Source organism: Bombus huntii, chromosome 6 (assembly GCF_024542735.1).
Source record: "Bombus huntii isolate Logan2020A chromosome 6, iyBomHunt1.1, whole genome shotgun sequence".
In the NCBI taxonomy this organism is placed as follows: Eukaryota; Metazoa; Arthropoda; class Insecta; order Hymenoptera; family Apidae; genus Bombus; species Bombus huntii.
The window spans coordinates 4,645,425-4,717,513 of NC_066243.1; the positions used below are offsets into that span (position 1 = coordinate 4,645,425).

At 35.3% G+C, this 72,089-nt stretch overlaps 3 protein-coding genes and 2 long non-coding RNA genes across 6 annotated transcripts in view; 3 read left to right on the top strand and 2 right to left on the bottom strand.

The window, feature by feature from the left end:
• LOC126866846 (uncharacterized) overlaps positions 1-929 on the bottom strand; it is a 2,273-nt gene extending 1,344 nt beyond the window's left edge. Inside the window, exons 1-2 of the mRNA XM_050620825.1 lie at positions 703-929; positions 432-616 (exon numbers count right to left, since the gene is read on the bottom strand). Of these exons, the coding sequence (XP_050476782.1) occupies positions 432-616; positions 703-758 (241 nt within the window). The 5' untranslated portion in view covers positions 759-929. The remainder of the gene's footprint in view (positions 1-431; positions 617-702) is intronic.
• A 13,261-nt stretch (positions 930-14,190) lies between these two features.
• Positions 14,191-28,336, top strand: LOC126866840 (high-affinity choline transporter 1). 2 transcript variants are annotated; one of them, XM_050620809.1, is made up of 7 exons: positions 14,191-14,628; positions 15,344-15,675; positions 18,120-18,490; positions 20,165-20,469; positions 22,401-22,680; positions 24,503-24,720; positions 25,529-28,336. In XM_050620809.1, exons 3-7 carry the CDS (start codon positions 18,217-18,219, stop codon positions 26,243-26,245), a joined length of 1,794 nt encoding a protein of 597 aa, XP_050476766.1. In that variant the 5' UTR covers positions 14,191-14,628; positions 15,344-15,675; positions 18,120-18,216; the 3' UTR covers positions 26,246-28,336. The 2 variants fall into 2 exon arrangements, with proteins under 2 accessions (XP_050476766.1, XP_050476765.1); XM_050620808.1 differs by lacking the exon at positions 15,344-15,675.
• LOC126866844 (loricrin-like) lies at positions 28,318-38,674 on the bottom strand. The gene is made up of 3 exons (XM_050620821.1): positions 37,451-38,674; positions 34,003-34,534; positions 28,318-33,552 (listed from the first exon to the last, which is right to left on the bottom strand). The coding sequence occupies exons 1-3, from the start codon at positions 37,530-37,532 to the stop codon at positions 33,129-33,131; spliced, it is 1,038 nt and encodes a 345-aa protein (XP_050476778.1). The 5' UTR covers positions 37,533-38,674; the 3' UTR covers positions 28,318-33,128.
• Positions 38,675-41,963: 3,289 nt separating this feature from the next.
• On the top strand, positions 41,964-43,858 carry LOC126866848 (uncharacterized). Its single transcript, XR_007690056.1, has 3 exons — positions 41,964-42,278; positions 42,905-43,019; positions 43,147-43,858. It is a non-coding gene; the product is annotated as an uncharacterized LOC126866848 (long non-coding RNA).
• A 6,257-nt stretch (positions 43,859-50,115) lies between these two features.
• Positions 50,116-57,398, top strand: LOC126867006 (uncharacterized). Its single transcript, XR_007690131.1, has 3 exons — positions 50,116-54,157; positions 54,267-56,486; positions 56,556-57,398. It is a non-coding gene; the product is annotated as an uncharacterized LOC126867006 (long non-coding RNA).
• The last annotated feature ends 14,691 nt before the right edge of the window (positions 57,399-72,089 follow it).

Genomic DNA, 72,089 nt, shown 5'->3' on the forward strand with positions numbered 1-72,089 from the left:
CGGCGACTCCTGTGGCATTCAATGTGTTAACAACAATATTATTTATCATAGTTTATTTTTTACAATAAAGTTATATATTTCATTTCCATTTTTATATTTATTGAGAAGACAGTCTTTCAAATTTGTGTAACATTTATAATGAAAATGCATTGTATAAATAAATATCTAATTCCTTACTCATTTATCATAAATTCATACACATTTTCTTTTAAAAATATTTTTCACTTTACTTTTCTTCGTTTTAGTTCTAGCCTTTATTAGAGCTGAATCTAAAATAGTAATCTATTATTATTAATCTATATTATGGTATTTTTAAATTGTTAATCATATTGAGTTTACATAAATTTAGGTATACTTAATGATATAAATGATATGAGTAACAAAATTTATTTGAAATATCATAAATATGAAATTTAGTAAATAATACATACAGGGTGAATAGTCTGCAGTCAATGCTTCTTTTTGTAACTTTTTTAGTTTCTTATTTGTTTCCAATTTAATGTTGTCAATAATATATAAACAGTCTGATAAAGTTCTAATATTATTTGATGTCCCAGACACTTCAAAAGCACCACATTTATCACGTTTGAGTAATATTTTATTATGTAAACAGTATCTAATTGGGAAAAAAGGAAAAGAATTAAGAGTACAAAAATGTAAATAAGTAATTAAGATAATAATAAACTAAAAAAAAATACGAACTGCAGAAACGTTTTACCAAAAGTTTGTTCTACACTTTGTGCCGTAGAATTATCCATCACTTATATTTTATATTTAAGACGACAATATGCCAGAATAGCGATACCTCTTAATACAAAAAAACAGCATAAATATCAAACACTAATATCACAATATCAAAACCACTTGATTAAGTATCAAGAGCTTACTACCCTTTTGATAAATATAATACTAGAGGGGATAATACGTATATATACTATACGATATGTAGTTACCTGTATCATCTGCACCCTGGTGGCAGAAATAGAAATTAAATTTTGAAATTAGATCATTTCGCGCGATGTCGTATTGAAAGGTTGGGAAAAGCAATTGCAGAGAGTTCGTCATAAGTGTGGAAAATTTAATACACATTGCCATCTCATTGCTTCAAAATGGTGAGAATCTTAATTTGAATTATTCTATATTTGCAGTTATTAACATATTGCAGACGAAGAAATCCATGAGCATTCTCGTTTTATTTTAATGTCTGAGGCTGATTACGAAAATTCTCGTATTTTCATCGTTGTCATTTAGAAAGAAACAATTTAACTATACCCTAGGTATAGCTAGTAATAAAACGATTAATTAACACAATTTATACTCATATATTGTATTTCGATGTAGAGTTCTATTTAGATGAATATCGAAATTTCAATCATCTGAATAGCATCCGGGTACTGAGAGAACTAGATAACGTTCCTGCATCAAACGCACCCTGCTGGTAAATTTTGAAATTAAAATTTGAAATTGCACCATTTCGCGCGGTGTCATATTGAGAAGAGGAAGCAACTGTCGAGAGTTCGTCATAAATGTGGAAAATTTAATATACAAAACCAAGTCACTCCTTCAAAATAGTGAGAATCTTAATTTCATACATTTTACATTCATAATCTAATACAATTTATAGTGATTTGTCGTTTTCTAATGTGAATAGATGTTTATTGTTTTTCAATCAAAGTTACGTCGAGAAGTACAAATCATTATTGGAGTGAAATTCTTTTCCTTTTCACTGCCCTCGATTTTTTTCTTTCCTTCTTTTCCCTTGATGATCTTTTTTACCTTCTTTTTCTTTTCTTTCATATATCATTAACAAAAGAAATATAGTTTGATAATAATCGTTCGATTTTACGGTAATAATAATTATGCGATATTTTATTTTAATTTTGCTGTAAAGTTTTATATTTCATTATCTTAAATTGTTCGAACAATCATTACTTCTTTCAAAACAAATTATAATAATTCACATTTTGTTAAAGGTATTTGACTGCTTCCTCTTTTTCTTGCTCCTCGAAAAGGACCTAGTGGTGCTTGAAAAGTCAAGAATGTAAATAAAATTTTATTTTGCACTTCGTTTAATTCTCCTCCTTATATTTTACAATAATTATTATTAATTACAGAATAGAATCTAATTGAAAATTCAATAAGTGTAAACCTCTTATTCTTCAATTGAATATTAACACGAAATTCATTATTTAATAGAAATCAAACTTTTATCATTACAAACTTTCAAAATAATTAACACTAATACTAACAACAAGTAATAATACTTTATGCTTTGTTATAGGTTTCTTCCAACCTCCATTTCCTTCACTGAATTCGACAATTCCGACTTGATGAGAATTTCTCTTAAGATGACTTAATGAGAATTTCTCTTGGGCAACATTATCGATGACAACGTTGTTCGTATATAATCGTAAGTCGCATGCATTTTTGTTCCTCTCGTCTATCAATCATGTTGTAGGATGGAAGGTCCGAATTGTCACGGATGACTGGTTATATTACGTAGAATTTTTGACGAGCATAGTGCCCACGGATATTTATTATACCTGTGAATAGTAACATTTTCTTGTCTGTATTTTATTTGTTAGTTCAGGATAGGTTTCCTTGTACATCGCGTTTTTAAATGTTGGTGGTAATGCATTAATATATGAGTACAATGTTTACATATTACAACATGAAGAATTTGTATGAATAATAAAATGTTAAAATTATTTATAAAATTAAATTACATATATTCAATATGTCTACTTATACAGATTAAATAATCCTCACAAGCATGTCCAACAATATTGAAGTAAATAACGAAATGAGCCTTTTAAATATTTTATAGTGGGAAAGCCTGATACCATTTGACTGCCTTATTATGCAAATTTTTATTCGATTATGTTTGAAATTATTGTAATGCTAGTGATGATTATATTTAATTTTATGTTTTATTTTACAATGAAACAGCTTTATTATTTGAGTTCCATATACAGCATAATTTCAGTAAAATTTCAAATATGAAACATGGAGGTATTAAACTCTAATTTTGTCCGTCCGTTAAGATATACCAAATTTTATGTCCAAGAAGACACTTCGCAACAGGCAGATTCTAGAATCAAAACGAGTTTTGAATGACTCTTTGTGTTTCAAAGATGGATTTTGACGAAGGAATCGCTCAAGAATATTTTTATTAATATTTCATTTACAGTTTTTGATATAAATATTATTTGCAAATGGATAAAGTAAAGTAAAATGTAAAGTAGAGTTATTAAAATTTGAATGAAGTGATTTATTAATTATATAATTATATAATGTATTATATAATATCATATAATGTTTTATTAATTATCCCGTTAGATGCAAAGCGTAATAGATGTAAATACGATTGCTAATCATAGTTTTAGCCTTCGATTTTCAGATTTAACCCCTTCCATGTTTAATTCCAGGTACCCACGTGCCTAGGTTCTAGTCGGGTGGGAGAAAAGCAATGGGCATGATGACTAGTTTGTGAGTTTAACAATTTTTCAGTGACTGATGTTGCGTTAGTATGGTGCACGACGTGCTTTGCACTGCGTGTGTGTGTGTGCACCCGCGCGTTTGTGTGGTTAGGCTGTGGAATTGCGTCGCTTTTGCTATTCATTATAATTTAAAAATATTTATAAATTCGCAAATATGAATCCAATTACAATTGACAATAACAATGCTAATAAATATGTATAGCAGATTATAAATAGTAATATTAATCTTAGTATTAAATTACAATGATAGTTAGATAGAATTGATTCAGATATCATGATCTATTCTAGTAAAATTATTTTTTTGAATGATATATACATGATTATATACGATTATAAATATTTAATTAAAATTTAAATTCAAATATACTTTATTAAGGTTGAAACATGCATGATATTTTTATGAAATGGTCTCTAAACATCGTCAGTTGATTTCAGGAAAATAGTATGTAAATTAGAGTGTGAAAGTTGTGTGCTAAACTCGGGTGTCGAAGGTGTTCCGGGACGTCTCTCTAGTGTAGGTTCTTACGTTCGGGTTATGTGTGAGAAGCGTGGAGCGAGCGTGTTGGTATATCTGTTTTGTTATTTTTTAAATATAGGACTTGATAGGATAGGTAGCATAGCCTCTAGCGTGAGTGTTAATTATAAATAGATAGTGCCGGACAGGTTGGCATAGTTTCTGATCGGGTAGGCGCGTTCTCGCGTGGTCCAATCTATTTCAATAAATTTGATTTAAAAGATTGACGGCGAAGCTTGTGTCACGAGTGGAGCATACCATTCGCCTCTGGTTGCTGATTTGCCTACCAATTTTTCAAATTTCGCGATTGTGGTCGTGAGTAGATCTCGAAACAAACGATTACGTGTATTACTCGAGCATGCACATATAAATGAACAGCGATCACTATAATGTGCACTTGAATTAGCTTCCGCGATTTATATTTTATTTTATCTTTAAAAGTTGTTCCTTGTTTCCCGATTAGAAAGTCTCGAGCTAGATTTAAGTTTCAGTGGGCATTGTATTCGAAAAAAGGAGACGTTACGAGCCGAAGAGACCCAGAAAAATTACCATAGGAGAGACACAACTACTAATGGCTTTCCACTCTTTGGATCAGCCAAAGCATGGAGAGTCATTCTCGTTATTACTTTGCCACTACGCTCTCTTTTAGCATTTGTAGTTGTAGTATTTTTTCGGTCTATGTATACGCCGGTCCACCATCATATAAATCGCGGTTTTTTTCATTAGCGTTGCAAGAGATTAATTACGGTTTGAATTAGAGTTGCGAAAAAGTTTCGCGGCTTTTTGTTAGCGTCGCGAGGGACTGATTACGGTTTGAATTAGACTTGCGGAAAGATGATAATCGTGTTTATTTTAATGTTACGAATTATGCCATCGCCATAATGCCATTGTCCGTAGCAATTTTGATTATGAATAGTCAGAATTTCTGAGAGAGTAATTCATATTGGAGTTTCTCTTGTGTCCATTAAAATTTCTTTATTTAAAGTTGGATTTAGAGATGTTAAATGTTTCATTGATTTTGTAATATCGCAGTTTGTAGTAACACGATATGTGAAATAGCTTTTTCATTATATGTATATGGATATTTATTTTATTCTTGTTTTAAGAATTAGCGTTGCGTTCTTCCATTGCAATTGTTTTAATTAGTTTTAGTAAATAATTAATTAGTTAAAGTAGTGTTGCGCTTATATCATGTCCAATCTTCTTTCACTGGGCTATGGAAACATGTTCCTGCTCCTGTATCATCAATACATGTATAGTTATATAGGTATAGTTCAAATAGCCTTCTATATGACTGCACTGCACCGTTATTAGTTTTGCGAACATATAAATGTGAGTGGATAGATTAATATAGCTATCAATATTGCACAAATAATTCGGAATAATAACACCGGAATTGTCCATCTTTTTTTCTTGTTCTTATTTATCAATAGAAAATTAATTAATATTGCAAACGCGATAAAGCACTCATTGAGATTTCCAGTAACACGTCAAAATACAGTTAATTTAATTTAATTAGTTAAGTTAATTAATTTACAGTTAATAGAATTTTTAAAAAGTTAGTAGTTTTTAAAAGTTAAAAGGTTCAATCTCCTAAATAATGGAAAGAGTAAATTTTGAAATACCAATTGTATAATGATATCGAGATAGTGATTACAAAGGATGTTAAAAAATACTAAAAATCGTTTCTATAGAAAATTGCATTTTTCCTTCCTAATCGGAGGATCTCGTACAACTTCCTTTTCGTGAAGAATTCTTGGTTCCTCCATTATCTGAAATATTTTTCCTCGTCACGGTAGCTGCGTTTGATGTGTTAAAATTCGCGTCGCATGCATAGAGGACGTGAAGGTAATTAAGTGGAGAAGCGGAATCCTCGAGGTTGTGTAAAAGACGCGGAGGTCGCAGCTCGTGACCCACTTTGTTCATCGACAACTGCTTCCTACTTGGAGAACATCTTATTCTTCCCTTGTTGAACGTAGCAAACGTAGGCACCCTCTGCCTCGCAGAAATATTATACCTTAGAAAAATCGTGTCGATCGTTAATCGCACATTTTTTGAAAAGCTACTGGTCGCCGGACGTTTGAAATCGTGCGTCGAGATGTGTATTCGTTTCGAGGTTGTGATTGATCGACATCGCAATCAATCGGATTTAATATGTAGAAATATATCGACCCACGAAGTACATATTTCAATACTTGTCCTAGAAAACTTTTCTATTATAATATAACTTTTATATCATATAACTTCCATATTATATGCGTTACATAAGACATTTAGAAATATCATTAGCGATGTTATGAAACACGGCTGTAACGATTATATTGGCCAAATTTCTGAGGATCTGAAAATGTATATAGAAGTTATAAAAGATTTATTGCAAACACATATATGTATGTACGTACATTTTACGTATGAATTAACGTGTACATATAATACTTAATAAAATATTAGTATACATCATGGATAGCCATCTTAAACACGTAATAAATGTTAAAAATGGGCCTTTGAATATTTAGACTTATCAATATAATAGGTAATTCAGTATTTAAATATTTTTGTAATCTCTGCAAAACGTTAAAACTTTAATATTATACATACGTTTGGATTGGTAATTATAATGGCTCTTAATCATTAACCATCTTAATGTGCTATTGTCATTGTGATTAAAATTGCATGTAGTAATTATACGCGAGTTTTAAAAACTCACGAATTTGTAGTGTAAAAAGAAAAAAATTTGTTGGGCAATTATAATTTTAATTAAGGATTAGTTGGAATCTCTTGGATTTGAGCGCGTTGTGTAAGAACATACGTACTACTAAATTTTACACGTGGAGAATCCTTACGCAGATAAATATTTCATAAGAACGTTAGTACTCACGCTTGCTAAATTATACGTGTTTGTAATTATTGTAGATATATCTTAGATTGTGCTCCTTTTCTCGCGTCCCTTTGCCATTTTTGTACAGCAATTCCCATAACTATCTCTTTTCATTCTTTTAGTATTTTTAATGATTTATGGTCTTATAATTATATGCATAGTTCTGTAATTAACAACAACGTTTGGGAATGCATTAATTTAAATATTTTATAAGATAATGATAAACATTTTGTTTATATAACGATCTAAAATTGTTATGGATCATATTAATTATGATATTAATTTAAATTAAATTTCAACGACGTCCAGCTTGAAAATTGATGAATTATTTTTTGGTAGGTAATTCACGTCATCGATAGAGTTTATACTTGCTTTTGCTTTTAAATGAATGTAATATAAATTTACTTGTCTCTCTTATCTTTCAGAGCTTCTTCAGAAATAAAATTGATTTTTTCACTTCGTTGCATTTGCCAGATTGTTACTTTCGCTAACACTGGTATCATTCTTGCAACCAGGTGATCCTCAACATCATTTCTCATAAAATTAGCAAATTCCAAAATGTTCGGAAATGACAAATACGAGAGGCAAAGACAAAAATGGTTGCGTTGTCTTATCCTATGGACTGTTTGCAATGCGTCGAATGTAAAGGATCGGAAGCTCGTTTTGCCTCATCCACCAGATGAAGTCTTCGATGTGGTAAGATTAAAAGCTTTTACATTACTGTGCTATTTAAGTGGGACAAATAAATTTATTATTATTAAAATTGTTTATCGTAAGATGATATTTTATAATGTGCTTCAACTTTGCTTTAAGCTATTAAAATATTGAATCATGTAACAAGTTTGCGAGATCTATTTAATAAGTGGTATATATGTATATCTACCATTTTGTTCTATTATCTTTTGTAAATGAATTAAGTAACTACTAACACTATTATTTATTTCACCACATCAATATTTTTGTATTTTTTTAAAATAAATTTTCTTCTATAATGATAGATATAACATTGATATATTCTGATCATATTAATATGTGATACTAAATCAGATTAAATTTTGGAAACATAATCTTTTTAGTTTGATTCTCTTGTAAAAAAATTTCCATAAAGGTATCTTTTTGGAAAATTCCTCAAATTAAGCGAATTCCTTAAATTTAACTTTTTGGAAAAAGCTTTGAAACTATAGAAATGGTTAATATGCATGTATGTATATTATAATATTGTATGTATTTATTTATTTTAGTCTAGAAATTGAACTTGGTTTTACATAAATTATGAACATAAATCACAAGTAAGATATACAGAGTAAATTAAAATATTAATAGCACAGTAAGTCCAATAATCTCAAATATCGTAAACTTGAAAGAAACTGTATTAATTGAAGGAGCTGTAATTTAATTTATATTGTAACAAACGATTCTCTTATTAAACACTCATAACGTTCGCTTTTCTTCATTGCTGTGATTAAGTGATGCGGTTTATTTATCGATTTAAAATTATAAATATCTTACGGCTATTAGAGAGTATATCATGATACTCAATCATATCATCGAATCATCAATCAAATCATATCATACTACAACATAATAAAAACATTATTTATTATGTAAGATTATATATGATAATACTGATATAAACGTAACGAACGTATACATATAGTAAATATATATACTGGAATATAGTGATGGAAATTTTGCAAAAAAATATTTATATTTTTTGAAAATGTCTATTTCAAACTAACTACAAACAGCTCATTTTTGGGTAACAAATATACATTTGTAGTGAAGCACTGTTCTATGAATTTCTGTGGTCTCTTACTGTCACACCAAAAAAACTCTGCCCTGTAGTAGAGTTGTAGAGCTCTTTGGAAGGACTTCCCATGTGAGGTAAGGCTACTTCATTCATCTCTGTCAACCTATGGTAACAAAGTATGTCATTAGTCCCTGTTTCATTATCAGATAATAACGAGTAACATAGAACACAATGTACAAATATAAATACGTACAAATGCGAAAATTCTATTAGAGCAAGAATATATCGCAATATGTATCTCCGTGTTTGTAAATAATGATAAATGATAATTGTTATTAATGTATAAGGTGCTTCTGTCTTATATTTTATTAGGGAAAGTATTTTATTAATCAATTTTGTTTGATTTATGCATGCTTCTAATTAGATTTTATCGTGGTGTATCCAGTTCTATATAAATTGTTCTAAATAAATTGAAAATTTTAGGGTGATTTGATAATTATGTAATATAATAATGTTCCATTTCTTACAGGAGGGCAATCTTAAAATTTAGTACATTGTTAATTCAGTCTATAGCATAAGACTGTCCTTTTATTTGGCACTAAACACATATTCTTCCACCTTTCTCATAACTTTAAAGATAACTCGTCAAAATATTAAAATATTATTTGTTTTAAGTTATATTACATATTTGACTTCTAAGAAACTTCTTTAATCATATCTTTGGACCTGACAAGTTCTTCCCACTTTTAATTATTTTATGTGAAAATATGCTGTTTGAATCTTTTTAAGATAATTTACAGAAATATATTTATTATATTCTTTGCTTCTGACCTGTAAGCGATATAGTAATTTATGCAACGAATTTTACAAAGACAACGCACGATGTACGACAACGTGTTATATGCATGAAGGATTGCGACCTGTACTTCGAACCCAACACCCATTTGCAATCTACGAGAACATCACGTGTAACACAACGGGTTCAGTTTATATCTGGAAGAGCCACGAACTCGAACCACCCTTGATACCCGTGGAACCCGGTTCCAGCGTATCCGGTTACGAGATTCCAGACTGCACGTGCCTATTGTCGTCTGGTGCTTCACCTGACACGTGGCAATTTTCAATTCCCCAGTTCGTACGATGTGGACTGCTTGACTTTTTCATGAGATACTTGACAGAGGAGGTAACCCTAATCGAATCCCCTTTGCTTAGCAGCGTCTGTTGTTTTATCCTTTTTAATTAGAGCGCATGATCAAACGCTTGCGAACGAGTGTTAGGCAATATGAACATATTTAATAAATTAAAGAAATTGTTGTATCTGTCGGTTAAAATATGAATAAACCATGGTACAAAATGTAACGACACGATAACGTATATAAGACGTGACAAAACTTATTTCGAAAAATTATAAAAATATCATCATGCGACAAACATTTTTTCTGCTTCAGACTACTTCTCTCTCAAGATAAAGTGTGTTGCTGTTATCAGCAAAAACCACGAATCTCTTCCTAAATTCATTTATAAACAAAAATACCTTTAAAAATCTATATAAAGTTTACAATATTAACTATATATATATTACTAAACTATATAATACACTTAACATAATAAAATTGTATTTAATATAATAATATAAAATGGTATATAATATTACTTGATGATGTGTCCGTGTTATTTTAATATATTTTATACTTTCTCCAGGCATCGTATATAATACCTCGGCATTATAAGGAAGAAGAAGTGATAGTTATGCAAAATATGGGAAGAGAGTTATGAAAAAGCCTTCGTTCAAAAGATATGTGGCAAAGACAAGGTATATGAAAATGAAAGGAGTAAAGTACAAAGAAGTAAAATACGAAGTAAAATACAGGATTTCTTTTATTGAAGAAGGGGCGATGATTGTGCATGTAAGGATACACTTCGCTGATCTTGATGAAATTTAGGTATGTTGTTGAACTCAACATTTTGAAGAATTTTTTCTTATACATACAGTCGCAGGTTGGTTCCAGTTCCTGAGATATTCGGGAAACACTGTCGGTACTACTGTAGCGAATTTTGTCAAAATTGTGCGTCCATGACAGCATATGCGTTAGTATTAGTTCAAAATATCTACAACATATTAAAAAATCATCGAAATCGGTGAGGTAGCAGTATTTCTAAATAGTTACCACGTTTTCCATATTTTAAAATAATACTGCCCATTAATAATAATAATAATAATAATACTATTTCATCTAAACCAAATTCTTATTCTTTGTTTATAGTTTATATAAGTTTGGGTTAGGTGTTATCTTTTATTCGGCCACTGTAAAGCTGGCTCTGACGCATACGCTGCTACGGTCTCACAATTATAGACAACATTCACTGTAGTAGTACTGACAGTCTTTTGCGAATATCTCAGAAACTAAGAGTGAACGACTGTTACATTTATTTAATTAATTTAAGAAATTGTGAAATATTAAGCATTTCATACTTTGCACCATTCCCATTTATGCCAATTTATTTCAATTTCATTCCCATTTATGGAGTTCTATGGATTTCCCAGGCATTAAATAAAATATCTGTATTTTACACATTGTCAGTAACATATACATATATTGACAAAGCACGTTATAATTACTAACGAAACAGAATGTTTGATTATTCCTTATTTATTATTACAAGGCAACGACCTCTTATTAAAAGCTTAAGCAATAAATTTTCCAAAAATATCTTTAATTCTCCTTATATATATTTATTGTAATTAAGTGCGTCTTGTGTTATAGGATGCTCTGTGATAAAATCGAGTTCTTGAACATCGAGGGTGGTTCGGTACTGGAGTCGGGATATAAAAGCGAAGGTGCAGTTTCTAGATCCGAAAGAGTGGGTCAAGTGATATCGACCATGCAGAAGCAGAAGAGATATAGAAAGATTCGGTTTCGCGATTCATTCTGGGAGTATCTTTGTTTAGCCTGAACAGCCAATTGCTATATTTGCTTTTTGTCGTACTATAGCGTGTCGTCTACCGGTCGAGACAGACCAACTATATTTGTCTATGCTTTCTGTTGACCTATAGCAAGCGTGGCAGCGACGCAATTCGTTGCTCAACCATTAATAGCTTTTCCCGTATTCAGCCTTTTTCATCTTTGACGTCAGCATTGGCCATGTCTTGCTGGATGAACTTGCACGAAGAATGCATTTTATTTAAGACGACGAATGATTCGTCTCGAGTACACGAGTCATGCGAAAGTCGTATACGAATCAGAACACAAATCTAAAATGTGAGAAATGATTTATGTTCGTCAATTATCTAGATACCGTTTCAATTTATAAACGGATTCTGGCTTTACCATACAATTAGCGATTGATTCGTTCAATCACGTTTCTTAATTACTTGTCCAAATCCGTGATAAATTAATCTCGCGAATGGAAAATTTCTGTGAAAATTTCGTGAGTAAAATTCTTTGAACGAATGTTTGATCCCCATATAGTACATCAAAGTTTTGTGAAAGATTTATAGTAATGATAGTAATTAGATTTTAATAATAATTTTTTTTAACGGTTTTAAGATAATCAAGTTTTTAAACAAAAAATGTTTTTACATTTTAATAAAATTATTTATTCAATGAAGAACACGTAAATAGTCTTCCTAAAAGAATGTTATAGAAAGTATTGCGAATTATAAAATGTATAAATGTAACTTCTAGGGAAATAACATAAAATTATTCTATTTAAGAACAATTACGCTATATTAGGTAATAACCCGATGGAGTTTGTTATATTACTCCGTTTGTAGTCTTTCAAGAAGGTGTTTATAAAAGTCTCACAATACAAAAGAATTTTAAATATAGTACAGATGCACGCATTATCTTCTTTCTCAAATGAAATCATGAAAAATATTGAATTTGTTGAACGTTTCATATACGAGCATTATGTCTTTCAGTATTCATTTATTTCCAATCGTGATACACAGCTAGGTATCTGTATAAATCATAAAGTTTTTAATATTAAAAGCAAATATCGCATTAAGAAAAGTGAGGCAAAACATAAACTCTATAAATTTTATCGAAACCATCCTCTTTACTAAAATTCCATCATTTTTTTAATATAATTGTGCTGAATAATACTATACATAGTATACGTCAATTCATTCATTATTATGCACAACAACGATTACAATCTATAACGCAAGGTTTATGCGTTTTATAGTGTTTCGTTTGTGAGGTCATACGCCTTTCCACCTTCATTGATGCGATGCTCGACCATTACCTTCCTCCAGTTTACGCCTACGTGTACGCGCAGTCTCACCTGGAAGACTTGCACACATCGCGGTAGATCTCTATCCCGTACAGCTGCTCAATGGTACCTACGTTACCCACATTTTTTACGTCATGAATAATTGTGTCAATCAATATTCACGAATATTTTAACGTATTTGCTACAAAATAATTACTTCAATATAACAAAATATGTAATTCCCCCAAGTCGCCCACGATCATAGTCAATGCAACTATAAAATTTAATTAAAAATAAAAATAGGGCTATAGCAAAATGTTGCGTGATTACTTGCACATAAAATACTTGAATTTGTTCACGTAACAATTTTAGTAATTCACGTATACACAATTCAATTATTCTTGGTTTTTATTTTATTTTGAGTTGTGAACTTTCATTAACTCTATTCGTGGATATCATAAATTATGGTTTAAGATGTATTGTAAAAATCTAGAACTGTGATTGTTCTTTCGATCGATCGGTGTCTATAAAAGAATAAATAGGGTGAATGAAAGAACACGAAACTCACATTGCAAACAAACACTTGGCAAACTTTATTTTCAACGCATGGCAACAAATATATCGGTGTTTCTTAATATCGTATCGTGAACTCTGTATAATTTTCCACGTTTCGTTAATTTCTGTTCAAAAAATCGCGCAGTCGTTCAGAAACGATCTTACCTTAAAACATTTACAATACATTTCTCCACGAAACGAAATATCCTATCTGAAAATTCAACAATTAGAATGTCCCAAGCCATACAATTTTTAGTCAAATTGGGTTTATTTATTTTTACTGACCCGAACGAAGTGGCAGGTCAAATCGATGGTGCTCGGCGCGCTTCTACCTACCTGGACTTTTTTTAACTCGCATAATTAGTCGAACTAGCCTACCTTGCCCGTAATCATATGGCGAGATACTTATACACTGTAGAGAGAGAGAGAGAGACAGAGACAGAGACAGAGAGAGAGAGAGAGAGAGAGAGAGACCCGTTCAGCGAGATTTCCGTTGATACGGCTGAGCCATGGGGAGCTGATATGTCTGTCGCGGTATTTTAGGCGCAGACTCGCGGTTCTTCACCGAGTCCACGCCCCCGGCTTCGATCCCGTCAGGGGTTCGAGAGAGGAGTGAGGACACGGAGAGGGAAGTGGAGGTGGACGAACGAGAGAGGGGTGCGAATTAACAGGCCGAGAGGGAGCGAGATGGAGGTAGTGCGAGAGGGTAGGACGCACCCCCGTGAGTCTGTATGACGTCACGAGGGTCGAATCAATATCACGGAACCATTCCTCCGCTGTCGGTCCTTGACTACGAGAAAGATACCGACTGTTCAGTACGAGGTGGCTTCCACGACCGTTAAGGACACCGAGAGCGCGTCGTTCTGACGAGAACGACGACGGCAACGACGGCGACGACGACAAAGAGGAAGACGAGGACGAGGACAACTGTCACGGGCATTGCACTCGTTGCTCGTCATCCTCTGCTACTTCCGTCACGTTTCTTCGTTAGGTTCTCGTATCCACCTTATCATCTTCCTTTGCGCGATTCCTTGCTTTTTCATGGTTGTTCTATCGTTTTCGAACAAGTTTCACGTAACTGTGAATGGTCGATGCGCGACAGTGATCGACAAGAAGCCGTCGAATTGTTCACGGACCGCTCTTCACCTGCGACGCTTGGAACGTGCGCGAGTGGTAGAAAGACGTTCGAAGATCACAAACATCGTTTGGTGCACCTGTAAGTACGTTTTTCTCAAGTCTGCAGTTCAATAGCTTGTTTGAAGAATGAGGTTTTCATAGACCCCCGCTGATGGCTTTGAACCGAGGTAGAGTTGTTTTGTGTATACGCGACCAATTTCATTTCCGCGTTGTCTGCTGTTGTTGTTCAGTTGGTGACATAAATGCGTGATACCGTTACCTACCGGCCAAGGTAGTGCGATCTATCGATTCCGTACCTTGTAGGTATTTATGAAACGCAAAAGGAAGAAACGTTCGTCTATCCGGCTTCTCCAGAAGGAAAAAAGAATTACCGACTAGTGCCTGGTTTTATCTGTGTTACATGAGGTGTACTCTCTACATATACACGCGGTTATGGTATTTCCTGGTTACGTTCGTACAAGTATAACATTTATTATCGTGGTGCCGTTTAACAGTAAAATAAATCGAAATAAGTTAATAATAAGTCGATATGAAAAATTGATACTTGCTATTCAAATTATTACAGATATTATTGGAACGTTGAAATTATAAAATATCTTGGTGTCTCGTGCGAAACCGATCTCGTCTAAGAATATTCTCAAGTAAAAGTAATGCGATTATTCGGTAGCTCTTCAAGCAGATCAGATTGGACGACAGAAGAAGTTCGTTCTCCACTGTCACACTTGTCTCGTTTTTTTTTATTTTGGAAGAAACGCGTATACGTACCTAGGAGGATCCAGATCGATGTATTTCAGGTGAAGAACTGTACTGATCGACACGATCGGTATCAGTGCCATAGGCGAAGCAAAATTTCGAGAAGGAAGGAAAAGCAGCAGCAGAGTAGCAGCACGCTTGGTGAGTTGGGTGAAAATCGATGGCCATCAGTGCCCATGGGCGGCCTCGCGTTTAGAACAAGGAATAGCCCCTCCCAGAAGACCTCGCTCCGGTGGGGTGACTGCTGCCCCCCAAATCCCAACCCTCCGTCGTCGTCGGCCGTCTGGAAGGACCGTCATCAGGACATGCCGCCGGTACCCGTGTGAGGCTGTCCCCCACTACTTCGTGATTGTACCCCGCGGGGTCTTCAGAGGTACCAGTAGTTTATTCTTATCGATCCACGCACGAAAATTCCTCGACATGCATGTTTCGCTGCATAAGCTTCCTTTACTTTCTTCTGATTCCCCATGCTTTCATCTTTTCTTCGTGTATATGTGAAAAGGAACTTATCGGAGATTTGAATTTGAAAGAAGATATACCTTAACGGTGTTTCTGTAGATAATTGGGAAATATGATTTTGTGAAAAATGAATTTGTCGAAATTATGAATGTACAAAGTATAAATTGAATATCGATCAGACGTGTTGGAACTTCGTTATGAAATTTTCTCGTAAATCGCGTGAGATATCAAACGTCGGCTAGCCATCGCAATTGGAAATCTTGCTGTTATTTAATCCTCGGAATTTTCTTCTTTGAATAGATGCAAACACGATATCAATTTTGCATTTCTCCTGTTAAAGTCTTGCGAATATTTCACTTCTAAGTAATTTACATTTCAATAATTTACATTTTATGAAGTTACTATAATTTATATGATTATTGCTATGTGGTGTTAAATTGTGTTCATGATACACGGTAAATTTATAGTAATTTTGTGTTACGATGTAAATTTAAAAAATTAGTCGTGGTAACACCGACCCGAACTTTGTTTTTGTACTGACGAGAAATGCAACAGATAGCAGATATAATACGACATTTCATTCTTTCAATTTCATTTTGCTACCGTGCAAACTAATGTTCGGTACCAATGTAATATGCAGGTAGTATCAACATTTCGAACGAAGAGATTTACCTCGTGTTAACAGAGTGATGCAAATAATCCAGCTTTGTTTATTAATTCCGCTGCATTTATTGACAAGGCCTTGAACCTTTGTGTTTTATTTACGTCTTCTTGCTTTTTTACGTTAGTAAAGCTATGCGTTTTTTTTTCTTGTTTAATAGAAGAGTTAGCCCTATATAGTGTGAAGCAAGACTAATGGGATTAGAGGGTGAACTCAACCGGGCGATTTAAATGCCTTCTGGGTAGGAACATGGAATTTACACTTAACTGCACGCATTAGGTGCGAGCGGATCGACCGCCGCATTAATTGACTAGAAAAGCAAAGTGCAATTTCACCAAGATGATTGAATTCAAAGCGAAATATAGATTCTCTGGGGTACCTAATAACGCGTAACGTTTGAGAATGTTATGATATTAATTATTACATATCTAATTAATCAGTAGTGTTCCCTATTAAAACGATTTTAACTCATGCTTTAAAGCAATTTATTAGTTCGATTTGATTAATTTTAGTCAATTTAAGTTAACGAGATTCAGGGATCTTTCCAAAAATTGTTTAAATTGAGACTAATCTGACGATCTAGTTATAACTAAGCTCATGAATGGATATGAGTTCAGTTGTATGAAAAATAGCCTTCTGCAATAAGTTCGCAATATGGCGTTGATTTATTATACAAACTATGCAACTCTTTTACTTTATATTTATTCAGTTGAGACTGGAAATTGGTAGAGGTATCCTTCATTTATCGACTTTAGTATTTAGTATATTTGATCTTTTAATATTATATTTAATATTTATTAATTTAATCGAGTCATTTACCGCGCAGTTAATGTAATTTTGATAGCAACCTAAGAACTTCTATACTAATTCTCATATCAGTTATTTTCAATAATTGCTACTTTCTCATAATATATCGCTTTTCATTTTCTCTCTTACTTTTCTCGATTTTAATTTTAATTCGTGCTCAATTCGTGACGAGTTAGATGGTTCTCGACACAAGGGAAATTTTCTTCTTAAATTTCTTTCAACTTTTCATCTGTATTGAAAGAGTTTCGAACATTTGCATTTAAATACGTCGATAAGTAGACCGTGGAATTTTATGCATTTCCGAGTTCAAAGGTGAAAAACTGCAGAGTATGTGTATACAGTGTGGAAAGATACGTGAAATATTCAAAATACAGTATTCACGTAATATCTAACCGTCATGAGATTAATGTCGTGATGTGTTACAATGCAACTTTTAAGAGGATTGTTATAATTGTCCTGATACCATTGTGAAGTTCATTGGACATAAAATCCTATTATGAATGAAACTACACATCCCATTTAAAAAAGCAGGATTAATCCATATTTTTTCAAATTTGAGCGTATTATAATCTTATACTACTATATAACATTGCGTTCATAGTTAAAAAAAAATCCATCTCGAAAGGATTAGCCGGCGAAAGAAATTTCCACTCAGTTCCAGTTTTACGAGCCGCGTACACAGGAATATAACTTTACACAAACAACTATCAGCAGCTTACTAACAAGTATCGTAGAATTTCTTCAAACTCTTTGAAAACTCGCAACAGCAAAAAGATTTAGTTTGTTCGTAAGTAAGCCAGTTTGCCTAAGGTTCGTTAGTATTGTAATATCGATATCGACAATTCCAGGAATTATTTTACGAATAGAACCTATTTCCCATTTGTAAACAGGTATCCGAATCTCCCAAAATCAGATCGACCGCCATACCTCTCGGACTTGCGTCTCCGTCAGTTCGAGTTCACGCAAGTGGACCCGTACTCTCCGAAGATGATTAACATAGCGGGTCTCGTCTCAATCATCCTGTTCTACGCGCTTATCCTAGCCGTAGGAATATGGGCGGCCAGGAAAAAGGAAGCTGGCAACGACTCCGAGGAGGAAGTGATGCTGGCAGGTCGTTCCATCGGTCTGTTCGTCGGGATATTCACGATGACAGCGACCTGGGTCGGCGGCGGATACATCAACGGCACTGCCGAAGCTATTTACACGAGAGGTCTGGTTTGGTGTCAGGCTCCGTTCGGATACGCCCTTAGCCTCGTTTTTGGTAAGTTACAATTTTCGTCAAAATTTCAATTCTCTTTGTTTCCTTCGATTTCTTAACACGTTCATCCTGGTCTCAATGTCTGTGAATCATAATGGTTTATTGCTACTTTTTCTAAGATAGTGCACTCTATTGCTGTAAAAAACTTCTTGCGTTTTGTCAAAGTTACGAAAATGTATCACGATAGAGAATAAAGTTATAATTCAATCAATCGAAGAGTGCTCGTAGAAGACATTGTAAATGCCGAGGAACAAGTCTTCCAGGAGGAAAAGAAATCTTATGCTTTTATGTAGTCCAAATTCATGAAAAGGGAAAGTGCATCTGTAGAAAAGTCTGTATCTCTTAGTTGTAAAGAGAAATCAATGCTCCATTCATTTAGATAGATGGCATAAACAAAGCGTAAGAAATAATTTATATATACTACAGTATTCTCATTGGTATGTAGAACATTTTTCAATAAGAAATCAAAATTTTTCAAGTTTGGTACTCACAATGTTTTCTATAAATATTCTTCAATTATGAAACTAGGCGGATGATACTTTGAAAAGTCGAGGTATTCTGATTTCCAAGTATATATCAAATTGTTGTTATTACTTAATTGTATATTACAATGTATACGTACCAGTTCTCAAAAGCTTAGGCATTTCGAGTTGTAACTACTCAGAAATTGATGGATAATTGAACTTATAATAAAAGTAGACTCCGATGTATCTGTTTATATATATACATATAAGGACTCAACTAATACACAATATACAATATATAGTATATGTATACCGCTTGATTCGATTGAAGATATTTCTCGACAGTTATTTTTTCATAGTTGGAGAAAGCTTATGGTCGTTTGAAAACTTGCTAGTTCTTACGGCGTAGTATAGCAAGGTAATAGATCGTAATCAAGACTCCTACGCGTAATAAGTTTTTAACGTAGTCGAATGGCCTCGAGAAAGAATAAACATGTGTATAACCATCCATTGAAACTATAGGCGTCTATTCACTGAATGATTGTATAAAAAATGTATCACTATATGTACATGATGCCGACTTATGATGTAGAATGTAGACTATAGTCTCTCTGTGCAAATTCATATTTTTATGAATACGATCTTTCGTTTCACACTCGACGTTGCCTACAAGCAACATTGTGTACTTTCAAATATTATCGACTAATTAAATAACAAATGTATATATTTTCACTAAAATGGATCCTAATATCGGAGTACTATATGTATTTTCGGTACAAGAAAATCCGAAATCCGTGTTTAGATTGCTAATAACTGGCAAAAAAGAATTTTCATCGATAAGACGAAAGGAATATTTGACAGTAAAAGAGTCGAAGAAATGAACATTTGTGTCAGCCCTTAAATTGTAAAATCAATCCTACACTTTGGATATTCTGTGTATTTTGGATAAATCATGAGACACAGTCTAATTTCAAATACTAACTTTAATAAAATGGGCTTATATTATATATAGTTGAACACTTCTTATAATATATTAATTATCCTGTGACTTACGAATGGTAGTGTGCATCCTTGTATCTCCTTTTTATATTTTTTATAATTGCCATAATTATTTTATTTAATAAATATATATATTTTATAATTATTTTTCATACTCTTATAATTTGCTACACGTTATCAGTATTAATTGGTATCACGTTGATTGGTGTTACAGGTGGTATATTCTTCGCGAACAAAATGCGAGAACAGGGGTACGTCACGATGTTAGATCCTCTTCAAGATGCGTTTGGTGAACGTATGGGAGGTCTTCTGTTTCTTCCTGCCCTCTGTGGCGAGGTCTTCTGGGCCGCAGGTATTCTGGCAGCTCTGGGTGCGACGTTAGCGGTCATCATCGACATGGATCAGGGAACCTCGGTCATTTTGAGTGCCTGTATCGCAGTTTTCTACACACTCTTTGGTGGTCTTTACTCTGTTGCTTATACCGATGTTATTCAACTTTTTTGCATCTTCATAGGCTTGGTGAGTTGCGAATGTTTTTACGTATACCATGAAATATGTACACACTTCTCGTTCTTTCATACCACTATAATACGTGTTTTTCAATAATATTGATATATTAAGAAAACAATCTTCTTTGTAGCTTATAAAATAGCGAAAAATATTTTTATTAATATGAATATAATATAGTATTAGGGTGTTCTTTTTCGATTTCATTTCATAACAACATACGCTAAGTTTTTTCCATGAAATTTGATATATAACATATCCTTCGATAAGAATATTTATTATATTCTTTAGGTACATTTCGATTTGAATTTATTGCGATATCTTTCTACCTTGCTCACCAGGGAATGAAATCATTCTTTCTATAGGTTGCTATATTTATTTACAGCAACTTTTGTTTCATAAAGCCCTTAGGGGAAATTTATCATGCAGGGTTACAACGTGAAGGTTATCATCGATTTTATTCTCTGCTTTTACAAACGTGTTCAGTATTTTGTAATCACTTATAGTACGTGGTAATAGTTACATATTTTTGTCTTAGAAGCAAACGTGTTCGTTCATTCCTTAAACACAATTTTCTAAATATATCATTACATTGCCGTATTATTTTCGACTCTGCGAAATAAAATTAGCCGCAAGACAAATATAGCGTTGTATCGCACTTGCAAAGTATCATTGATAAATCACTTCTATTTAAGGCAATGCGTTATTAGATCAGAAAGTTCTACGTTATTGAGTCGCTCGATTATCTGAGTCCTGTGGTAAAGTTGGCTTTGCTGATCGATACGAGGGCTCAAGTACCGCAAGTATTTATATTACCAAATTCATTCAATGTTACGTAGGTAGTGACCTACTTCTTCTCCTAAGAATATTATCAAACTATCATTTATTATAAGTTTTATCAGATTAAAGAATTTGCAAGTAACCTAGAACTTTTTGTCTTAGAGTTGCAATTTATTTTTATCGTCCTTCAAAGATATGCTTCCTTATATTTTAATATTTTAAATGGTTTCCTAAATATCTCTTTTTCATTCGATATTTATGAAAATTCATATCTTTATAAACACGATTAAAGAAATAAAACCTAAATAGAGATTCATTTCACCTACTAAAAATTGTAATAAGTACATTCACTAGATTTGTAAAATGTGCTATTGAAATCTATAATTTACAGATATTTTAACTTTTTTTTTACTTTCTTTTGTATAATCTTCTTTCGTACCCGTCCATTAAGTATAATTAATCACGATAGTACCAGATTTCCTGGAAATAATTGTCTTTAATATTTCCACAAGTCAATGGATGGATAACGTAATCTGTATTCATTCATTTGTAATTACTTTACTCAATGATAAGAATCGTTCTAAAGCCGCCTTCGTAGTTTATCGCAAAATTTTCTGTCTTTCTCCCATTTAATTTGCATCCAATTAATTTGAATAGCAAAGTAATGGTATCTACTTCGTTCTCTGCTTCCAAAGAAGGAAATATTTCAAATTAGCAAAATAGTGGAATTTATATTTCATACAGAAAATATATTGCATTAAATACAAATATTAATTTACATCTTACATTTTGTGTTCGTTATTTAATTAACGACATTTCAAATTAGAAAATAGTGGAATTTATATGTTATACAAAGAACATGTTGCATTGAATACAAATGTTAATTTACATTTTACATTTTATGTTAGTTATTTAATTAACCACATTTCAAATTAAAAAATAGTGGAATTTATATTTCATACAGAAAACATATTGCATTAAATACAAATATTAATTTACATCTTACATTTTATGCTAGTTATTTGATTAACAATGAACTACTAGAAGAAGCTCTCACGTTAAGAACATATCTTCTTACTTTTTCATTTAAATTTAACGAAAAGTAATATGCTGTGTCATGTGGTATCCAGTTTTTAAAGAGGATAATATAATTTTGATTGCAGTGGATGTGCATTCCTTTCGCTTGGACCAATCCAAAGGTACAATCCCTTAAATCCATGGACGTGGATTGGATTGGCGAAGTGAAACCAGGAGAATATTGGTCCTACGTAGACTATGGGCTTTTGTTGATATTTGGTGGCATCCCTTGGCAAGTGTACTTTCAACGGGTCTTATCTTCGAAAACGGCTGGAAGGGCGCAAGTGTTGAGTTACGTAGCTGCGGTAGGCTGTATTCTCATGGCAATCCCACCTGTTCTAATTGGTGCAATCGCCAAAGCAACGCGTGAGTAAAATTATATTAATCTAAAGATACACATCTAGAATACTTTTATCTTAAACATGCACGAACCCATTAAGGTCATTGTTACGACAAGACAACATTTCGTTTGCACTTTTTTTCAAATCTATGTTATCGATCTGTATCTATTTGATTACATTATCATTGATTATATTATTATTCCTTTTCTTTAACATTACGGCTAAGACAGAACATTTAAAAAATTCGTTACCGTTTTTCTCAACTAGATTCCACAATTTTGTGAAATTTAAAGAAATCAAAGTATTTAAAACATCGAGATAAATCATACGCAAAATTCTCGCTAGTATATTTATAAAGTGATGCACGTATATTATAATAGTTCACTCTATAATCCTTATTTATACTTTGTCCTTGTACTATCTGTTCATACACGTATTTATGTATAGAATTCTCTTTCGAGTCGAAGGTGCTCGTACTATTACAGGCGCTACTGCACCATTCTTGTATCTTCTGTGCGACGTCGTGCTTTATAACAGCGAATTATAATTTTCGGAATTATCTATACCACCAGATACTCTATAAATCTAAATTCTATCGTAGAATATTCCTCACATAGAAAGTGCATCAGTTTTGCAAACTTGTTTCGTCATTCGCAAACACGACCCAGCTGTACATTTTCTATGGTTTGCTAGAATAAAGAAAATTCCAATCTCATCGTATTAATAGTAAACGAGACGTTGTACGAATGGTTCGGGCGTCTTCCTACGAGCAACCTCTTCTGCTTTCGTTCGAGGGGAGAGAAACATGTTTCGTGGGTCCCCGAATCTAAAGGGGATTGAATTAGACCCGGTTTGCTCGTCATCCTCCCCATTCGCGTTCCTAGGCTACTTGACATTTGGTAGTACTGCAGAGAGAGGACTACTGGTATTTACAAGGTTCCAGGGCTAAGCAGGTCGGTGTTGTAACGGAAGGGTGTGTGGGCGAAGGGTGCCTTGATATCCCACAGCGTGTACAATAGCGTGGGATTTTGTCATATGGTGTTCTCGGAACGAGGGTGAGGGTGATAATGCGACTCGTACACTAACGCACAGCACAATAGAATCGCTGGAACTAATGCGATACGCTGTATCGGTATCTTGTGTATTTTTATTCCGAGGCATGAAAGCAAATAATTTCTTATCTACACGTGTCTACAGGTTGAGGTATACGTCGACACAAAAAGCACAGACATGATGTCACATCGTATACGTACATGTATAGTAATAATATAGGTGTTACGTGTATATGTAAGATTAAATTTGTAGACGAATTTGAGAGAATGAGTGAAGAAATATTATACGTGAGAATCTTCGAACGTAAAATATCGTTCAAATATGGTACAATATTTTTACTATCTAATTTATCATATTTTACCATCAAAATTCTCTGCTAGTCAAGTAGCGTATTTGTTTTGTACTTTTGCTATATAATGGACATTGTATTCGTTAACACCTTCCATTTAATATGACAGGGGAAATATATTAGGGCAGATAAGCCGTTAGGATAAAACAAGATATTCTATAAACTGGGAAATGATACAGTACCTGTAGGAAATTTTATTCGTTCTGAAACATTTGTAGCATTGGATGATTTAATTGTTAATAGATCGATATAGAAATATAAGGCCAATAATTCAATTATTAAATTCCCCTCTATTAGACGTTTCGCGTGAATTGAACTTCGTATTAAATTAAGTTGATTTGTTCACTGTTTGGGGTATCGTCCTTTTATAAAATATTTACATGGTATATAATTTTCTATCAATTCGTTTATATAACAACGAAAAATATTTCGAAATCTGTTGTAGCTTGGAACGAGACAGGATACACCGGTCCATATCCTTTCACCGAGGCAGAAACAAGCATGATTCTACCAATGGTTTTGCAGTATTTGACGCCAGATTTCGTTTCCTTTTTTGGGTTAGGCGCAGTATCAGCAGCAGTGATGTCTTCAGCGGATAGTAGCATCCTTTCGGCTAGTTCCATGTTCGCCAGAAACGTTTATAAATTAATCTTCCGTCAGAGGGTAAGTTCTTCGTTCTTACGTAGATGGTCGACTTTCTGTTTTTAATTTCGTGTTGTGTCATGCATTTAATCATTCGGCAATCTCGCCTGTCATCGCTTTTAAATTTTATTTGACATCATGTGTCGCACGAATCATCATCAGTATTATTTTCATCATGGCCATCGTCATCACTACCATCATGCGTTCTCCATCTTCGGTTCTGACTATTTATAGGAAAGTGGTTACAAAATTCGAACGTGCTTCACGTTCGAGTAATTGTTCGAGGAGCGATATATCGTTACTTCTTGAAACGGGGACGAACGTAACAAAATTGGAATCTGCATTAGTTATTCGTCGCTTGACAAATAAGTCAGCAAAGACAGTACCACAACGATGCTTTAGGTATCGGACGGCTCCGTCGGAGTAACGCAGCGATCATGCAGTTTCGATATTGCATTCTAGTATTCAACGCGAGATGCAGATTCTTCGAATCGTAGAATTTCACGTACGCATGAATATGGATCACGTGTTATCGATTTCCTTCAGGATCATAATTTTTAGTTGTGCATTCACGAGTAAAAGTAACCGTGTCAAAAACTTCCACGTTTCATAGAACATCTTGCCCGACCATAGAAAACGTCTTCATTGGTTCGTATTTGCGTAACGATGTTTCACCAGCATCGCGCTCTCATCATCCCATATTTTCGTATTTGCCTCAAATCTCCTTTCTATCTCGCTCACCCGCCAATCCACTTCCTCGAACGATGCAGCCGATCGTAGAATCGAATCGACGTCCGCCCTCTCTACTAGCCATTTCCCCGTTAAACAGGCGTCGGAAATGGAGATCATCTGGGTGATGAGAGTGGGAATAGGCGTGGTCGGCATATTGAGCACAGTGATGGCATTGACGATACCCTCGATCTACGGCCTCTGGTCGATGTGCTCGGACTTGGTCTACGTGATCCTCTTCCCTCAGCTGTTGATGGTGGTCCACTTCAAAGAATACTGCAACACTTACGGCAGTCTAGCTGCTTACATAATAGCCTTCATTGTGAGGATTAGCGGTGGCGAACCGTTAATGGGTTTACCCGCGCTCATTCACTATCCGGGGTATGACGAGGAGACAAACACTCAAGGGTTCCCCTTCAGGACAATGGCAATGCTGATGTCGTTGGTGACGTTGATAAGCGTGTCGTACGGCACGCAAGTAGCCTTCCTGACGGGCAGGCTGGCGCCTGGATACGACTTCTTCAGATGCGTGGTCAACATACCGGAAGACGTCGAAAGAGTCGGACCAGATCCGGCAGAGGGCGAACAGATGGCTGTCCTAGCTGCCGGTATTGGCAGACTTTACGGAAGCAAAGACGAATCAAACGGCCGAGTTAATCCTGCACTCGAGCCGGACTACGACATGGACCCGGGATGTAAGATAGCCGGGGAATCGGATGGCGTCGTGGCCGGAAGCGGTGGAGGCGGAGGTAGAGCGCACCTAGTGCCTCATGGACCGAACGTGCCACGACAGCCGCAATCCAGCACCGCGTTCTAATTCCTGGTTCCGTGATCGGATGCTGTGACCAACAATAAGTGCGGCGGTACAGGTCTGTCTTCTGTTCTTCTTCTTTTCCTTCAGTCTTTTAGTTCTTTTCGTTCCTTCCTTCTATACGTCATTTCCAACTCTTTTCGATAGTTTCTATATCTGGGAACGGTGTTTTGCATGGACAGATAAAGGGAGAGCGCAAATGCGTGTCAGAACATTCGTTGTGAAATTGCCTGAAACGTCAATTTAGATTTTTTATAATGTAAATGAATATATAGCGAACAGTTTTTATCGATCGCGTTCGTTGCTAAGATTAATTTTGTACGAGATCGAACGTATGATCGTTAAGTATTATTTCGCGCGATTATTCTCCTCGTTGAAGAGAACTTTGTCGAAGGATAGAAATCCTGATTCTGTTGCTTCGGTTTCCCAATTTGCTTTCACGCTTCTTCTCCCTCCCCCCCTCTCCCCACGTCTAGGAAGCTCCAAAACATGCCAATCTGCTCCAAGTTCTTCACGAATCTTGTTTCATGGTTGTGTTTATACGTAGTTACAGTTCTATAGTGATGTGTACCTGTTTGAGAATGCCCATGCGTTCTCTTTAATAGTGAAAGCAATAGAAGAAAGGAAATGTATAAAAGTGGTCGAATGAGCGCGAAAATGGAACTGGAAGGAAAGTGCAATACTCTTAAATATCGGAGCTTCTTGGATAGTTGGGCGAGGTAATTTCTGCCTGTACCGCCAATTAGGCCTAGTAATCTGTTTCCTTTTTGAGAAATATACACACAAACACACATACACACACACACACACATATACTTATACGTATATAAATTACATTTATATGCAATTATATATGTGCGCGTACGTATGTAATTGTGTATAGATATATAAGAAATTTAGAGTTTATCAAACCAGCTTGGGAAAACCAGCGTCTTGATGCACGACCGATTCGTTCTCGTTACCATCAAGCGTATTTCAGAAATCGTGAGAATGCGAGGGGAAAGCAACGAGATCATCGAGAGTTTCAATGTCGGTTGAAACAGTTTATCAGACACTGACTCTGGACGAGCGGCTATCGTCGGATAGGATAGAGTCTATAGATGAACGTTACATGCAAAGTTTTTAGAACGAGTTAAATTAGACGGATCACGTTATCGTTTAGTCCTCTTCCACGTGCATCGTTCCACTTTCTTCGTCTTATTCATTGTCATGATATTAGTATTTAATAATATACCGCCATCGGTTAGAGTCCATCTTAGAATCTCGATGTTAGAAAAAAATATAAAAGTAAGAAAGAAACAAAAAGACGTTAAGAGGCTTTTGTACTTGCGACTCATCGTTCTTCCCTTGCTTAATCTGACTGGAAACATAGTCAATACACACGATGTATGCACGTTCGTTTATACTATAAAAAAACGAAGCGGAGTTAGGCGTTATAAATTAGCATGTCACTTAGCCGCTCGTAGAACTTCTCGAGATTTTTCGTGACTCACGCGTTAAAACTACCGGGGTCAGCCAACTCGAATTTTTCTTTTGCATCGATGACGGTGATTTGAAGGCATGTAAATCTCAACTCAATCAACGATACAGAGCCCGATGTTACATTCGAAACCACAGCTTTTGTCCTTTATTTATTCGATGTACGACTGGCCTCGGAGTTAGATCGAAGGGTTAAATAACATTTTGCCTCGATAAATTGTCGATTTTTATAAAATTCTTACGTTCGTCTGATAAGCACAATGAATCGTAAAACTATAAACGCGATACAAAAATTATAGGAAATCGTAAATATCGTAAATGTAGATCACGATGTAAGACGACATCGTAATTATTAAAAGACATCAATTGAACATAAAAAATAAAATATTCGAGTTGATAAATATCATACCGATTAAAAGTTCTTGTATAAAGTATTGCATTGATTAACTCACATCTTTGTACTAACTCATTTCTAAACGTCCATAAACGACATAAACGAATAAACTAACGATCGAACACGATGCGTGAGTGAACGGATAATCGTGTACACAAATCGGTCGTAGCACAGATTCGTTGTGTTTATTATATAGTATATATACATATATATATATATATATATATATATATAAAATGTATAATATAATTAACATTATCGGGATTAAAATGAATTGCGAGTGAATTAGCAGTATCGAACAGAAGAGAAAAAGAATCAGATTTCTCGACGCATATGCACATACAGACTCAGACACAGACACACACACACATACACGAAAACTAAAGTCGTAGTTTTTAATGTCGCTGATGCGAATTATCGCCGCTGTTGTTAATTCTCATGATTGATTTATCGGGTAGGTTATTGTTTAACGTAGCCGTTACGTTGTTCACGAAGGCCACACGGTAATGCCTATGTAGTAGAATTATTGCTCGTTATAGTTGCTCATCCCATTCTTTATCGCCAAAAGAAAAATAAAAAAAAAAAAGAAAAAATGTAACAGAGAAATCGAGAGCAAGTGGTGTGTGTATAATTGTTAAGCGAGTAGTTCCTACTCAGTCTCCGAATTTCACAATGTTTTCCCACGTCCCTGAATATCCTTCTTTGACGGTCGAAAGTTTCGTTGGACGATGGACGGTGAACGTAATTGAAGAGAAACGTAAGCGGAACCTCTTAACGAGTTTCTCATTTACCGTTTTCGGTAATGAATATTCATGGACAAACGTATGATCGTTACTTCTACAAAAACGCACGTGAAAATTAATTTTTTTTGCGAAACGAAGCGTGTGCGAGTTTTTCTTACCTGTCACGCGAACGTCCAAGCTCTTTCGACGTTTGTCTCGAACCTTCTCATTGGTCGTCACGGTCGATCGCAATCATCTTACGCGACTCAAGCGAATAACGCACACAATGAAATCGTAGCAGTTTTATTTTAAAGTAGACACGAATCGTCGTTGGAAATAAGCAAACTCTCATCCGTCGTTATCGTTTACCATCCTCCTTCCCAACTAGGGGTATTCAATCATTAGAATGTGGTCGTTTTGCCATACCAACCACAGGGTTAAAAGTTACACGCGGATTATTCATTTAACCTGTCAGATCTTAGGAAGCATCTTCTTAATCACGAGGTAACGGTATAAGAAAATAACGACGTTAGTTCCGTACGGAAGTAGCTTTTAAGCGTACGCTGGCGTAGAAGATATAGCGCTCGTTAAGCGAGGCGTCTTTGCACGACCAACGGTGGTGAAATTACATCTAGACAAATGACAGAGGAAAGAGAATGTTTCCTGTGCATCACGATGTATACACAGACGCATCTTCTGTGTGTCAACAGACAGAAGACTTTCACTCGGCTATTAAGTCCGCGATGAGTTGGCTGGTTAAGTCAAGCTATTCGCAGACAACGGAGAGCGGAATTATCGTTATTATATCGCCAGTGTGGCCACTTTGTAGCTGGTAACCGCGTTCTTTTCGCTATCTCTTTTTTACAACCAGAAACAGAATTAGACGATCGTAAAACGTTCCTCTGCGGATGATTGGAATTGCACGTAGCTCAAACTGAAGGAACAATTAGGCGAGAAACAGCAAAAGGAAAAAAGAATTCCGGGTTCAGTGAGTTTGCTTGGTTTCATGCTGGCTCATCGTTAAAAGATTTTACTCTGTCAATGAGATACTTACGCCGCAACGCGAAACCGAAGATGCTTCAAGTGAGGAAGAATACGAATTACACGTTCAGAATTGCCTATATTATTTCATCGCCAGTATTTTAATGATACGATAGACAAAGTTATATTTTATGATTTATAATAGTTACTGTATATCATCTCGATTCTCGATAGAAGCTGAATTTCTGATCTAGTATAAACTATATAAAGAGGATCTCGTTTGAGACGACAGGTTAATGTAATAATTCATAGCATATCTTGGTTCGTTAATTCACCCTGTTCCATTGAAACGGCATACCGTGTAAGGGGAAAGAAAGAGAATCTCGCGATATGCGAATGAATATTGTTGCGTAGATAAATCTATATGATAAGATCCGATGTATTTCTAGTGGCGTACGTGTTAATTGTGAGACAACCACTGTCACGTACATGTCAAATACCATGCATTGTAATCAACGATGTAACGGAAAATCTATACATATCATGATGCGTGCTCTACATTATACATACACATATTAGGTACACTAGCGTGTAAGGTAAGGAAGTACGTAAGAAGGGAAAAAACATGATAAAAAAATATATATAAGACATGTATATATACGTACTATATATATATATATATATATTTATATATATATATAATTATATATATATTTATATATATATTCATATATATATTTATATATATTTATATATATATATTTATATATATATATAGCGTGGTTATCCTCTCGCAAAAAGAGATCGATGGTTTCGTAACTCCACAGAATTAGGGAGACCCTCTTCATTTTTTGCGAGCGACGAGTGTCTCTTTAATTTCTCTTTAATTTCGGGTGTACTATCCAGCGATCTGGCCAGAGGAGAAGAGAAACGAGCGCTCGCGTGTATCGCGAACGAATTAAAAAGCGAAGAAGAAATGTGCGAACGAAGGCTGCCTGAACGCCGAACGCGAAACGAAAGGTTCAATCGAGCTAGTGATGCGAACTCGTTACTATAATAATACGCAGCGTTACGGAAACGCAGTGTTCCATAACTACTCACCTGCTTTGAAACGGAATCGCGTACCTAATGTTATTGTAACTTTCGTCCTATCTCGCAAGCCTGGGACGCCTACCTATCATAGAGTATTATTATGTGTAAAAACAAAGAAAAATGCCCGACTTACCCCGTAAGAACATATCTATGTATATGTATTACGAAAGCGTTACCGATACTGTATTATACGACATATTATACGTGTATAATTGAGAAATTGAACGCGATGTTGATCGTAAATGTTAAAAATAAAAAGTGTACGAAAAAGTCAGAGTTGTTATTTTAATAATTATCCCCAGCAGCGAAATAAGAGTCGCAAAGAATTGCATTTACGGCCACGTAAACACGAAATTGAAAACGCTACGTTGCTTCGAAAACTTTCACTTTGATTAACAGTCGTTAACCCGGTTAACCCCTTGGCTAATGTTGGCGCCTAAAGGCGCTTATTACATTTGCACTTGTGATACTGCAGGCGCCTAAAGGCGCTTAAAAGAATTGCTCTTATGGTACTGTAGACATCTATAGGCTCTCGGAAAATTTTATCGACCGCAATTCCAGCTAATCTCACTTGAACCAGATGTAAGTGAATGCTAATTCGACAATTACATATTTCGTCAGTACATACATTCCATATATTATTTAAATATGTTTATTTTCCAGTTATGTCTTTTATATCCTTGAAACGAAGTATTGGGATAAGAGAAAGGTCAGGAAAAGTACATGCAAACGTGAAACAACGATAATTCATATTTCTGATTCTGTGGAAACGTGTGATTTCGAATAAATGAGAATACGAATGAATAAACAATATTGCTTTAACGTAATGGAATTCAGTGTTTTTAATTATTTCAATATGTTTTCTCAGAAATGTAAGCCTAACAAAAAATTTCACTGTTCTTGGTGTAAGTCGCGACAGAACTCCTACCGTGTGGTACGCTTGGTACGTCTCAAAGTCTGCCGTAGTCAAAGGGTTAATACATCGCGGATATATGAAAATTTATATTTTTATAAACCCAATTGGAGAAATGAAACCTACTCGGAGATTTGTTTTACTCGTTAGATATCATGACGAATATTTTGCATATTTCGTATATTTTTGTATATATGCATTCTTTGTACTTTTATGCCTTTGAATCTCCCATAAATGCGTAAGCATCCCCATAGCGAATTAAATTCATCGTCTTCGCGTTTCTGAACGGATTTTAAAGAGGAGACCTTCGTTTTTTGAAGAAACGAGGCTAACAATTATTCTCGAGAAACGTGGTCATTACCTAACGTTGAACATCCATTGCAGAAAGGGAGTGGCAAATAGGTCAGGATACATTCCGTTATAATTTGAGCGAATCAACGTAGGAGCCGTAGGTCCCGATATCGATACGCGTTTTTAGCTAGGTTACGACAGAAATAGAAAGAACTCTTACTTATTCATGCCTTCCCGGTATTCGAGTTAGGGAATCGATAAATCGACCGACCGACTACGTCGCCCAACTAACCCTACGACGAGCTCAATCGCCTTACGTATATGTATAGTCGTTGGTCTTTATTCTAGCTACAAAGGGTAGGTCGTGTCGCAATGAACTTCTATCCGTGATTACGTTTCTTTTTCCAGCGTAGCGGCTTTATTAGTACAAAAAGCATTTTTACAAAATAAATAAGTTACAGGCTCTGAACGAGGAACGAATTCATCTTCGTGTCTCTTTCTTCCTTTCTTTCCAATTTGCCTGCCTTTTTCAGAGACTCTCGTGCGTACGAAATTCGCTCCTTTCGATTCGATGCGATGGTAAGTATTATCAGCGGACGGCTTCCTAAGAGCAAATAGGAAGAGAGGTAAGCAAAAGCGTCTCGAATCTTTTAAGTTTCTCGTATTCCCTTTCTTCCGTTTGCTTTCAGAAATACGCCTGCTACGATACACACTGAAGTTCTCGCAAGGCAGCGGCCGTTACCGCGTTACTGTTAAACTTTTAATGCGGATCCTGAATACTTGGGCGATGATTTTAGGTTCGCGAGAATGACCTCCGATTCCGCTTCCTTCCTTTTCGTTTTATCGGCAGATGTTCCATTGGTCTGGCTAAGATCAACGTTTGGAATGAGTTTGTTGTGTCTGGATCGTGACATGGAGGATGTCGATGTGTTAAAATTCTTTTGGCCCGTTCGATGGTGGTTGATGATTGGTGAAACATGGTCGAAGGTCGTCGCGCGAGATGAAAACTTCTTCCGATTAATATTGGTAGCCTCCGTTGCTGGCGTAACTTTGACCACCTCCGCCGCCGGAGTAGCCACCGCCACCACCGCCACCGGAGTAGCCACCACCTCCGGAATAACCTCCGTTACCACCTCCTCCAGAGTAGCCACCGCCGCCTCCTCCAGAGTAACCACCTCCGCCACCTCCAGAGTAGCCACCACCGCCGGAATAGCCACCGTTTCCACCACCGCCGGAATAGCCACCGTTTCCACCTCCGCCGGAATAACCTCCGTTTCCACCTCCGCCGGAGTAGCCTCCGTTTCCACCTCCGCCAGAGTATCCACCGTTTCCACCGCCGCCGGAGTAGCCACCACCACCGGAATATCCACCGTTTCCACCTCCAGAGTAGCCACCTCCGCCTCCAGAGTAACCACCACCGCCTCCAGAATATCCACCGGAACTGGAACCGGTAACGATTCCAACATTTCGATTACTGGTTGTCAAAGTTTCTCGATACATATTTATGTACATGGGATTATATACAACGAAAAAGAGAAAGAAAGTTTTAGAATAAATTAAAAACAGGCTGGTCTCGCTAAATTTTTCAAGCCTGCTGCGTTCTTTCGACCATTTCCGATGGAATTGCATTCTTTCCAAATTTAAAGAAGATACGAAAGAATCGTAATTGACAGGAATGAATTTTTCGTCTGATATTGCGCTACAATTTCTCATAAAATGTTAAGAATCCATTTCGCTTGAAATAAGAATGAGATTTGAATACTAGAGAAGCTGGAGAACCGTAGTAAGATTAATGTGTGCAATACGTGCTGTGCTCGTTCGAAACGATTTAATCCTAATTCACTTAGAGCTACTCGAGTATGAAAAAAATATCGTAAAAAAAATATTTTACCCTCCGAAACTGCCACCACCGGTGCTAGGTGTACCGTAAGTGGAAGATGGTCTTGAATATCCGCCGCCACCGCCGCCTCCAGTAGGCGCGCCATAGCTGGTGGACACTCCACCACCTCCAGAAATAGGTGCTGAGTAACTAGCGGATATCGATGATCCACGCGATGGTGCGCCATAGCTCGACGACAATCCACCGCCGAAGCCGCTGCCGCCTCCAGGAGCGCCATAAGTGCTAGACGGTCTTCCGCCACCTGATGGTGCACCATAGGTCGAAGATGGTCTGCCACCACCGTTGGAAGGTGCTCCGTAGGTGCTAGATGGTCTTCCTCCGGATGGAGCGCCATAGGTGCTGGATGGTGCTCCATAGCTACTGGATGGTGCTCCGTAGCTCGAGGAAGGACGACCGCCACCACCGCCGCCGCCGCCTCCACCACCACCAGACGGTGCACCGTAGATGGAGGATGGGCCACCGCCTCCTAAGTTCGGTGTCCCATAGCTTGTTGATGGTGGTAAGTAGCTACCCGAAATTGGAGCTGTAAATAAACGTTTCTTCACACCAGGAGTTCTCAACTTGTACGCACGACCTTCAAGCAGATCCCCAAGTAGTTTCGCGCCGTTGTTTTAGTTTTTAGTAAAATAAGATTTAGATATATTAATATTTGCAACATGTTGCACTAATGACGTAAACATATTTGGTAAACATAGTCGCAAATATATTGTTAGATTTGTTTGTACGAGTATTTCTTATTTCGTTTCTATCGGAAGCATTTTGCTGATCTGAGTTCTGTTTAATATGTGAATTTCGTTATATCACGTTACAAATAATATATTTTCCTATTATTGTTATGCAATTATTCTTTTGTATTTTCTTCTCATAACTATATATATAAATATTGCAACTGTATGGAAGAAGTCCTGTCTTCTTTGTAGGTTCCGAAATTTCTATTACATACGTTACATTACAACGTTAACGAGATCATGATTCTCCTTGTGTCTTTTTGTTCTTATCTTTGTCATTAGTCGGTGAAAGTGTGGGAGATCTCTAAATGACTTCGCCTTGTTAACTATGTCGTGTGATCGTAGTTTACAACTTCATACAGTGTTCTCTAAACTCATCTACAACCTTCTCGGCGAATCTGCTGAGATACCACTACCTTTGAAATTGCCGAGGTCAAGAGCCACGATCTGTTCGCATTGTCTTTAATCAAGTTCGTGACTGAACTTCCCCTACTGTCCTTTATTGTTTCATTGCCTGACAGAGCATTGCCGGAAGAATATTCGTAATTGAATATTCAAGGTTCGCTTAATGACTTATTTCGCTATTTAAGAACTACAATCTTGTTTTCAGGCCATGTCATGAAATAAGTGAAACGATGCCTTTCGTCGAGTACTTTTTCTGCGAATAACAACAAAATATTTCACGCTGGTTTTCACTGGAAAGTTTGTTTCGTACTTTAACTAATTTAAACTTAAATAATTTTTACTCTTAGGCAATTTTGTTACAAAATTGATTCTCAGTTAATCTTCTTACAAAACGAAAATTATAATTCTTGTACATTAAAACGAATGTAAATCAAAATATGTGTGAATTTCAATTTCTCAAAAGTAATTGCATAATAAATAGTTTCTTACGTAAAGTGAAATTTTGATACTTAATTCAGCCAGCACGGAAGTACTTACGTGATTACTATTCATTAAACATAATTTAAGATTTCTTCGATAAAATAAACTACAGAATTGATTGCAACAAAATCGCAAGTAGATTGTAACGGTTCCTATTCAGAAACTTGCTTGTCTCGTGTAATACTTTTAATAATAATGATTACATCGCTTGCAATATCAAAATAGAAATTGCATCGAGGCCTTTGATTTCGTAAAAACAAAACGAAGGACTATTAAAGTTTCCTACTCTATATTTTATCATGGCTACATAATGACACAATATTTCCTGAATCTTGCCGTAGATGAGAAATACAAGTTCTTTACTGCGAAAACTATATGAAGACTGTAGGAAGAAAAAAATGGAAGAGCAGCTTTAAAATTCAGATTAATGTACCGGTAAAATATTCAAGACCTAATAAAATTAATCAATTGATCCCGAAATTGTTCTTCTATTGAATTTTGCAGCTTAACGCGTATCTCTCCACGCTTTGTGTAATTTTTAAAATATTGCTTGTCAGGATATTCAATTGTTGAAAGATATTAAAATATTATTTGGTTTCTACAAAACAGATTCCCTCCACTGACAGCTATTTTACGTTAAAATATTTCTTCTTAGTTATAGAGCGACGTAAAGATCAAGGGACAGAAATATATTATCGGGTTTTCTTCCTATCATCTTGTGTACAATATCTATATATTGTGCAATATCTATTGTACTATATACAATATACATATGTATACATGTATGTATTTATATAAAGTATATGTCTGTATATATATACATAAATATGTGCATACATACTGTTTATATTGCATATATGCAAGTATAGTTTGTTTAATGTCGCGCTGAAAAGTCTCCTCTCTTTATCCGATCGATTAAAAGACGAATCTAATTTTGAAATGGCCCGGTGCGGAATATTTGATTTTATCGAAATGGTTTATATTCGTTCGCAACTATAGAAGAAGTGTGTCAGATGGCGAGATATCGGTTCAATTTTCACATTAGCTTACTAGTACGTGCGACATCGTCGATGAGCCGTATCGATAATTCACAGCGCCTCGTCCTTTGAATATTTCATTCTCAGTTGCTCGAAGCAGCGACGACGATTTCTATTTTTTTCCGCGTGCTAATTTTTCAATTTCACGTCCAATTTTCATTCAGCAACGAACGCACGACGTTCGACCACGAGGAGAAACTTGGAGCAGCGCGACCGCGTGTAATTTATCTTTCACCCGGTTCAATCAGTGCAAAGTGATAGTTCCGCTACGTATACGCTAATCAGAAGCATCGTGCTATCATGTATGTCGCTTTCTGTCAATTTTTTAAACTTTCTAGTTCTTTTTCGTGGCTTTCGACTTTCTACGCGCTTCGGCACGTTTTCCGTCAAGTAGTTTCGAAGGGTAATAAAACGCCTCGACTATTATACTTTCGCTTCGCGACTTCGATTTTTAATCGTAAATCGGGTTTATTTTTACGAGACTTTTTCAGATCGTAACTAGCGTACAGTCAGAGAAGTATAGTTGAACCGATTGTTTCAACGTGACATGGTTTTTCAACGTTGCCACTTGGAAAGTACCAACTTTTACGTCGATTGAAGTTATTATCTCGAGTTTGGTAACTAATATAGCTCGACACTTTGTTAAATGTCGCGTTATATTTTACTTTTAATGGATATTCTTAACCGAGTATTCGTAATTCTACGTAACAAAAATATCGATCTCGTTTAATTGTTCTGGATGTTTTTACTTTCTTCGCGTAGGTATCGAATTTTTCTAAATATTCTTACCCTCGGCGTAGATAGGTTGCAAGAGCAGGGCCGTAGCGAGCACGGTCGCTGCCAGGGGAGCCCATGTTTTCGCGGGCCTCATGATCCCTGACGAGTGGTTGATGTAGCTTCAAGATACAGCCGAAGCCGATTCACATGCACGAACTTTTACCCCGAGAGGACTTCTCGATATGCTCACGTGTGTAACGTAGGAAATAGGACGAAGAAATAGAATCAACTGTGAGCTAGAGGCGCGGAGGCGATGTGGCCTACTCGACGCATCCGTAAGATTTCGTCTAACGTGCTTCAAACATCGTCGATCTCGCTTATATAGTTAACCGTCTTTCGGAGAAAGTCCTCGCGCGAGTGCAAGAGGATGCTACCAGGTAGGCAAGACTTCTTGGTGAACGTGGGAGGGGGGCGAGTTGTGGGGTGAAAGACAGTGAGGGAAGTGGAGGACAGGAGGGGATCGAGGACCTCGGGTGGAGGATCGGTAAGAGATGCGTCTTGGCATCGTGGTTGACCCTGGTCAGGCTGTTACTCTACCATTTTTTCCTTTCTTTGTCTCTTACATCGAAACCTGTTCGTCTCTGTTCTTCCTTCTCGATCTTCGTATTGTTCGTGCCTTTTCTTGTCGCATCACGAATTTAAAGCTCTTGTTATGATAAATTACCGCAGACGCGGCCTTGATGTCACAGCCGATGGCAGAGATCGGGAGATGATGACGACGGTAACGATCACCCGAGGCACCGACATGCCTGTTCATCTCGTGCCAGTTATTCGACGTTTCGTCATTTTATTAAATATCTATGTAGATTATTCGTTGCGTTCTTTGGTTACAACGACGTTCGCCGAACGTGAACTTTTCAAAGGATGCCCTTTGACTCGGGCTTCTGTCACCTCATTTGTACGATAATCAGAAGTTTAGCTTTTAAAAGGAAGAGAAGAAGACCAGACAGTTCGACTGATCTTAGTTTCGGACGACTTTGCGTAATTTTCGGTATTCTCCGAATGATTTACAAGCTTGCTCCGGAAGTGAAAACGCTGGCCTGTTCAGAGTGAGAATTTAATTCCTATTGTTAGTCAAATTTTGGGCGCTCGTTTGTTTCAATCGTGATGTGAATATAACGACGTCAAAAGTTCCTCTACGTTGATTTATCGAATAGGAAAGTAGTTGCATTCTTAATAGAAAGCTTTGTGTATTTTGAATTATAAGTAACCGAGTAGTTGGCCAATACCGTGTCAAATATTACGGGAATCTATTCTCAACTATGTGTTTCAATTTCATTAAAACGAGTTTCTCCTAAAGTTTCTCCAAAACGTGTGTGTGGTAGTCATTGGCTCCCATTGCTCCTTAAAAGACTATATTAACGTATCTTCATTATGAAACAATCGTAGAATTGTTATATCGTTTGACGATTAGCCTTTAATCAAATCGAGGAACTTCCTCTGTCTTTCAGAAAACGAACGTGTGCTATACTACATAAGACAATCGTAACATTTATTAGTGTAAGTGTACGAATTTGTTATATCACTTAATATAAAGTAATAAATTAAAAAAGCGTGATTTGATTTGATTTATGTATTTATGAAACTCAATTATTGCAAATCGTATAATTCCATTATTCATATTGACTGGTCAATAGTAATTAACAGGTACAGTAAATATTAATACATCTACTAAATATGTATACATATTTATATTATATTATATATTTATAACATATCATAATATATATAATACGTAATCAGGTATAGTAAAGCGCATAGGAAATTCATTTTTTATTCAAGTTTTATAAATATTTTCATGAATTGGATAAAGCCATAATTAATAACATTATCTGATATTTTTTAAGCCCGTGCGACTACCGTTATACCTAGATATTTATAATTCATAACAGGGTACAACTAGGATGTAATTAGATATAACGTGACACAAACAGAGTACGTTGGTATAGGTTTTTATTTCTTTATAATACACGAAGAAGGCAACAGCGTGATGATATTTGCAAGCGATCGTCGTTCCCAATTCCTACAGACGCAAACGTAAAGATTCGCTGACGTTTCTTGCAGCGATCACGATAAAGGCGGTCGGATGTAGAATCTTCGTTTCATTTAATAATCACGCTCGATTAATATAAATTGCCTGGCGATGGCGGAGCGCCGGTTACACCATATTTTTTGCGCAACCGGCAACGATTCATCGCTAGCCATAGTCCCGCTAAATTGGGATTAAGAACTTTAGCGGCTGCATGGGTAAGCACGACTAACGTCGCTACTTAGGCAAGCATTTGCCCGGAACACGTTTCGCTCTGACCCATTGCGATATACGGAGCACGGATGACGATGGGCATGATTTCTAGGCCGAGGACACGATCTGCCTACGTGTACGAAGTTGTTCGTGAAAATGACGATATCGTCGATGGAATACAGATACAGTTGGATGCTCCTGCGAGGCGAACGACTAGCGCGCAATCTAGCAAATCGACGTATTACCGCCGCGTCGCTCGTACGTTTCGTACCCTCTTACTCGATCTTCGTTGTCTCGATGATGTACAGCGGCAGATCGCATCTGAGCCTGTGCCGTGCAAATTTATTCGCCTAGTTGGACGCTGCAAATTGGAAGAACGACATGATGCATCGATTTCTGTCACGGTTCTACGTTTTACCCGCAACCACGTGCCAACCATCGTGGATTTTGCTTCGCGTTCAGCGGAGCGCGAATTTTTCGTTGCTCCTACCCTTTTCAGTTTTCCTTGCCGGGCTGGAAATAAACGAACGTGGGAATCGCGGCCGCGTACACGAGTCTGTTTAACTGTTCGATTCTAGATAAACGTTCGGCTTCTCGATCTTCGGCCACGTAAGTACGTTCGACGGATCTATATCGTTCCGCCTTCCGTTTTTTTCTAATTCCCTTTTACGCCGACGTACACGGCGATGTTCGCGAAACACTCGCGGCAGTTAGCGCGCTCTCACTGATTGCTGAAAGAACGTTGCTAAATCGACGATTTATTATTGCTCGTGTAGTAATAACGTAGCCGATGCTAGCGTACCACAGTTGCTGAGATGCACCCGCTATGACAACGTTGCGGTAATATGAATTGTTGGCCCAGATTCGAATGTGTTTATCATCGGGGCACGTCATTGATTGGACCGTTGCAACACTGGCCGCCGCGTAACCAAAAAGAAAAAAAAAGAACAAAAATTGAACTTCCAAGTAGTCGATGCTGTAGCGTGCGTTGATCGATAAGATCTCTCACGTGATGAAGAACGAAAGCTTGCGCTTTTTCTTCGGCTAATTTACCAACGTTCCGTTTCTTGAACCCAGACATACGTATCTGTTAACGATCTTAAAGCGTTACCGATACAGCGCTATGCAAAAGTTTCGTGTTAACTGCTTAAACGTTAGTCTCACGTGAACTGATATTTTAGTTTTTTCTCGTAAAGAGAACTTTCAAAAACTACCGTTATAGATAGAGCTGCGATCCTTTGGAGAGTAACCGAGCTTCTTGAAATACTGGAAAGAGGTTGACAGAAAGTAAATTAAGATTAATAAATAAAAATTAGATTAAATTATTCCGAATTGTTATTAATACACGATTCTAAAACTTGAAGATATCTCCGAGAAAATGGTTGTCGTCAAGGGAGCAAAGAAAGAGTATATAAAAAATCGTTTACTTTAAATTATTTAATATCTTTTTAAGCAATTACGAGAAATAGAATGAAGCCAATAGCGAGTATCCCTATATTTATTCCTAAAACATTTTTTTATAATTCCGTATTTGCTAACTATCTGATCGTGCATTATGGCAGCAAAACTTACGCAACTGTTACGAACGTGTACCTTCCTGATACATATAACGAAAAATTTGTACGTGTATTGAGCAAATTTAGTTCCATTAGAATTCGGTACAAAGAAATTACGTTGATCGACGTTAAATTATCGAGTCGTACAGACTCGAGCACAATAGAGGAATCAATTAAGAAACAATCATCGAGTCGATCGATATGCTTACTTTACATCAACCAAGCTATACGCTTCATTCATCACGCTCGTATCCGAGCGACGCTAATTTTACGGATTTCGAAGCAGTTTCTCCGAACAGCCTCTAGAAATCTATCGATAAATCCTAATTTATACTCTGATGCGAATGCGACGGTTCATAAATTCGCCCGAAGGATTCAACGTTTAATTGTCAAGCTAACGATAGCGGTAAAACTTTCCAGCCAATTATCGATCAGCCTCGCCTCCGTCATCCAAACGAATTGAAAGATTTTACAGCGAAGGATCGCGTTTACCGAGTCGCGGTTGATCGCCAGCGAGTTGAGCTCCTTTCGATCCAGTTGAGCGATTTGCATCGTTGGAACAATGGTAACCGCGGCACGGCGCCAGGGGAATTCTGTCGAGAGACGAGCAGGACGACGTCTCCGTTCCAGGAAAAAGCGAACAGCGCTCGCCGTGTTCTCGTTTTCGGCGCGTCGTGATTTCCATAGCACGCAGCAGATGAACGGCCCAGGGACTAGGTAGGAAGAAGTGGAGATGGAAAGGAGGCTAGATTAGCGTGGGGTAGGAAAAAGCGAAAGTCATGTCAGACCAATCGCAGCTGAGACAGACGGAGCATTGTGCGCATCTCTGCCCTAGATAATTAATATCCGTGGTCGGTAGTTTTCTGCGGGCGAGCGCGGTGCATCGCGCCGACATAGTCTCCGCGCCACGTCGATTGCTTCATTTTCCCGTCGAGCTAATTGATTAAAGGGATTATTATTACGACGCCGTGAGCAGGATGCTCCGCCGACCGGCACACAGCCGATTTCCTCGCCTCGTCGCCACTCTCGTTTATGACAGCCGGTGTGTTGCAACGCCTGATTTTTCCACCCTTTTTGTCTCGATTGTTCCGATCACCTCGCTACGCACATGAATCTCTTTTTCGACGAGCGTTCACGACGCCTTTCGAACGCGTGAGAATTATGGTGTTCGGTGAATGGTTGATACAGTTGAGCACACCAACGTACGAACAAAATCTTTTGTATGTTCTTCAGCGACTCACAACCGTGGCACTAATTATCTGATCGCAATTCTTATCATTTTTATCAGAATCTTATCATTTGACAGACGTTGTATAATTTGTAGCGAGTAATAATAAATAGACTAGAAGAATAGACTAAATAAAAATAGATGAAACAGCAAATAAAATAAATTTGTAATAAATTTTTTCAATCAAACCGGATATCTCAATAATCAGACAGAAAGCAAGCTGCGATACAAATTGTATTTGCTGCTGACCGGGTCTTCGTTATCCGTGTTATAAGCTATGTACGTCTGTGTTATGATCTACTCTTACGACGTTTTCCAACATTTCGTTTTAATTTGATCTGGACTTTTAATTAAGGGCTTGTAGTTTGTCCTGCATTTACTTTTTCATATTTGTAGCTTCACACGAATTTCCATGAAATTTTTTCATTTCTGCCTTGCAGTTACGAAGCAAATAAAGCTACTACGTGTCAATTCGGATGCGAAATTTTAATTAATATATAAATTGCGGATTGTTACGTATTTGTGAAAAATTTGAGAGCACAAAATACATAAAATGTACGTAATATTATACAAGATACAAAAACGTACAAAGTAAAGTATTTTCATTATGATATTTAATACATACGCAACATAGGTGAAATGAATATCTGCTTTCATTATTTTCTTTCATATTATATTTCAGGCCTGGAAAGATCTTCATACGGAAAATATTGAAAGATACGCGCACTTTTTACGCGTATTTTTAACTTGCATTAGGATTCGTAATTGTGAAGATGATCGGATGTTCGATATCAGTATTAGATATCAAATTAACGAAGTAATTAGTGCGATGCCATATTCTGTGAGTAAGATGGAGAAAAAGTTTGAAATCACAATCTGTACGTGGTTGCATTAATGGAAATACAAGTTTGAAAAGTGAAAATTGGTCAATTGAGTAATTTCCTCACCTGCCTTGTTTTATCTCAGTAAATCATCAATCTTTTCTTAAAGAATAGAAATATTGCACGATATTATTTATAATATGCAATATGGAGCGTCAATTAAACAAACTGTAATCTTCTTCATTTTTAAAATTACTCCGATAGAAGTCATTGTAATGATTATGTACTTTTTGTAGATATTTTTGTATTGATATTGATAATACCACATAATATTCTATAATAGATGTTTAATCATACAGTTACTACAACGTTAACTGCGTGATAATAAAATGTCATTTTTCTACCGATATTAATTGCAAACAAAATATAGTAATAATTACGCGTCGGAAAAATGTACTTTCTGAAACGTGAATACGATTTTGAAATATTAAAATACGAATATTAAAATTTGAACGAATAAATTCCCCAGTGAAATTTGGTTTCAGAATCTGTGCTCGAAATGTCAGGCTGTAGTTTTCGTTAAAAATAGTAGATTCATTTTTCATTCGTCGACTGGAAGATTACGTTTCGTTAAATTCAATTAAAGTATCGTACGATCTATGCTAAATTATGTAGAATAATTAATTTGGTACCGAGCTGTACTCATTACCAAAATCTACTATTATATTCTCATTGTATTCGACGCTACTGTTTTCACAAAACTAATGTAAGTTGTAGAATGTAAATGCTTCAGCTATCTGATAATTCAACAATGGATGAGATTAATATTGTTGTTAATGCGTTTGTGTTCCAATCTAATGGAGTAAAAATATCTTTCCACGAATCTTTTTTGCATTTAAAATAAAAAAATTGTACGATATTTAAAACTTTTGATTTACTTTGTAGTCAAGACAAAATAAGTAATAATTTTATTAGACATTGTATCAATTCATAGTTATGTTTCGAATCAGTTAAGCTACTTAAACATATATTCTTAAACATATATTCCATACAATAGCGTGTAAAAGTTTTACTTAACCAGATCACCTGCCAGATAACAAACCAATTTAGTTTTTATGAATGAATCTAAGATTCTCATTATTAGTTTCATCCTTTTTATTTCATCGTTATTTCTCAAGAATAACGTCTTGCTCTTTTGCTGTCTTAACAGCGCTCATTTCTCCAGAGATCAATCTTATGTTAGTAAGATCGAAGTCAGCGTTGTCTATTTATTGCAACACGCATAATTCGCGAACCAGAAATAGACATAACGTAACAAATATCACGAATACGCGAGATGCATATAACGCGCATAAATAAAATAAATAAAAAACAAAAGAAAATAAATAGCAAAGAAAATAATAAAACTCGCAAAATATTCAAAGTAAACTGAGCGTTATGATATTTAGAAGGTAAAATTTTCTATTCACCTTTCGCTCACGTTCCTGTATTTATTTTTACAAAAATATTAATCCGCATGACCATCCGAAGTCCAATAATTCAATTTCAAAAATTTCAATTCGTATTTATGTGTCCGTTCGAGGATTATAATTTCCAATAATTCCAGACGATCTCGTAAAAACGTATTTAGTTGTCGTTACAAATTCAGCAACGGATCTGATGCGAAACTTTTGCAGTATAACGCATTTGTATACGACGCTAGAAGTAGTACATGTGTCTCATAGCGTTAACTACATAGTCATTACTATTGTCACCACATGTACGACTTGCCTTTCTATAGCGATGGATATCGAAACAGTCGATTGTATTTAGCCGTGAACATCATCGATGAGCGATCTTGAAAACGATTTCTTTTTCTCCCTTCTCCTTAGATCATGAATGGGTAGCATGTTAAGTAACATTTTTACGTTACGTACGTCACATGGCGAAACCGTTGATCGTTTCAAGGTATAATTAATAAAGAATAATCTGCGTTTTACGCCGTACACATTGTCGTATGGAGTACCATTACGGATATAAGAAAGTCGACGCGGTCGTTTTCATCGATTCAAGGCTGTGCGGGTTATTAAAAAATAAAAAAAATGTCCTATAATCGCAGACCGTGATCGGAAGAATTACCTGTGAAAACCAAGGTGATCCTTTTACTCGCTTGGCCGCTATGTTCTTTAACCTTTCCGTTTATGAAGTAGGAAATTACGGCTCAGCTGAAGAAACAGCTGTACGAACAAAAAATTCCTCCTAAATTACATTACAGTTTCGCTGTAATTATGGGATTGTTCGTACTTGATCGTTTTTATAGAAATCTGTCTTAATCCATTAAGGGTGGCACAAAGTGACTGTTATTGAACAGGAAGATGGATATTACAAATCTACGAGATTGTTTCTTAAAAGATAATTCCCCTGTGTATATGGCAGAAAAACAGAATGTAATAAAAGATGTCTCGCGAACATAATGTTTAAAAGACACATGTAGTTAAATTAAAGTGATATGTTAAGTATTTTTTTTTTATTATGCATTTTTATTTGCCAAGAGTCAGGATTACTATAAAAGCGATTAGCGTGTGTTTTGTAACGTAACACCTACGATATCACTTTAACTTATGGCTACGATGAAATTTAAAAATTCTACTTTTTCGAAGTTTTGTGTAACCTGGTTGTTTGGAAGTTGATTTAATTGCAATTCTAACTTGTTAATTTCTTAAACAATATTAGTTATCTCCCATGGAGACCACATTTCCAGAGAAATTTGACGTAATTTGGAAATTTCCTCATTTTTACGTTTTATTATAAATTAATAGAAGTCTCTAAAAGAAGTTTCAGCGAGAAAACTTCGCTGTAAATTCTACCTAATTACGTAACTTCCCTGATAATATAATAAAAACCTTTACAGGAAATTTCAGTGAAATTTCGCTGTCAAAAGCAACGTAGAACGTATTAACTACAGAAGCTGTCATTACGTTAATTTTTGTATTATTAACGTTTAACGTCTGCAAATCCTTTCGTACTAGCCTCTTCATCGCGTATTAATTTCAGATCTTTGAAATTCTAAATTAAAAAAGTTTTTTCCATATTAAGAAGAATCACCACCTTTAACGTTAACTGTACGTTTCACGTTTCACGTGGTAATTTCTTACCAAGCGCACGTTTGCAATAAAAATCTTGTAACTTCTACGAACGACTTCGTACTGGTTTCAAATTATTATCTTATTTTTGATTATTATTTAATTATAATCTCCCGGTATAGTCCTAATGGAATTGTAAAAATCCCCGTGGAACGCGTAACATATTCGTTAAATCTTTCCGTGCTAAATGTTCAAACATCTCCGTCAGTCACTGTACATATACACATTAGAATGTAACTTGGCAATTTAGCTTTAGACTAGCACCATCGTTGCTCTGATTTTATTCGTCGCATCGAAGATCCAGTAGTTGCAGACAATGTCTGCTCGATGATGAACGGTAGCTGGGATATCGGTCGACTCCCACGAGTCTCATCAGCGGACACCTTAAACTAGAGAGAATCACGAGAAAGTTCGTAATTTTCTTCGAGAACTCGGTGACGCGTCGTCGTCGGCGTCGGCGTTTTCGCGACGACCTCTTCGAAGTCGTAACTGGCTGTGCGATACGGTCGACGAGGTACGATCCGCGTCTATTAATTCGAAAGGTCGGCTTCATAATAATCGTGTCGCTTTGGGCCTAGAAACAAAAAGCGTCAGCATGATTTATTCCGGTCGATGAGCGAACTCGCTCGATGCGCCACGACTTTACCTTTATTCTCCATTCTATTTCTGATTTCATTTCGATTCAGGTTAGCGTCGCGCCTTTGTATCTCAATTTCGAGACAACTTGACAAGTTTCTACATTGTGCAGATTTAAACATTACTTCCACTCGCATGTGTAGTACACGAATTCTAGCTGTTTCGGTGTTTCTTAACACTTTGACTGCCACGTTGGTCATATATGACCGGCCACGGTTTCTCCTGTGATGCCACGCTTGAACTTCTTACAGTTGTAAAAATTGAATGAAAATTGACAGAGCATTTTGAATATAACCGATAAATAGAAGATACTTTGAAATAAAAAGTACCCCATTGAACAATTAAACGTTTTTATTAGAACATCAATAAAAAAAATGAGAACAAATCTTGCATCTAACGGTGCACTGTGTTTGCATGCATATCTTTGAGGGGTAATCTACGAATATTATTATAAACACACCTCAGAAAATAATCGTAAATGTTGCTTTATAATCATATAATTGAAGCTAGAAGTGTGAATATACCTTATTATTATATATAGAATAAGCAAATACTGTTTACTAGTATCTTCTACACGTTTCAACAATATTTTTTGGACGTTTTGTTTACGACGAAATAACGAATGCGAATGGTTTGTTGAAATAAACGAAGGCTTGTTATGATATGTTGCTATCAACTGTTACCAAGGCGCCACGGTGGTCACCCGTGACCACCAATAAGATAAACGGTCCATTGAGGAAGAATGTTGTCTTATATCATCAATTTATTATTATTTTGCCATTATATGCTTTGAATAATAAAAATACTCCCGTGGCGTCCTGAGCGAAACATGTGATTTCAGCGTGGCATTCAAAGTGTTAATGGAATTGCATTTATTGAAACATATCGGAGAATAGAACAGTTCTGATAACTTGATATGGCAGTGATAATAAAACATGAAGATAGTGAAGATGTTGCTTTTGATCATTGGTTTGCCATTAATTCGTATTAAGAACGGCACGTTAAACTCTCGAAACTCGAGTAAATGATAATTTGCGTAAATTACTTGCGAGAATGTTGTGGCGATACAAACTTGCTCTTGTTTGACTAATAACGATCGAACTGAGTTCGTATTTACACTTTGGACTTGTTTTAATTGGTATGACTTCATCAATCCATTGCAATCGTTTTTATTGGGAAAAAATAAAAATTTAGTTTCTTATAAAGCCGAGAACACAGCTATTGTTAGTATTGGATTACTTTTAATGTTAGTATTGGTGATTTTCATATTAACAAATAATTCGATTTTCTGAAAAAAAGCTTTTTAAGATTTTAGTTTCTCATAAACCTGAAAAGCGACTATTGTTAGTATTGGATTAATTTTAGTGTTACTATCGATGACTTTGACCTCAAAGAATTTCGATTTTCTGCGAATACGTTTTTTTAAGATTTTAGTTTCTGACAAACTAGACTGCTTAAAAAAGGGAAGGAAAAGTAAGCGTTTCAAGTTTCAGAGATTCGAGAGCTTACAAGATTTTGAATTCAAGTTTCGTGATTCTAATCAAGTGAAGACTTCCTATAGACAACCCCATAAGTGTCAAACACTAAACTTTGCATCAGAGAGAAAATAGCATCTCTGATTTAAAATTATTTCCAAAATTTCTTCTGATTTATTAATGATAAGATCATATAATTATAATTATAAAATAAATTATAAAATAAATGTTAATTATAAGATAAGATTAGAAGATTAATCGATTGATTAATTATAAGATTTATAAGATCTTAAACGTACAATAGTCCGAATGCGTCGGAAAATTTTCTGCTTTTTGCGCTAATTTAGATTCATCAGAGAAATTGCATTCGTTGAAGAGTCTCTACATGGCTTTTAGTCGTAGAGAAAACTAAACTAGAGAATGTGCCACTCGTTTAAATGTGCAGGCACTGTAAGTACCAATCCTGCTTATCCTCCAATAGCTTGTATAAAAACAAAAAATACATTTTCTAGATGTTTATTTCTACTACAAAAGTGTGTTTATAATGTTTCGAGCAAAAATTGTTACAAAATTGATGATATTTTGCGTGCATGCGCTTAACTCACAGTTTTACATAGAGGCGATTTTGGACATGGTATCTCCTTTAAACACATACGTAATTATTTACAAATCGGAAATTGCTCTCAAATTCTATGCAACGGTGTTTCCATTGGCACATAGGATATTATATCATAAAAAAAACCAATATTTTTTAATCCTCGCGTCTACAGTGTTGTCTGTAAAAAATCTTTAACTCACGTTGAAGGTAATATTCAGATACTTGCTGTTAGTAGAAATCCACCGTACCGTCCATATACTTACGAACGAAGTGTATATGAGAGTATTTTTAAAACTGATTATCAACTTGTTCGCATAAATTGAATTTTACTGTACGTTACTAAACGTTTTAGCCTAATTCGATCCATACTGAGGCAACGATTACGTCACTACGGCGATTGGGACGGTGTCAGCGGCAGATGGCAAACTCGTAATTAAATGTCCACCTGAAGTGTACCCCGTCGCCAAGCGGTCGATCGATTCCCATGTTGCATGCGTCTCCACGACTATGTGTACACGAGGTGCATCCAAACCACATGCGATTATGCACGTGCAACGCGCGTGTTGCGTGCTACGTGCGTAGTTCCGGTTTCGCGTTGTTTTTGCTTTCCACTTTTCCTTTTAATTAATTCTGATTAATCAAAATATTTCTGTAATTAGTCACACGATGTACGTTGTTAAACCATATCTTTCTTAAGCCAAAGATGGAAATTATTTGGCGCCCGTTTGTTAGAGGAGGAATAATTTCGTTATGGATGCTTAACTTTATGTGAAATTAATGTTATCTTCTCTCCGATGTTCGAAAGAACGAAATGCTGAATTCCTTCATGAAAAAAATTCTGTATGCGAAAAATATCTATTCAAATGTTAAATCTTCGATGTTTAATGGCATTAGAAAAATCGCGAGTAGAAGTCGATGATGAAATTCTATAAATTAATAGTTGTTTCTTTGATGAATCCAGGCTCCATCGTATAACAATTTGGGTAAAGTAATAAATGGATTGGAATGTTTTTTCTTTTTAAATAGTATTCACACGTATATTCGCTTTTTTTTTCTTTTCAAGGTACTTAATGGTATAGACCTATTTAACTTATTAACAAATACGATTAAATGCTAATATATGCGCGTTTTATGTTATTTTTATTAGTTACTTAAAACACTGTTCTTGTCAGCCAAATATGGGTAGATTTTAAAAGGGAAGAGACTGAAGCGTGAAAACGTTTATTTTAATTATACATGCGTAATTATGAAGAGGATGAGGGTTTTGGAAATCTGCCTTTGTGTTGTAAAATGTTCGAACTATTATTCTTGGTTAAACACGTGCTGTTTTAACTCTACAAAATGTTTGTTACGTTTCGGTATTTACGCATTTCAATGAATTCTACGCGCAAGATCTGGAAGGAGTTATACATTTAGAAATTTTAAGATAATACGTACATGTGATTTATAAATAATAGGAAAAATTAATACAATACAATTAGAACATATAGACATATAATTAGTACATTACATATAGTATGAATTATATATGATACATAATATTATTAAATAATATAAAATATTATGAAAAAATTACAGTTTAATAAAAAGTATCAGTTATGCTAATTATATACTGTGTCAAATTTGTCTTCTAATATGCGTCGTTACTATAATGGTTAATAATTTTAATTATTTCCTACTTAATTTTACAAGGGTGCTTGACGTGTATGTTAACCGTTGAATGTAATTCACGTTTCGCGAAAGTCACGCTGCAACCTTTTTTGGTACAAGGTTCTCCAGACTGCAGGTCAAGTAAAATAATTCAAAGTTGTATGTCGCCGTGTAGACTGTGTCGTTGTGAATAAAGGCGTACTGGTAGCATATTTAAGCCGAAGGAATACGATGTTTAAATTGAAAGCTGCGCCTAGAAAATTGCGAGATAACAGTAGAAACCGTCTTTTGACAAATTTTTATTAACATCGTTATACTTTTCCAGACTTGATTTATTCATAACTGGAGGGTCGCTGACTCGAGCGAAAGAAAAATAGGTACACTTGTGTTTAAGTAAAGAGGAACGCTAAATACTGGAATTTCAAACGACGGCGAGAATACTCTTCCACTTTATTTTTTCAACATTAAGAAAACCATGAGATATAAGTTCGTTTCTCGTAAAAGTAGTCAAATTAAAAATCGATTAGATGCAAATTTTTAATGCTAATGTTATCCCATTGATGAAGCTGCATAAATTTTGTAATACGAATTGAAAGAGTATGCTATGAGGCTTATAGAAATACTTGGAAAAATGCTGTTGACAGTTTGTTTAGCAGCTAGCTCTAGCGTACTAATTGTTAAAATTCAGCGCGTATTCCATAACTTATGGTTACTATGCGATCATATATCTACTACGCTAAACCCGACAATACATTTCTTTGCTATTAAATACTACTACTAGTAACTGCTTTACTTACTACTAAGAATCGTAGCATACTTGTCTGTGTATGTTGAGCATTCATTATGTTTAATGGATCAATGACACGAACGAGATTAACCTGCATTGCTTGTTTTAGAAAGATAATGAGATCAAAGGAGAAAGGAAATTTCCCTGATGTGGATGACGTTGCATCCTCGTGGATTGATGCATTTCGCTTTTCGCAACCTGCACTATTCTTGCCACATACGTATACATATATAATCTAATAATAAAACTATACTGTGTCTGACTGTAAACCACACAGACTTTTCCATGATACTATTATTAAATTTAATAGCAAATGAGTCAACCAGTATGAAGTTCGCTATAAAATCGACTAAAAGTAATTTGATGAACGACGAAGAGCTTGAAAGTTTCTTATGTTTCTTCGTAGCAAATACAGTAAGTTTCGCAATTACTTTACTTTATCAATAATTTGTATATATCTCTATATACTGTTAAAGTAATAATATAATCTTTTATTAAATACAAAATTTATATATAACAGAATAAACATTTTATATGTGACAGAATAATTTGAAGTATTAACGCACACCGCTCTATTCTCTTATACATCTCAAACAGGAATGAATTTGTTTTATTGTACATTCATTCATTCGACACATACGTGATACGCTTGTCCCATGGCGTTTTTCATTTGTCTTCTTCTTTTTCATTCCTCGCTCGTACAATGCAGATATGCACATATTTATTTTATAACATATACATACATCATAAATATACAGCGTCAATAAATTATACCGAAAGTGAAGGATGCAGTTTATTGAAATAAAACTTGGTTTTTGTGTAAGGTATAGTAACCAGGCATGCGAACAACTCTGAAATTTTAGGATAGTAATCTTCTTCCAGAAAGTATTAAATTTTAAGCCGTTAATAGACCGCAGCGGTAACGAATTGCCACGTTTAAACTAATATGCTCTTCACGATTTTATCATTAAAAGAGGATTCGAAGCATCGAGTCAGTAGAATGTCAGTTTATATCTTAAAACAAGTATAAAATACGGTAAAAAGTTTCAAGCTTTCACCGAAGCGTTAATCAAGCGAATGTTAGTTGGATGTTACTTTCTTTTGCACTTGTAAATATCGCTGAGCATCAACGCCGAGCGTTGTAAAAGCATCGATCACGGAGGAAGTAAATAGAATTCGGTGAACGCGAAACGATTCCAGGTGGATGTGTTTAATAAGAGCGTGTACAGTAATAAGAGCCATTTGGAGCGGATGAAATATCGTGGAATTGATATTCTAGCGTATCGATATCGCATTAGCGGCATCTAAACGAAAGAAGATATCTTCTCTATAGCGCTCGTGTTATTAAATTAAAGATTTATAATTGAAGATTGCGATCGTTTACGCATTTGTAGAGAATTTCTGATAGAAATCGCAATAATTATGTACATTTTTTAGATATTTTTGTATTAATATTAATGATACCACATAATACTGTAATGCACGTTTGATTGTATAATTACTGCAATATTAACTGCATAAAGTAATAATAAAATACTATAAACAACAATGATAATAAAAAGCTATTTTTATACCGATATCAATCGTAAATAAAATATAATAATAGTTAGACGTAGGAAAATGTACTTCCTGAAACGGAGGTATAATTTTTATCGAGTATTAAAGTTTGAACGAAAAAGTTTCTTAACGAAATTGTTTCAGAATCGACACTAAAAATATCAGCAACAATTTCATGAAAAATAGTGAGATGCATTTTTCATTCATTAAGCGGGAGATTACGTTTTGTTAAATATGCCAAATTACACGAAACAACTAATTTGATACAGAACCGTATTCATTACCTAAATCAATTATTATATTCTCATCGTATTCTACGCTATTGTTTTAAAGTGCAAAAACTTCTAAGATGCGCATTATTATGTGTAATTTGTTCGTGTGTGTCTTATTTGGAAAAAGTGTCACAAAAGAGCTGCTGAAGATATTATGTAAATCAGCATCTGTAGGAAATATTACGTAAGTATTAGGACGGTACGCTGCTTTGTGGAAATTTAAGGCTGGTCATTTTTCATTGGAAAGAAGCCGAGAGAAAAAGCCGGGAAACGCCATCGAACGTAATGTTTGTAAAAATATTACCAGAAATAATGACGGACAAAGTGTGTCACACGGTTCGAGTGAGAAAAGCAAGGAAGATGAACGAATAAATTCCGCATGAGTTAAACGATATGCAAAAGCTTGGACGAATAGATAAAGCTATCAAAATGATAAAGAAATGAACAGCAACATATAGATTTTTAAATCTTGTGGCAACGAGCTGATCATATGCATAATCGAAAATATCAACAAAGGAGAGTATAATATGAATAATAGAGAAGAAGCTTACGATGACTCTATTTTGATGGCGATTCGCGGGATTTCTTTAGTTCTATTTCTCACAATTTCAGGTTACTCGAAGCCGAAACGAGGAAACAGCTAAAGGAAGATGAAAATGTAAACAAGTGAAACGAAATGAAGATGTAAACAACTAAATGGAACGAGTGCAGAATTAATAGAAAAGCAGAAGTAGAAAATGGAAGTGAATCCTGCTGCACTACAACGCAATAGCATGTGTGTTGAAAATGACTGTACAAAAAGTCGAAGCATTATAACGTGAAACCTTGCAACATCGTTCCTATTCTTGCGATCTTGTACTCACAAGTTTTTGTATTTTTTTCAGATACGCGAGCAATTTTTCAATGGATACATCGTCTGGAAATAAAATGAAAAGTAATTGCGAAAGGAGCGTTAGAGAAGTCGTTAAATCCTGGAATTGTTAAAATCTCGTCTGTATCGAAGGCGACTTTATCCCTTCATCTTAACGTAGCCCGATAAGTTACTGACTTGATATGATAAAAATTATAATAGCAATAATAGCCAATGATGTGTTGCAACTTCGTCATGTTTGACGTGCCAATTTACCGCGTGTACACGCTCGTGGTAAATTGTTTCGCCAGTAAAAAGAGCGACGATGTACATAATTGCACGCGAAGCACGTATGATTTTTCACGATCGTGCACCGTACAACGAACAGTGACGTGACAATGAGCGTGACGTGCATTGCTGATCTTTATTAAAAAAGCTAATCCCGTAATGCAAGTCGTTGGCCTGTATCGCGTAATTAAGAAACACGCGTGTTGAAATCGGAGGATTTGCAAGTGGGTAAGCTTAAGAACGGTAGAGGCAATTCCTTTCTATAGAAAGAGGCAACATTTCTTTTCGCTCAATTTATTGCACAACATACATATATTGATATATGTGATAATTTATTAACGCAATTATTGACTGTGAATTTTGATACTTTTTATTACAACAGGTTTTTCACATTCTATACATTATACGTTATAAACTATTAGAGAATGTCTTAATAAATGCAGGAAGTAATTTAGATTTTCATTAACTGTACCTTACACAATATATAGCTGATAGAAGTATTTGAATACTTATAGAAATCTTTAAAAATCATATTTAAAAAATTGTATGAATATATTCTGTGCATTTCACAACATCTTGCAATTTCATTAGCAGCGAAATGGATTCTAGCCACTATCGTCATTATATTAATACGGTTTGAAGCAATTTCTGGGAATATGTATACACAGAAGATATTTATTGCAAGTATACGTATATATAGCAGAGACTATAAGATTACTTAACCGTCATTTTCGCAAGATGATGTGTCCCTCGGCTGTCAAATTGACACAGTGGTAACGCATCGATGAAACGAAAAGACAAGTAATTCATTTTTCTCTTTGTCGTTCACACGCATTCGCACTAATCCTAACGTTCCTTCACAGCTGTCATATTTCAAAGGCAAAATGCTTTACATCGTTTCATAAATGACAATGAACAAAAGAATCTTTTACTGAAAAAGTATATGAAATTGATACGAGGGACTAAACGCGAGGGTTAAACATCAGTGAATTATCCATTGTATTAATAAGCCTTAATATTCAGTGGGACCATTTTAACACTTATTGTATACATATCTATTAGGTTGTTCGAAAAGTTTCTTTCGTTTTATGAGGAAATAATAGACGCGCAATGTTATTTGTTTTATATTATTTCGTCGAATTACGTACGATCCATCTTGTTCTGTTGAGACAAACAGCACGATATTTCACAGACTTGGTTTCACGTTTGTATGAAGGTGCATTGTTGTAAAAAACACGTTTGCGAAAGAAAGACATTTTTCGGACAATCTAATAAATCGATTTCAAATTTTGCAAATTACGCTATTTTATTTAACACGTGCAATGCATACACGCATAAAAGTTTTCAGACTACCAATAAGTGTTCAAATATGTTCTCGAGCCACTGTCTTACATCGAAGATAATATCGATGAATCGTCAGTTTCTCATGGAGATTACAATATTCTAAGTAACGTATGTCCGTCTAATTCAATTTTACGATGCACTGCTGGAAATTTATAGGTTGTAAAAGGAATGAGGAATAAGTTTTAGTAACGCAGAGATTGCATGTTTCAACGTTCAGCGGGGTAGAGTAACATGGTTATACGAGACTGTTCTTAATTGCGAAACGTGTAAATCTGTAGTTCTGAAGTATGTGTTTGTTGGTTTCTGATCGACGTATGGAAACGGTTAACCCGGTTACCATGCACACTGATCTGCAGACGAATTAAATCTGTATACTTCGAATCCGTGTGAGTGCGACAAATGATTTCAAAATATTCGAAAGATCGCTTTATTATGTTGTGCAGAGAGGAGGTAGTCTTTGCGTAGAAGAGAGTTCACTTCGTGTAAAATTCTATGAATGAAAAAAATCTCTTCTAGGTGTTGCAACATCGTGTTAGACGGTCCTTCTGTGGAAAGTCGACATCACACAGCCAGACTTCTCTCTCTCTCTCTTTCTCTCTTTCTGCCCGGAAGCATTGTTTGTGTAAGTAATATCTATTTGCCAATTCTAACAATAAATCAGAAATTTACGAATACGTTTTACTTTCTCCAGCTGGGATGTTCTCCCATTGGCGGTCAAAAATCAAGGGAGAAAGTATGCCATAATTGGCCACAAATACATACCTATGATTCAATACGGCAATTGGCATACGATTTCCTATCTGCGTGGATCTCGTGTTTTGACATTGATGACTGGAATTCTGTGTCCCATAGCGTACGTATATATACAGAATTCTATGATACATATCACAGAATTATCATAATTTGCATATGTTGTACATATTTATTTGCTTGTATTTTCATATTACATTATTTGTATTATTACATTATATTACATGTATATACAGGGTGGTTGGTAACTGGTGGTACAAGCGGAAAGGGGATGATTCTACGCGAAAAAGGAAGTCGAAAATATAGAATAACAATTTTTTTTAATTTTTTTTTTTTAATTTTTCCATCGAGACAACGATCTACAGTGAGATCCGTTATAACGAGACATGATAAGGTGTACGCGTACCGAGCGAAAATTCAAAGTCGGTTTTCTCGAACACAAAGGCTCAAACGAAAAACTTTTATTCTATATTTTCGACTTCTTTTTTCGCGTAGAATCACCCCCTTTCCGCTTGTACCACCAGTTACCAATCACCCTATATATAAACAAAACTGAATATTATATAGGATCGACGTTCGTTTTAACGCATACAGGACGAGTGTACTACAATTGAACAGGGACTTTTTCCTACGTAAAAAAATAAGTGGAAAATATGCAATAAAATTTTGCCATATGACGTTTGGTTTCTGAAAAAATCGAGTTTGAATATTATATAATTTTTTATTAATTACTACTTGATTAAGTGATATAATTAATACTTGGTTAAGTATCGATTAGGTATGAATAAACAGTCAACAGGAGGTTATTATATTTTTATATATTGTATTATTTTATATATTATTATATTTTATTGTATTATGTGAAAATAAGCCAAAAATGTAAACTAGAATTCCTCCGTTTATGGCCTCAGTTTGAAGAAAATAAAGTTTAAACATGTATAATTACTGATTTGATATATACACACGCATTTCCAAGATTGTTTGGCTCAAAAATAGAGCATAACATGAAAAAATTTATTCTACATTTTTTACTTATTTTCATATGTTTAAACATGTTTTATACAGCTGTGAATTATTTAGTCTTATTGAGACTGGAATTAAGCAAATTTCAAACGTTTAAGTAAATTTTATCAAATCTTTAAAGTCGATTTTCTCGAAAACGAAGTCTCAGGTGAAAAAATGTTACACCAAAATTTTTTTTTTGGTACAGCAAATATCAGTAACTACGAAATGTTTTAAGCCATTAAATGATTTAATCGACCTTTACAGGTAGATACGAATTACAGATAAAAATACATACTATAATATCAGTCTCATTCCTTATTTATTACATCCACAAAATCCGAAAACTCGGAGTGTAACATTTTTACGTAACTCAAGTATAGCGTATCGGTTACTGTGACTTTTATTCGTTTGTTTCAATATTTGGCGAAAACGAATAAATTTACAAAGGCTTTCCGTTACACAGTTTTCCCATCGTTCTCGCTTTAAAGAATCCATTGCAAATAACATCCACTCTAAGAAAAGCACACCTCGTACAGACGTCCCATCGACCGACCCAGATATCGACAAACTTTGATTTATTTCCGATTTTCATGTTGAATGCAAACACCGTCAGATATCCAAAGCTGTGGATAGAGGTATCTCTGACAAACACTCCAATTATAAGTCTTGATTCCCTAGTGTCTTTCACAGAACTTGTGCTAATAATCTGTGAAAGTTTCAGATATATTTGAAACTTTGCTACGAATGAAACTCCAGATAAGAAAATTTAGTTTCTCGAATTTGAGAGTAATAATCGCAAGTGTTTTTTATTTATTAGACGAACGAAGCGCGTGTGTTTTAATCTACTAGTTAAAAATTTATCAAAAAAGAATCAATCTTAGTTAAGTCGATTTTAATTTTGACAAATGCAAATATAACATAACGCGTTTCAATTGAAATCTTCGAGTTACGGAGCTTTCGACTTGTTGAAATTAAATTCCCGAATAAAGGAGGCTTGACAATCGAAGATTCGACGTACAGAAGCTTTGTACGAAGGTAGAATTACGTTTACACCTTTTTAAAAATTATTATTTTAAGCTTCCTCTTGGAACTCATTTTATTCAACGTACACAAATGCGGAAGCTACAAACGTGGAAGATAATGGCATTTACGTGTTCGACTGATGAAGAACGATTAGCTTGCGTTGATATGCACGTGATCGAAGGGCGAAGAAGTATTAGGTTGTCCGAAAAGTGTCTTTCTTTTACAGACACGTCTTTTACAACGATGCATCTTCATACAAACATGAAACCTAATCTGTCGAATGTTGCGACCTTTATTTCGATAGCACAAAATGGATCATACGTAATTCGATAAAATAATATAAAACGGAAAATGTTGTGCATTCATTATTTCCTTATAAAACGCAAGAAACTTTTCGGACGACACGGCTTGCGTCGTCTTGCGTTATTAGAGAAAATACTAACTGTTAGTTAAGTTAAAAGGCAAGAGACGATATCGAACAATTAGTTTCTCACATTTTGTGGCACGTGGCATAGCTATAGGCATATTTCGACTTGAAGATGTCTGGCTATTCCAAATTCGAGATACAGGGGTAAAATAACACATCTGGACGCATGGAAAATAATTCGAGTTAAAGCGAGTTTTATTTTGACTTTTAGAGGTGTTCGCAGGGAAGCTGAAGGGACCGAACAAACTTGTAATCTTGTAAAGTTATAGAGTTTTCGAGTTACAGAGATTCGACTGTACGATAGTAAAAGAGGTACTTTATTGGATATAAGAAATATTCACCTATCGTACGGCACAGCCTATGATGATTAACGTTCAACAAATATAGACTATAGTTTCGTACGATCCTTGTTCGAGACTATTAATAATTACACAGAAGTTTCTATTTCTTAACGAGTCGAATAAATGTATGACCCAATTACTCCGTGGAATCGGTTTAACCTTTCATTCAATTTTAATGACGTTCCATTCGTTATTATCAAAGTTTATTGCACCGCTGATTCAGCCCCGTTTGGTAATGATGGAGATGGATTTGAGATACATAGGTATGTATGTGTGTATGTGTGTATGTATGTAAGTCCGATAACTGGAGCAGCAAAATAATCCGAAAACTGTAGCAAAACGTATTTTCCTAGTCGTCTGGAAATTTAAGGCTTGTAGTTGCGAAACAAGATAATAAATCTTAAACTTGGGATATTTAGATAAGATTGTTGTATTATGCTAAAGGTCAAAGGATAAATTAAGCCGTTCAAACAGTAACTCCCCTCCTGGATGATATTCAAACACTTGTATAAGTCTTTTAGGTACAAATATGTTACGTGTATTACACGAGACATTTGGAAATTTCTTAAGACAGTGTAACGAGACTCGATTATCACGATTATATTGATAAAATTTGGAATGAAAAAATGAAAATATACATACAAGGTACAGGATATTTAATGTAAGCACACATGTTACAGACATCATGAATGATATTTAAATAGTAAATTACCCATCATGTTAATAAGCCTGACGAAAGTATTCAAACACTTGCAGAAGTATTTAGGTTCGAATATGTTACGTGTATTACACGAGACGTTTTGAAGTTTCTTTAGCAATATAATGAGAACGAAATCGACTATCATGATTATGTTGATAAAACTCGAAATCAGTGTGAAAATATACATAGAGGCTGCAAGATATTTAATATAAGTGTACATGTTGTACAGATCACAATTGCATTTAAATAGTCATTTAGCCATCATATTAATAAACCTGATTATTCAGTGGAGCAATTACGCTATATATTAATTTTTTAATAAATATATGTCTGCAGTAAATATCTTGTAACTTCTATATGCATCATCTAATTTGTTTCAGATTTTGCCAGTATAACATTGGTAGTTGCGTTCCATTATAGTGGCGATGATGTTTCGAAATATTTTATATAACGCACACGATACATGTATAACTAAATATTTTCTAATGTAAGAATTAAAATATTTCTGCGGGCCATTTGGTTCGTTTCGAACAAATGCGGAGCTCCTATCGGAAATAAACTACTTATTATCTAATTTACAAATAATTTTCTATTCCATCCCATTTAATATTTATCTTCGCAGAAACACTTTGCGCAATAACTCGATGTCGTCTTCCGTTTTGAATATTTCACGAAATTTTTTATTACGGATTCTGTATTAACGAAGATCCGTGTAATAGTTGATGATGACGCGAGACTTTGGCTCTTCTTCTTTTACATAAGTAATGACAGTTGATCTATAATCTGACGTTCTATTGCTGTGTTAGCGGAACATCGCCATAATCCTCGGACGTATAAATGTTATTTCGGCAACGTGCTCGCTAACGATGTCGACGTTGGTGAATATCTGCCACTTCGGTGGGACGCGTTACCTTCACCTTCGGGTTATTTTTACGCACACAGAAGGAAACGTATTGCACGATCTCGTTATTAAGATAAAAATCATCACGAATGTTTCGTGAGAAAAACGTCGGGTATCTCGTTCTATACACGAGAAATGGTTGTGTAAAGTGGAACGGTACAGTGGTATTTGGAAAGACAATTATGGAATTTTTTAAAGATATTTATCTATTAACCTATGCTTTTTATATTTATGTTATACTTGTTATTTTTATGTTATACGGTATTCCGTATTCTACTTTTACAATTTGTGAAATTGTCACGAAGTACTCGACAATGGTGTCAGTGAAGTAGGATGAGAAAGTACTGAAAAATTATGTTTCTTTTAAACATGTAACATCAATTTCGTAGCTTCGTACTTTCAAATATCTCTCGCTATTCTGAAAATACTTGCGAATTGAAATACTTGTTTTATCTCTGATGTTTAATCGGGAGCAATCTGCTTCTATGTTACCTCGTGTATTGATTTGTTCCGTCACTGAAACTGCATTCTCAATAACCTTATTTCTGTTGTTCGAGAAATATCTCGTAGTTTATAAATACATCGATCGTTGACCAAGCGCTCGTAGGTAAAATACGCAGGATTGGTAAGCTGGATATTTTTCAAGCGAAATTGGCTACCGCCAAATTTCAGAGTATCGGTAGGAAAATAACGATGTTAGTATCGAGACATCGACTTTTCGCATCGATCATACTCTGTTTTACATGCTGTTAATCATTCCACTCGACACAGTATATTCCCAATCGAATGTATTGCCAGGCAGGTAGCAGATATCCTGCAAGTAATGTGGTTTTTTCGAGAGCTGTACAACAGTGCAAATGATTAATATCGGAGATTTGATCTAAAAAACTTAATGTAGAAAAGTAATAAAAAAGCTATAAAAAAATTGGAGAGACTGTGTCATTGACCAATCGCCAACAGAAAATTTTTTATTTTTACGCAATGTACGGAAAACGATCGCATTGCATATTTATAGGATGACATAATACTCGGGACGTTCGAAATCTCGACGTGTGATCTTAATTATTGTTATTACTATTCCTCGACATATCGATGTTTCCGTAAATTTCCAATCGACGCAATCCTGCACCTGCAATTTGCGACCTCGAATCGTGCATCACATTTGCAATATCGCTTTAGCTTGTATTAATTAAAACCGGTCTCAAACGATATATAGTAACTATAAAAACTATTTATCGTAGATATCATATACATAATTAATTATGATTCAATTATATCAACTTTCGAATAATTTTAACAATATATAGTTTCATGTGACTACAAAAATTTGATACTATGAGAATGAAACTAGGATTTGTTAAAAAAAACCCTGCGTGAGATAGAAGTTTTATCCAATTTCTATCAGTTCGTGTAGTTGTACTAAAAAAAAATCAACTACACTCAGTGAAAAGTGAACTGTACTTAAGCGCATGTAGCTACTCGAAAACATCATCGAATTTTTGCAATCTATTCACTGCGAAACCTAGACGTACGTATCTTCGTCTATAAAATTTACACAAAACAATTGTTTAATACGCAAGACAATTCATTTCGAATATCACCTGCTACGAAAGAGGCGTTAAAGAGATCGTTGAATATCTTAAGACAAACGAAGGTTACTGAATTCCACGTGGACATTGCACTAAAAAAATAATGCTCGTTCGGAAGCTAACTTTATTCTTATCCTCTTTCGCTTTCGTTCGTTTCGAAAAGTTGCGGGAAAACGAAAATCGCGCAATAGAAAAGAAGGAAAATTACGATTTCCTCGGAGCCGGAGTTCGCTGTTTCTAAACATTGTGCGGGAGATGGTGTGTGCGTGGAGAGCAGGCGCTTCTGCCGGAGCATGGGATTCGATCAGTTACCGGCGCAGGTCGTACAAATTGCTGGCGGCTGAATTTCATAATCGTGGAGGTCGATGCAGGGGAAGTGGTGGATGCCGTGCACCCGGCTGCACCAGCGTGTTCGCGTTTCCGATGAAAGGAGAGACGCGTAGGCGTGGTGTAAAGGGGTGGAAGGCGTGGCCAACGGCGATCAATAAACCACCCCCGCTGGCGGTAGAGTTCGGAGGCGCGGAGGTGAGTCGTTTGGGGGTTGTAACGCGAACGGAGCACCTCCAAAAAGCGGTTTCGGTATCGTGGCGGCGGCGTGGAGGTGGCGATGGTAGTGGCAGTGGTAGTGGCGATATAGGGGTAGAAAGTACGTGGGGGTGGATGGACTCTGCCAAAGCATATCGATCCCTCCGCTGTTCCCTCTTCGCTCTGCGATCCTCTCTTCTCCGCGAGCTCTCGTCGAAAGTACCATGGCCTCTGGAATTACGCAGGAGACTTCATTCGTAACACGCAGTCACGTAACCGTCTGCACACGCAGTCGCTCGAGCCAGCCGACTCGTGAAAACTCTCCCCGTGCCCGTTATTAGCCTGTTTCCGTGTCCTCTATATGTATACGTTTCCGTTGAAATCGTTGCGCCTTATTTTGTTTCTCTCGCAGCATTAATTATTTGTTATCGTTCGTTCGATTGCATAATATCTGATTGATATTTCAATGGAAGAGTATGCAGGAAGATTATCATCCGCTTTTACCTATTTCCCGGCTTTTATGTCGCTTGCTGGCTAAGTAAAGGTACTTTGATGTAAAATAGATAGTAAAGAAATAGAAATGGGAATAATCCGATGGTTTCGAAGATATAAATCTTTAGAAAATACGTAGGTAAGTAATAAACGACGTTTCATTCGGAGAGACGAATAATGTTAACGTAGCTGTTATGTCAGTTTGATTTAAGCGACATTAATCTGTGTAACTAAGATTATTAGTACTTTTATAACGTGTTCAAAAGACGAAGAAGAATCAGGTGTCCTGACGCGGCAGCGTATTCCGAATTACGCGTGTGACATATTATAATTCAGTAATACTTAAAAAATCATGTTTTATTTCATTTATTTATTTATCCACGTAAGCGTCCTACTTTTAGATCTTCTTTCGATCTTTCTTGATCTTCGATTATTTTGTCGAGAGAAATTCTGCAAATCACGACGTCCGTTCCGAGCTAACAGTTTATTCAGAGTTCGTGAACGCTTCTCGTTCTCTGTGCTTCTACGCAAGAGATTTCACACGGATCGCGTTTAGTCATGCAATTTTCTTACTCTGCAATAAAATACGAAGCGAAGTCTAGATGGATGAAGTCACACGCGTCATCGAAGAAGTCGTGCGACAGAATTGCATCGTTATTTTGACCTTGTGCGATTTCAATATTTCTCGTATCCTTGATCTTCGTTCGTCCTGTGCTACGTTCTCGTCGAATAAAAAATTACGTGACTTCGCTGGTACTTCCAGCACGAAATCGCGAGGGAAACTATATTTAGCGATGTATACCGGGAGAAACTTTTATTTCCTTAAATTTTATGTCAACGAAGAACACGTTATTTGCTTCTCATTAGTGTAAAAATAGAGCTGCTGTTTGGTATAGCGATGGCAAGTGAAACGGTATTTTCAAAGCTGACTGTACTATAGATAGGATGTTCGCTATATATGATTATGTATATGCTATTACGATATGGGATTACTGTAGCATACTATCTTGTAATCTACAATTTTACTAGCTCGATGTACCTCTGTTTATTCCACGTAATTCCCAGATCTTGACCTTGCTAAAATAAATTTTAATCTGGAATAAAGTTAGACAATCAAACACCGTAATTAGAAAGCAGAAACTATTTTTTAATTTGTGTTAACGTATTCTTTGAAAAATAGAGCAGGTGAGCCTGATTGCGTGAACGACGTACACGTGAATGCGCATCATCGTTCAGAATAAAATACAAGCCTAAATAATCATGTATATTGCATTTCATTAATTGCTGTTACGTACTGTTACTTCGAAAATAATTACTGATTTCTTTCATTGATGAGATTCGATCAAATGAAATTTAATAAAATTCAATTGGACTTAACAAAATATATTTTTTCCTTCTTCAGTTTAATGGAAATCTTTAATTAATATATCATCCCATACGATATTTCTTTGCTACTTAATTTGTTTTCCTAATATGTTTAGATATATCATCTCTTAATTGCTTTCGTAGTATATGATTATTAAGTCCTAGTGACAGTGTACAATTATATTATCATTAATGTGACGAAATAGATATCCCGAGGTTGAATCATATACAACACCAGTGCCTCTCACATTAGATGCCTACGCTTTTTTAGATTATCTTGTTACGGTTAGATAATGGTTGTTACCTATAAATAGCCGATACTCTTCGTGATTCATGTGCGCTGTTCAGAGAAAATATTTTAGAAAGCTATAAACATTAAACACTACTATAAAGCTATATATTATCCTTTCGGAACACTATACGTTATTCACCTTGTTAGATCTCATCACTTAAGTATAAATACTATTAGGTCATCCAAAAAATTTCTTTCGTTTTATAAGGAAAAAATGGAAACAACATTTTCCGTTTTATATTGTTTTATCGAATTACGTATGATCCATTTTGTTCTATCGAAATAAAGATCACAACGTTCGACAGACTAGGTTTCATGTTTGTATAAAAATGCGTCGTTGTAATAGATGTGTCTGTAAAAGAAAGACACTTCTCGGATAACCTAATACAGTGATATTAAAATACTACAGTCTTTAACTAACCGAGGTCTTTAGTAATAATAATAATAATAGTAGTAGTAGTAGTATTTTATTATATTTTATTACACGTATTACATTGTACGTATAATAGAACTACAACATCGTTTGATAATATGAAATACAAATACGTAGAGATATGACGTACATCGTTACATATGATTGCGAAATTTGTGTAATTTCTGGAAATTCGAAATAACGAAAATATCGTTTATTATATTTTGACCAAGTTCCATGCGAGAAGAGAAATTTTCACCAGTCATTATTTATTTAAGAAAAATGAAAGTTCATATAAGATTTTACGTGCCTGCGTAAAGATATCGAATAAAAGCTTTTTCAAGTCTGCCTCTTCTTGGAGTCTTAATTACCGGCAGTCTTGAAACTTAACGAGCAATCGAACATTAACCAACAAGGCCGTCTTTTCCATTACATTCTGCCTTAACCCGAATCTCCAAATTATAGTATTTTTTTTCCATTTTCGTGTAATGGCCGATCAGGAGAGAGAGATTCGCTTTACGAATTGTTTAATACTCTTTTACGTTATATTTTATTGCATCGCGAAAATATTGCACACGAAATGGAGATGCGCTCGAGTTCACCGCATTCTGCTGTAACTGCGCTCATCGTACAAACCTCGAGTAACTTATTTCACAATTTGCTTAAGAAAAATCGCGATGCAAATTTCAATCTGTCTTTAAATCCGTATGGAAATTTATAAAATAACCTGTATGAGAACATAAATTAATAAATCTCGGTATATTTGGACAAGAGAATGAAAGGATACAAGCTACAAGAAATTTAAAAAGAGAGTTTTATACTGATCGTACAGTTTCATATTTCCTCAGATATATGTATATACATACGTGATATGGATTTAGATGACCATGACTCATTTCGAATCGATTTGCTCTGCCCTGAAAGCGGCACGTTTTATTTAAGAGTACGCCGTTCTTTCTTATTCGTTCATCGATCTCCCTTCATCCGATGCCCGTGATTCGAGTTATTGGCGTTTTCTTAAGACTAACGGACAGCTGAACAGAGACAGGAATTGTCGAATCCTGTCACGCAGACGTTTTGATACCATTACGGAATGACTCAACTCGTGGCAAGGAAGAATCAGACAGAAAGAGAAAGGTGGAGGGTAGGACGTAGAATTTTTATTTCTACGCTCACAATAGAAACGTATCGCGGCATATATTATTCTGTGAATTGATAAAATGTATAACTTTTAAATTCTGTAACATATCAAGTGATAATATAATTTATAATTATATTTATTAATTATATTTTAATTATCATATTATAATTATAATTTATAATTAATTATCACTTGCGATTATTTGTTACTCGCTTTGTTTTTATGATAATTAATGTATGTAATTTTAACGAAACCATTCAACGATAAGATACATGAAATATTAACGTTATAAATTGTAAAAGTAACGTTGCAAATTTTGTGAGATAAATATTCAAGGTTTTTTATGAATATCGTCGTCAGCGTGTGTTGCATAAATAATTAATACATAGATGTGCGAACCTATAACTGTTTAATTATTAGCAAGTTAATATCATTGTCAATTTGTTACACACGGAGAAATTCAAATTTACAAAGCATTACTGAAATATTTCTATGGATGATTCGCATGATCTTGTCGAAGAACGCGAATCGTCCGATTTCTAATTTTTGACTTTGAGTAATTTTAAGATACGAGTCGATGGATTTGTTATTTTTCGTCGAAACGTACTTCCGTACGCTCTACGATGTATAGCAAAACTTTCATGAAAACGAAATTCCATCGAGAAGCTGGCGGTATTCATCCATTAACCATCAGTTTTATCCGCGGTTTTACCTAAACCAATTCGTCTGCCAACTTCTGTACTATGTTAGAGGATATTTGCAGCTTTACAGTTCAGTCGCGGACTTTCGTCATTAAAAAATTTTCCCACAAGTGTGACTGCTGTTAGAATATGCTGGAGGAAGAATAAAAGTAAATCAACATCGGTGTATAAATTAGCTCGGTCTTAATTCTTATAAGTGTAAATGTGATGTAATTTATTCTTAACACAAAAGAAAAAATAAATAAAAATAAGGAACACCACGATTAAAAAATTATTTTATCCAAGTTACTGCCAATGTAAATTATTCACTAGTTTTTCTTCATTTAGCGATTGATATTATTTTTGCTTTTGCAAAAATATTCTCCCGACTTAATGTTGATAAAAATCAAGCATAATAAAGTATAACATAAATATGATATTATAATATTCTAATCCTTATAAGTGTAAATGTGATGTAATTTATTCTTAACACAAAAGAAAGAATAAATAAAAAATAAGGAACACCACGATTAAAAAATTACTTTATCCAAGTTACTACCAATGTAAATTATTCATTCGTTTTTCTTCATTTAGCGATTGATATAATTTATACTTTTGCAAAAATATTCTCTCGACTTAATGTTGATAAAAATCAAGCATAATAAAGTATAACATAAATATGTAGGAATGTTTATTATAAATTAACAGAAAAGACAGTATGATAAACACAATATTGTTACACTCTCACAAAATCGAATATAATATCGCGTTTCACGAATTCGCTTATCACTATTTCTACGTCACAGCAACACGATGAACTTCTCTCGACCACGATTAATTCAACTCCGACAGCATTACCACGCTCATTTTTCCCTTAACAAACCTTGATAACGCTCACAACACTCCTTGACAACATTAACATATCTTGACAACATTTATAAACAATCAGCCACGTCTTCCCCTAACGTCACACCATCCCACAAATATAATATTATAAGTATAATAAATAGTGTAAAGTATATATTGATTGAATAATAGGAATTCGTCGAGATACGTAATTGCTTTCTATTATTATATGTTATTAGCGATTGACCTTGTATTCGTTCTGTCAGTTCGTGACCATTAACTCACTTTGCTAAGTCACTTTGGAACCATGCGTTTTTTACCTACGAACATATGGCAACATAACATTTCTTACGTAGGTAGAATCCAGTGAAATTTAGATCCATTGTGATTTTATAATTTGTCTAGTCCCGCGAGACCTTCATATTCGTGGCATGAAGCGAATTAATTGAACAAAAATTACAATACAGAATGGATGGAAGAAAACAGCGGGTGAATTTAATTCGAATCGAAGGATGAGAGGCAAGAAAGAAAATAAATGACGATAGTAAAGAAAAAGAATGACAGACTCGATTAACCGTTGCGAATTGAAATCTCTAGAAAACAAAGAACGTTCATTCGTTTTTGTAAGATTAGTACGTTTGAACGACGTTTATCATATATATTATAATACTCCGAATATACGGTTAGGTATAAAAATGAAGAAGCTATGCTACGGTAATATTATGGGAAGTTAAAACAGTATACGCTACAGTCTATAGGATAGGGTGTCCGAATCTCGTCAGCGGGAAACTGTTTTAGCATTTATTCAAAACTAAATCAATTTCTTGATCTGAAAAAATTGGCATAATCACCTTGAACGCTCAGTAACGAAGATCTGTAATCGATGTTTCATAAAAGTTAATGCAAACGGTATATGAACATAGAAGGAATATACTAAGCGTCACAAAAAATAAATGCCAGAATTACGTACTTTGCATGTTGGAATACGACTTCGAATATTAAGAAACAACGTAGTGCATTAACCGCGAAAAAACAAAGCGCTAAGGAGGACTTTGGAAACGACAAATTCCTTCGTTCTTGTCGTCACGTAACTGGCGGCATTTCTATTTCAAATTCCAATTGCCATTTTCAGACTGGAGGACTTGCCAACAAAGATTGACAGAGCAATGAAATTAGGACGAGGATGAAATTTGGGAAATTATCTTATGCTAATTGTTAGATTTTTTGACATAATTTAGAAGGTAAGTGTTAGTAAGTTGTTGAACCTATACTATTATTTTATAGCTATATACTATGTATATGTACTATAGATATGTACTATATAATATTACTTATACTGTATAGCAGTATTATAATATAGAGTACTATATAGTACATATCTATGGTATATATACATAGTATATACCTATAAAATGATAGTGCAAAGCAAGTTCAAGTGCTATAGCAGTACTACTACTTATTTTATAAATGCTACAGTATAATAGCGAAAAGATTATGACTTTTACCAAAAATTTAGTTATTGCCCCGATTCAGTCATATGTACATACATTCTATTTCTCATATGTTAACTATTCTCGTTCTAAGCTAGCGATAACGAAACAGTGTCATTTGTGTAATATCGTTCTACGTATTAATAAGTAACAAATACGAAATTTGCGTGAGCCGAAGAAGCCTATAATACGTAAGTACATAAATTACTTTCTTTCTATTATTTTATCTGGGACTTTGATATATGAGATTTCAGTTAGCTTTAACGCAAACAATATCCGAATCTATAGAAGTGATTTGTTCGCAGCGGAAGATTTATCAGTCACCTCGACTGCTCCCATAAACGAAACGCATACAATGGATAACGGTCGTGCAAAATGAAGATTCGAACGTCTCGATTTAATTAACTTTCACTTTATGATCCGCTGGCGAAGTAACGAAGGGTCCTCGCACCTATTACGTCAGAAAAGTGGGGCCAGAACTAATGAGCCTCACGACGTGCTCGTGTTCGCCATCACGATCCAGATTCGCGATTCCACGTGGCCATCGATTCGATGCACACGTTCGCCCGATATCAAGCGAAACGCTTGAAAAATGTATCATCAACGTCTGTTAGGCCGATCGTAGGTGTCCCTAATGATCGATCGGGCCCGAAATTAAATCGTGTGTTAACCGCTTGCGAAACCGCCCATTACGTCGAATCTCGTTTCGTTAATTCCATAATACCAACAAAGAGCGAGTCGATTGCATCGCGACGATGGTAATCGTTTGCCAGTCGACTAATGGGCTTTACGTAAGCGTACGTATCGTCGATGTAAACACGGTCGTCGCGCCGCTCGGGTAAATGATTGTTACGTTCCGCGAGAAGAAGCAACCGGGGACCAAGTTCTGTACTGTGACGAGAGAACTACTTATGTTCGCAAGCTACTAAAACCAACCGCGATGCATGCGACATCCAAAGTATTTAACAGTAGAACTACCGATAGTTAACACGAAGCTTTTTTCTACCAAAACCAGTCAAAATGATTAGTCTTTAAAAAATACGTAACAATAGAATATTTTTATATTTATTGATTTATTACTTTCTTACAGAAGAAATTCCATGTTATGTAGTACATCTTTGGTATTATTAATCCATCTGGGACCATGATCCCTAAACGAGGGTCGACACATTTATAACATTGTAGAACCAGCTGTTTTAACTGGTGTGGTATTTCTAGTGTTAGCACCTAGCGATCTAGCGATCGATCCAGAATTTTCCTGATAACTGATATCGTCATATCGAATGATACGCAGTAAAAATTTTAAAAACGTGTGCAAAGTTGTAGAAAACGAGGAAACTGATTAATTGGGGTTCGATAAACGGATTGCAGGATCCTTTTACACTTTGACAAGTACCAGTTATTTTGACTGGTGTTGGTATAAGTAACCTTGATACAAATTATTTTCAGTTTGAATACATAAAAAACAAAATAAAATTCATTATATTATTCTTTTAGTTATCGTTGCGAAAATCGTTACGTCATTGCGGAAAAAATATAACACGAAGTAGGAATTTGAAAATAAATTTGTAAAACCTGAACAATTAGAACAATTAAAACAGGACTATGGATAACCGAGTAGTTTCGACTATAGAGGTTCGCTAATTATTCTCCTCAAAAAATCCAACGAATCAGAATCGAAAGAAGAAACACGAGCTACTTGGCATGGCCACGTTCTGAACCAAATGTATGTATTATAGCAAACGAGGGTAGGCTAAATGGGGTCAGTTAAATATCTACTATCCTATTTACGATTGTATAACAGAAATTCTATGATGTATGAGGTACGACAAGGTACCTCTCCATTAGCACTTTCGCTTGTTGTTTCCATTTGAATAAAACCGTCATTGTCGCCGTCTTTGTCGCACTGAAGTCATTTCATTACATCAGTGTATTTGAAGCTTTTCCTAGCGTTCCAACATCTCACAAATCTACTTGCTTCGGATAATTTTCAATATCACGTTCCTGTTTTTTTGCCGTCTATTGCAGGGAAAATTAGCCGCAAATTTTCGCAAAGTCGGCTAATTTATCCCTTCAAAGTGTTCCAAAAAAGTGAAAAATTGAAATTTCGAAAAACTCTCCCAGCGTTACCTGTGGAAAACTGTTACCTAACGAATGAACTTTGACTTTTTGATTTCAGATGATCCACCACCAAGTTATCGGGGGCACCGCAATTTTCCGAGACACGTCCGAATAATTACTGCCAT

Coding starts and splice junctions, on each gene's coding strand:
- LOC126866840 (XM_050620808.1), top strand. CDS start 14,504: ATGCGCGACAGTGATCGACAAGAAGCCGTCGAATTGTTCACGGACCGC. Junction 18,491..20,164: donor CGCCCTTAGCCTCGTTTTTG/GTAAGTTACAAT, acceptor TTGGTGTTACAG/GTGGTATATTCTTCGCGAAC. Junction 24,721..25,528: donor AATTAATCTTCCGTCAGAGG/GTAAGTTCTTCG, acceptor CCCGTTAAACAG/GCGTCGGAAATGGAGATCAT.
- LOC126866844 (XM_050620821.1), bottom strand. CDS start 37,532: ATGAGGCCCGCGAAAACATGGGCTCCCCTGGCAGCGACCGTGCTCGCT. Junction 34,535..37,450: donor GCAACCTATCTACGCCGAGG/GTAAGAATATTT, acceptor GTTTATTTACAG/CTCCAATTTCGGGTAGCTAC. Junction 33,553..34,002: donor GGTGGTGGCAGTTTCGGAGG/GTAAAATATTTT, acceptor TACCGGTTCCAG/TTCCGGTGGATATTCTGGAG.